The sequence below is a fragment of the Aquarana catesbeiana genome, linkage group LG05 (genome assembly GCF_042186555.1).
Source record: "Aquarana catesbeiana isolate 2022-GZ linkage group LG05, ASM4218655v1, whole genome shotgun sequence".
Taxonomy (NCBI): domain Eukaryota; kingdom Metazoa; phylum Chordata; class Amphibia; order Anura; family Ranidae; genus Aquarana; species Aquarana catesbeiana.
In genome coordinates, this window is record NC_133328.1 from 396,382,787 (window position 1) to 396,454,875 (window position 72,089).

A 72,089-nucleotide genomic window follows, 5' to 3' on the forward strand; every position below is an offset into this window, starting at 1 on the left:
CATAAAAGGAAAATACAATCAATGATATTATTAAAGTGACTATTATTTCTGCTGAACCTTATGATGAATAACCCCTTCCCGCCGAGCGTACGCAGATGTGCGTACTCGGCTTTCGGGGGTTATACCAGGATGATGCCCGCAGCTGCAGGCATCATCCCTGTACTATTTTGTAGAGCGGGCGATCAGCTATCCATGTATAACAACCGATGTGGCTAAAAGCCGCTCTGCTGTTATACCGGAGGAGCGGGAGGGGACGTCCCCCCCTCCCGCCGCCTCCCGCCGCTCTTACCGGGCCTCCCGATCGACCGGGAGGCCCGATCACCAATCCGCCACCTTTGACGGCTGCTGACAGTCTGGAACGAAGCCCCGAGTGGCTTTGTTCCAGCCTACTAATTGTAAACGCGGAAGCAAGGTCATGACGTCACTTCCCGTTTACTCAGCTGCCAATGGCGCCAGTTTTAAAAAATTTACAGTATTCAGAATCGCCACTTTCGGCGATCTGAATACTGTGAAGTGCAAAGGAGGGATCGGGGGTCTTTTAGACCCCGATCCCTCCATAAAGAGTACCTGTCACCACCTATTACTGTCACAAGGGATGTTGTTTACATTCCTTGTGACAGCAATAAAAGTGATCAAAAAAATTTTTTTTTTAAAACATAATTTCTAAATATAAAAATAAATAAAATAAATAAGGAAAAAATTTTTTTTAAATCGCCCCTGTCCCCGCGAGCTCGCGCAGCAAAGAAAATGCATACGGAACCCGCCCCCGCATATGTAAACGGTGTTCAAATCACACATGTGAGGTATCGCCGCAATCGTCAGAGCGAGAGCAATAATTCTAGCACTAGGCCTCCTCTGTAACTCTAACCTGGTAACCATAAAACAATTTTAAAGCGTTGCCTATGGAGATTTTTAGGTACTGTAGTTTGTCGCCATTCCATGAGTGCGTGCAATTATAAAGCGTGACATGTTTGGTATCTGTTTACTCAGCGTAACATCATCTTTCACATTATACAAAAACATTGGGCTAACTTTACTGTTTGTTTTTTTTTCAAATTCATGCAAGTGTCCCTTTTCCCAAAAAGTTGCGTTTAAAACACCGCTGCACAAATACCGTGTGATAAAAAATATTGCAATAATTTTTTGTTCTCTAGATTCTCTGCTAAAAAATATATATAATGTTTGGGGGCTCTAAGTAATTTTCTAGCAAAAAATACGGATTTTAACTTGTAAACACCAAATGTCAAAAATAGGCTTAGTCATGAAAGGGATAAACATTGACCTCATAGTATGTGCAAAAAATCATTAATAAAGTTTCAAGTGCTGCCATAAACCAATTGGAGTAAACAATTAACACTGCAGTAGTGAATAAAATAAAATAACAAACAGCCACTGGATTTGTATAATGATGGAAGTGACCAGTCTGTAAATAGTTAAGTTCTGGTATCGTTGGGCAGTCCATATTAAGGCCTGGATTACACCTATGCATTTTTTTGTGCATTTTCAGTTTTGCAGAAACACACTACAGTCCATTTAATATGGTTTCCTATGTGTCACGTTCACATCTGTGCATTTTATGGAACGGACCAGGAACTTTTTTCTGGTTTTTGGTTCCATAGACTCCAAAACGTATATTGAAAAAGGCAAAATGCACCCGGAATATACAAACTGCAACCTGCATAGGTGTGAACCAGGCCTAAGTGGAAAACAAAAATCAACTTAAATTATTGATGGACTGGTCACTTCCATCATTATAAAAATCCAGTGGCTGTTTGTTATTTGATTTTATTCACTACTGCAGAGTTTATTGTTTACTCCAATTGGTTCATGGTAGCACATAACACTTTAATAATGAATTTTTGCACATACTATGAGGTCAATGTTTATTCATCATATGGTTCAGCAGAAATACTAGTAACTTTAATAATATCATCAATTGTATTTTCCTTTTATGCTTCAATTTATTTAGATAATTTGTTGGTATAAATATTGCACAAAGCATGTAGCACTTTTCATTTATAACACACACTTGTCTAAGTGCAGTGCCATACCCACTATCCCTCTTAACATTCTCATATAAGACCCTACCCAGGTAATTGTCTCAGTGGAGGCAGCAGCTCTTATAACATCACACAATTTATCATCAGTGCGGAACACCCCAAACATTTTCTTTAGTTTAAAATTATGCTGGGTACCCCTTTATATTATTTTGTGTATGACCCTGACAATGTGCACCTTTTTGCTAGCAGCTGTTGATCTGAGCAGCTACCGCTATATCTTGATCTTGCTATATTGTTCTTGGTGCAGACACGCGCTGAAGGTCATCAGGTGCCCTGTGAGGCCCCTTTCACATGGGCCTGTCAGTTTCTCACACGGACCTAAACAGAATCTTCATGTGGGTCTATGAACAGGTGGATGTAAACGGACATTTGTGCCTACCTCCGAGTCCATCCAAATCTTGGAAAAAAAGCAGAGGAGACTATGTCCTTTTCTGTGTAGCACCCTCTACCAATAGGTAGGTACTAGTAAGGTATTTTTACTAGGTTATTCAGCACAGGCAAATTTAGGCAGGCCTATGCTGCAAGCTAGGCCTGTCTGTTTTGATCTGGGGGCTGGGAGCGGTCAGAGTAGCAGTGGGTGTGAGCACCTGCACTTCAGTTCTGTCAGGAAAGTTCCCATGGTAGCCGCAATGCTGGTGTGCACACTGGTGTGCGGACGGGTGTGCCTGTGCACGCTAATGCGCGTGCGCCTGTGCGCGCTGGTGCGTGTGCACCTATTAGTCTATTTGAACTGACAGTACACTCTGGATCGGTGCTGTCTGATGTGCAGATCGCTGTGACCCTTGCTCCTGTTATCTGTCTTGAACGTTGATCTCCTGACTAACCGGCCTGCCCTTTGGATTATATTTTTGTCTTCTGCCCGCACCTGACCTCGGCCTGCCTTTGACTCTGAATCTGTCTGCTCCTCTGGTACCTCATTGCCCGTCTGTTGCCGACCCTGCCTGTGACCCGACCTGTCTGCTCTGCTCCTGCTCAGCATCATCTGCCTGTGTACCTGTCTGCCTGTCTGCTGTCCAGTTGGTCACCATCTCCTCCGCATCTGGGATCCAGAGCTGCCTTTCCTGCAACTACTCACCAGGCTCTCGTACCACTCTGCACTCCCATGCCTCCTGTTCATACTACCAGGGGCCGTGAGTCAGACACATAAGGGAGACCTTCCTCTGCTCTATTGGGCTCATCAGTCAGGTACGTGGAAGTCTGACAAGTTCTGAGGCGCCTCCCCTGCTTCTGAGGAGAATGTTCTAGAAGAGGGGCTGGGCCTGGAACTGGAGTGGCAGGCAGCTTGTGTGTGAGCCCTGACCAATCCCCAATCGGTATTGGCAGGGGGCGGGCTTCATATATAAGCTGAGGTGATATGCCACTGGAGAGGGAGAGAAGTCAGCTGAGTGAAGTGAGGAATGGCATGTTAGACAGGCACAGGAGGGCATCCCCATCTGGGGGGGGTGCACCGATCGCAGGAAGAGCTGTGAGGCAACATTGCCTCTATGCGATCATTGGCAATGTCTCTGCCACCACACGGTCAGATGGCAAGAAACTCCTGGAGCAGAGGGGCAGGTGAAGCTGTCGGTACGCATGGTCCAGTCAAAGTTCCTCATCAAGGACCCAGGGCTGTTGGAAGGTCGGTGAGTGTTACCACAGTGGAGGGCTGGAGGTGCCAAGGAGTCTGTGAGGGAACTCAGCTATCACACGGTCAGTAGCAGAGTCTTCATCAAACACACGGTGGATGATGGGGAGTCCTGAATCAGAAAAGAGACTGTGGGGATCTGTGTCAAGTCGATGTAGCCTGCGGGTTCATGATTTGCAAGTTGGGCTGGCTGGGAACAGTAGTCCATTTTCCTAGAAGACACACTTTTAACCCACTAGGCCTCCGGGGAGAGGTTTTGCAGGCCCAGTGGCAGCGAGCAACAAGTAGAGAGGCTTATTCTGAGTGGGCCCCTACTAGGGATGAGCTTCGTGTTCGAGTCGAACCCATGTTCGACTCGAACATCGGCTGTTCGATCGTTCGCCGAATTGCGAACGTTATGGGCCGTTCGCGCTAAATTCGTGTGGCGCGTCACGGCCCATAATTCACTGCGGCATCGCAGTGCATTGCTGGCTGATGATTGGCCAAGCATGCACTATGACCCGCATGCTTGGCCAATCACAGCGCCGTCAGTAGAGAGAGCTGTAATTGGCCAAAGCCAGGGTGGCTTTGGCCAATTATGGCTCAGGGGATTTAGTACACACCCCACACTATATAAGGCCGCCTGCACGGCGGCCCTGTGTAGTGTGTGTTCCGGTGTGCTGAGAGATAGAGAGAGAGAGAGACAGTGTCATTTGATTTGAGTTAGATAGATTAGGCAGAACAGTCAGTCAGTTAGCTGCACTTACAGTGTATTGTGTATATATATATATGCATCCCAGGTGTTGCATATATATATATACACTGTATTCAGTTTAGCTAGATCCGTTCCTGTTATCTTCTATCTAGACTATTTACATTTAATGCAGTGCGTCCTGCTCACAGTGTTCAGCTAGATCCGTTCCTGCTATTTACATTTAGTGCAGTGCGTCCTGCTCACAGTGTTCAGCTAGATCCGTTCCTGTTATCTTCTAGACTATTTACATTTAGTGCAGTGCGTCCTGCTCACAGTGTTCAGCTAGATCCGTTCCTGCAATTTACATTTAGTGCAGTGCGTCCTGCTCACAGTGTTCAGCTAGATCCGTTCCTGCTATTTACATTTAGTGCAGTGCGTCCTGCTCACAGTGTTCAGCTAGATCCGTTCCTGCTATTTACATTTAGTGCAGTGCGTCCTGCTCACAGTGTTCAGCTAGATCCGTTCCTGCTATTTACATTTAGTGCAGTGCGTCCTGCTCACAGTGTTCAGCTAGATCCGTTCCTGCTATTTACATTTAGTGCAGTGCGTCCTGCTCACAGTGTTCAGCTAGATCCGTTCCTGCTATTTACATTTAGTGCAGTGCGTCCTGCTCACAGTGTTCAGCTAGATCCGTTCCTGCTATTTACATTTAGTGCAGTGCGTCCTGCTCACAGTGTTCAGCTAGATCCTTTCCTGCTATTTACATTTAGTGCAGTGCGTCCTGCTCACAGTGTTCAGCTAGAGCCGTTCCTGCTATTTACATTTAGTGCAGTGCGTCCTGCTCACAGTGTTCAGCTAGATCCGTTCCTGTTATCTTCTAGACTATTTACATTTAGTGCAGTGCGTCCTGCTCACAGTGTTCAGCTAGATCCGTTCCTGCTATTTACATTTAGTGCAGTGCGTCCTGCTCACAGTGTTCAGCTAGATCCGTTCCTGTTATCTTCTAGACTATTTACATTTAGTGCAGTGCGTCCTGCTCACAGTGTTCAGCTAGATCCGTTCCTGCTATTTACATTTAGTGCAGTGCGTCCTGCTCACAGTGTTCAGCTAGATCCGTTCCTGTTATCTTCTAGACTATTTACATTTAGTGCAGTGCGTCCTGCTCACAGTGTTCAGCTAGATCCGTTCCTGTTATCTTCTAGACTATTTACATTTAGTGCAGTGCGTCCTGCTCACAGTGTTCAGCTAGATCCGTTCCTGTTATCTTCTAGACTATTTACATTTAGTGCAGTGCGTCCTGCTCACAGTGTTCAGCTAGATCCGTTCCTGTTAAATTCCTACTGACAGGCAGGCTTGTCTGGTTACAGTATATAAAGCTACCTGAAGAAAATTACAGGTGTTCTATTTGATCCTATTAGTACCACGGTCAGGCAGCTAGACTATTTACATTTAGTACAGTGCGTCCTGCTCACAGTGTTCAGCTAGATCCGTTCCTGTTATCTTCCTACTGACAGGCAGGCTTGTCTGGTTACAGTATATAAAGCTACCTGAAGAAAATTACAGGTGTTCTATTTGATCCTATTAGTACCACGGTCAGGCAGCTAGACTATTTACATTTAGTACAGTGCGTCCTGCTCACAGTGTACAGCTAGATCCGTTCCTGTTATCTTCCTACTGACAGGCAGGCTTGTCTGGTTACAGTATATAAAGCTACCTGAAGAAAATTACAGGTGTTCTATTTGATCCTATTAGTACCACGGTCAGGCAGCTAGACTATTTACATTTAGTACAGTGCGTCCTGCTCACAGTGTTCAGCTAGATCCGTTCCTGTTATCTTCCTACTGACAGGCAGGCTTGTCTGGTTACAGTATATAAAGCTACCTGAAGAAAATTACAGGTGTTCTATTTGATCCTATTAGTACCACGGTCAGGCAGCTAGACTATTTACATTTAGTACAGTGCGTCCTGCTCACAGTGTACAGCTAGATCCGTTCCTGTTATCTTCCTACTGACAGGCAGGCTTGTCTGGTTACAGTATATAAAGCTACCTGAAGAAAATTACAGGTGTTCTATTTGATCCTATTAGTACCACGGTCAGGCAGCTAGACTATTTACATTTAGTACAGTGCGTCCTGCTCACAGTGTTCAGCTAGATCCGTTCCTGTTATCTTCCTACTGACAGGCAGGCTTGTCTGGTTACAGTATATAAAGCTACTTGAAGAAAATTACAGGTGTTCTATCCCAGCTTAGTGCAGCTACAGGCCATTAGTATGTCTGGAAGGCCAAGAAGGAGAGGCAGACAGTCACAAGCCAATAAGAGAGGGCAAGCAGGCTCTGTGTCTAGTGCTGGTCGTGGAGACGGTGCATCCTCATCAGCACGTGGCCATGGGACACGCTTGGCCTTTTTTTCGGCAGCTGGCCGTGTTGAGCCGCAACATGCGGAAGACTTGGTCGAGTGGATGACCAAGCCGTCCTCATCCTCCTCATCCTCTCTCACCCATGCCCAGGGTGCTTTGTCTGGCAAAGCAGCGGCCTCTTCCCTCAGCTCAATGTCATCAGTGACTCCTTCCCTAGCTCCACCATGTCCTCATGAGGATTCCCTCGAACTGTTTGACCACAGTGTTGGGTACATGCTCCAGGAGGATGCCCAGCTTTGGAAGGCTCTGATGACGATACTGAGCTCGATGAAGGCAGTAACATGAGCGCGGACAGAGGGGGTGCCCAAGAAGGACAGCAATCTGGCAGTCATGCTCCCCCTGCTGCAGCATACTGCCAGGTTTGCTTCAGTGATGAGGAGGGAGGGGATGATGAGGTCACTGACTCAACGTGGGTGCCTGATAGGAGAGAGGAGGAGGAGGAGGAGGAGGAGGAGGAGGTGGCAGCACATCACCAACGAGGCAGGATGCCCTCCAGGGGCCAGCCTAAGGGCAGCACATTGACTGCATCACACCCCAAAGCTCCACATGTGCAGGGCGCTGCAGTCTCTGCGCGTTATTCAAAAAGTTCTTTGGTGTGGGCCTTTTTTGAGGCGAGTGCATCAGATCGCACCGCTGCTATTTGCAACATATGTCTCAAGCGTATCTCGCGTGGCCAAAACATCTCCCGCTTGGGTACCACATGCTTGACCAGACATATGTTGACCTGCCATGCAGTTCGTTGGCAAGCGTATCTAAAAGACCCACACCAAAGAACAAAGAGGATCTCTCCTTGCTCCTCATCAGCTGAGATTTCCAACCCCACTAGACCTTCAGTCCTCTCTGAGACCTGCAGTGAGAGGAATGAAGGTGTAGAATTAGGTGTGTCACAGCCAAGTACTTGTGGGCAATCTGCTTTTGGTACACCGATGTCAGATTGTACCAGGCAAATTTCCCTGCCCCAGCTGCTGCACCGCCGAAAGAAGTTTGCTCCCAGCCATCCACATGCCCAGCGGTTGAATGCTAGCTTGGCAAAATTGCTAGCACTTCAACTGCTGCCTTTTCAGTTGGTAGACTCTGCCCCCTTCCGTGAGTTTGTGGAATGTGCGGTTCCTCAGTGGCAGGTACCCAAACGCCACTTTTTCTCACGGAAGGCGATTCCGGCTCTCTACTGGCATGTGGAAGGCAATGTCCATGCCTCGCTGGACAGGGCGGTCAGCGGTAAGGTGCATATTACCGCTGACTCATGGTCCAGCAGGCATGGACAGGGACGTTACCTAAGTTTCACGGCGCATTGGGTGACTCTGCTGGCAGCTGGGAAGGATGCAGGACAAGGTGCAGTAGTGTTGGAGGTTGTTCCGCCACCACGCCTCCAAAATGCTGATTGTGACACACCTCTCTCCTCCACCCCCTCCTCTTCTTCTTCCTCCATGGCCTCTTCCTCGGAACCAGCGGTGCTCCGTAGGCGTTCAAGGGGCTACGCAAGTACGCAGGCCAAAAGATGCCATGTGGTGCTTGAGCTGGTGTGCTTGGGGGACAGGAGCCACACTGGGGCAGAGGTTCTGTCAGCTCTGCAGGGGCAGGTTCAGAGGTGGTTGATGCCACGCCAACTTAAGGCAGGAATGGTGGTTTGCGACAATGGCACCAACCTCCTCTCTGCCCTCCGACAGGGACAAATGACCCATGTGCCCTGTTTGGCTCACGTCCTTAACTTGGTGGTGCAGCGGTTCTTGGGCAGGTACCCGGGCTTACAGGATGTCCTGAGGCAGGCCAGGAAAGTCTGTGTGCATTTCCGCCGGTCATATAATGCCAGTGCTCGGCTGACGGACCTCCAAAAGGAGTTTAACCTGCCCAAGAACCGCCTAATCTGTGACATGCCCACCAGGTGGAACTCAACGTTGGCCATGCTGCAGCGGCTGCACACGCAGCAGAGGGCCATCAATGAGTACCTGTGCGACTATGGCACCAGGACAGGGTCAGGGGAGCTTGGTTTTTTTTCCCCACGCCAGTGGGCCATGATCAGGGATGCATGCACTGTCCTGTCACCATTCGAGGAGGCCACGAGGATGGTGAGCAGTGACAGTGCATGCATCAGTGACACTGTCCCCCTTGTCCACCTGTTGGAGCACACGCTGCGTGGAATAATGGACAGGGCACTTGAGGCAGAACAGAGGCAGGAAGAGGAGGACTTCCTTAGCTCTCAAGGCCCCCTTTATCCAGACAGTGTTCCTGCGTGCCCGCCGATCACACAGGAAGAGGACGAGGAGGAAGAGGAGGAGGAGGAAGATTGTGTCAGTATGGAGGTGGAGCCTGGCACTCAGCATCAGCAGCAGTCTTTAAGGGATCAGTCCCAAGAAACACATGGACTTGTACGTGGCTGGGAGGAGGTGGCTGCGGACCATGTCGTTCTTAGTGACCCAGAGGACTCCGGACCGAATGCCTCAGCAAACCTACGCTGCATGGCCTCCCTGATCCTGCAAAGCCTGCGTAAGGATCCTCGTATTCGTGGTATCAAGGAGAAGGACCAATACTGGCTGGCAACCCTCCTTGATCCACGTTACAAGGGTAAGGTTGCGGACCTTATCTTGCCATCGCAGAGGGAGCAGAGGATGAAACATCTTCGGGAGGCCTTGCAGAAAGGTCTGTGCAACGCGTTCCCAGAGACTGGGAGGTTACAAACTCCTGTTTCTGGACAACGTGTTGCTGAGGCTTCGGTCAGTCAAAGAAGGAGCGGTGGAGAAGGTGGCCGTCTGACCGATGCGTTCAGACAATTTTTTGGTCCGCAGCCCCAAGGTATGATCGGTTCCAGCAACCATCGCCAGCGTCTGTTTTACATGGCGCAGGAATACCTAGGGGCAAGATCAGACTTGGACACCTTTCCCACCGAAAATCCTCTGGGTTACTGGGTCTTGAGGATGGATCACTGGCCAGAGCTTGCACAGTATGCAATTGAGCTACTGGCCTGTCCTGCATCCAGCGTTCTTTCGGAACGCACATTCAGTGCTGCTGGAGGCGTGGTAACCGATCACAGGGTGCGTCTGTCCACCGACTCGGTCGATCGGCTGACCTTCATAAAAATGAATGAGTCTTGGATCACCACCAGCTACCAAGCACCTGATGCTGATGTAACCGAATAATTTTTTTTGAAATCTCAGATCCCTTCAAAGACTGCCTATGCTGATGCTGAGTGACTATCCGTGAGTAATTATCCTCTTCCTCCTCAATCATCACTCTGATAGCTTGTAAGAACATTTTTGGTTCTGGGCGCCACCACCAGTGCCTAAGGCACAATTTTTCAGCCCCTGTTTAACAGGGGCGTGTAATTACAATTTTTGATGCAATACTTTGCAGCAGGGCTCGTTCCTGCGTTCCAACTAGAGTGTCTGTGAGGGGTTGCAGTGTTGTGGCACCAGCACCAGTGCCTAAGGCCCAATTTTTCTGCCCCTGTCTAACAGGGGCGTGTAATTACAATTTTTGATGTAATACTTTGCAGCAGGGCTCGTTCCTGCATTCCAACTAGAGTGTCTGTGAGGGGTTGCAGTGTTGTGGCACCAGCACCAGTGCCTAGGGCCCAATTTTTCTGCCCCTGTCTAACAGGGGCGTGTAATTACAATTTTTGATGCAATACTTTGCAGCAGGGCTCGTTCCTGCGTTCCAACTAGAGTGTCTGTGAGGGGTTGCAGTGTTGTGGCACCAGCACCAGTGCCTAAGGCCCAATTTTTCTGCCCCTGTCTAACAGGGGCGTGTAATTACAATTTTTGATGCAATACTTTGCAGCAGGGCTCGTTCCTGCGTTCCAACTAGAGTGTCTGTGAGGGGTTGCAGTGTTGTGGCACCAGCACCAGTGCCTAAGGCCCAATTTTTCTGCCCCTGTCTAACAGGGGCGTGTAATTACAATTTTTGATGCAATACTTTGCAGCAGGGCTCGTTCCTGCGTTCCAACTAGAGTGTCTGTGAGGGGTTGCAGTGTTGTGGCACCAGCACCAGTGCCTAAGGCCCAATTTTTCTGCCCCTGTCTAACAGGGGCGTGTAATTACAATTTTTGATGCAATACTTTGCAGCAGGGCTCGTTCCTGCGTTCCAACTAGAGTGTCTGTGAGGGGTTGCAGTGTTGTGGCACCAGCACCAGTGCCTAAGGCCCAATTTTTCTGCCCCTGTCTAACAGGGGCGTGTAATTACAATTTTTGAAGCAATAATTTGCAGCAGGGCTCGTTCCTGCGTTCCAACTAGAGTGTCTGTGAGGGGTTGCAGTGTTGTGGCACCAGCACCAGTGCCTAAGGCCTAATTTTTCAGCTCCTGTTCAACAGGGGCATGTAATTACAATTCTTGATCTAATATTTCACAGCAGGGCCCTGTGAGGGCTTACAGTGTTGTGGCCACAGCAACACCTAAGGCCCAAATTTCTGCTGAGTATATAGGGCAGGACCCTACTTTCAAACATCTAACTTACAAACGACTCCTACTTGCAAACGGAAGGATACAACAGGAAGTGAGATGAAATCTACCCCTAGGAAGGGAAATTCTCTCCTGTAAGAGTTAATATGGGAAAACAATTTCTCCTTTCCACTGATGCTTTCCAATCCTTGTTCCACAAAAAAACACAAATTTTCAAAAAACATTTTTCATTGGGACAAAAAAGTGAGGTGAAATCTTCTGAAGAGGAGGAAAGACAGCAAAACAAATGTCACAGGGGTGATAACCCTTCCCTATGTTTTCCAAAAAGCTTAGAAAAGATTTTTTGGCTGGAGCTAAACACGTTAAAAATGTTCAAAATTACAAACAGATTCTACTTAACAACAAACCTACAGTCCCTGTCTTGTTTGCACCGCCTGTATACTGCTGTTCAGAGTATATAGGGCCTGGTGGCCCCACACCTTTCCTTATTTTAATTTGGGTGCGGGGTTCCCCTTAATATCCATACAAGACCCAAAGGGCCTGGTAATGGACTGGGGGGTACCCATGCCGTTTGTCTCACTGATTTTCATCCATATTGCCATGACCCGACATGACATTAAACCCGCAAGCAGTTTTAAATGAGATTTTTTCCTTTAAAAATGACATTTGGTGCAGGGACTGTTCTAAACATGGGAAACACGCGTCACTTTACAGGCATACTATAGACACCCCCCAGGTACGATATTTAAAGGAATATTTCACTTTTTTTTTTTTTACTTTAAGCATCATTAAAATCACTGCTCCCGAAAAAACGGCCGTTTTTAAAAGTTTTTTTTGCATTGATACATGTCCCCTGGGGTAGGACCCGGGTCCCCAAACCCTTTTTAGGACAATACCATGCAAATTAGCCTTTAAAATGAGCACTTTTGATTTCGAACGTTCGAGTCCCATAGACGTCAATGGGGTTCTAACGTTCGTGCGAACTTTCGGTCCGTTCGCGGGTTCTGGTGCGAACCGAACCGGGGGGTGTTCGGCTCATCCCTAGCCCCTACCACCAAATAGAAGAGGATGTGTCATACTTCAGTTAGTAACTACAAGTTTTGTGCTGGAGGAACCAAGTCTGTACAGGAGGAAAACAAGTTTTGGGCAGGAGGTGAAGGAGATCTAAGACCATCATTTGGACACGATCCCAAGTGATGTCTCCATCAAACACATGGTGATGGATGGAGAACTCTTAGAGGCAGGAGGAGCAACAGTCTGCATGGAGGTGCAGGAGGAGATTAATACTAAATTCCATATGCACACTTCTGGCTCTAACTTTACTCAGAATGTACTAAAATCCATAAATATGATGGCAAAGACTTTTTTCATATATTTTATTTTATTTGAAAGGAAGAAAGGCATACACTTTACCGACTTCATATATAACATATTTTCCATATCTATATACTAATCTAATATACAAATAAATTCATTTTCTTCCAGAGCATAAAGTCATGCACTCTAGGTACAACAAAATCAACTATCTCATTTTAGTCCCCTGGGTTCATCAAAACAGAGGTCACCTCCCACCCAGAGCCAAGATATATCTCAGGCTCCGCCCTGGGGGGGCTCTCCCTATATATTCATAAAGTGTCAAGCTCTCTCTTACCTCTATATTTATAAGCAAAACAAATAACACATAACAAAACAAATCAAAACCCAACAGATTAAAAAAAAAAGAAAGGAGTGGAAAAAAGGGGAGGGGAAAGGCAGAACCCCTCTCCCAACTCCCCCCCCCCCCCCCCACCTCCTCTCCTGCTTAACTACTTCACCTTCCGGGGATCTAATAACAGCATCTTTATTTTCAATTATTAGAATTCACATGTATAAGAGTTCTTCCCTCTTCTGTATTAATAAAAAGATTCCATAGAGACCATGTTTTCAGATATATCCCTCGTTTCTGCCGGGATGTCCAAACCAAATTCTCCATAAAGTTCAGTTGTTCTAACCTTTTAAGCCACATTCCTACCGATGGTGGTTGTATCTGCTTCCAGGTAAGTGGAATACATGATATGGCTGCATTCAGCAGGTGGCATAGGATAGATTTCTTATATGTTTTAATTGGTATTTTAGTGTCCTGTAATAGAAAGAAGGACGGGTCCTCCAGAATCTCCTGATGGCTAAATTTTTGGGCAATTCTCCGAACTTCTTACCAAAAGTTCTCTATTCTGGGGCAGGACCAAAAAATATGCACTAACGTCCCCTCCTTCTCCCCACAATGCCAGTAGTTATCTGATACCTCCGGATAGCATCTGTTTAGGATAGCTGGAGTGCGGTACCACCGGGACAAGATCTTAAAGTTTGTTTCCTGCATTCTTATGCAGATTGAAGACTCAAATGTATTGTGTATTACGTTGGTACACTGCTCTTCCATGAAGGCTCGATCCAAATCCCTCTCCCATCCCCTAAAGAAGGGCAACCAAAAGTCCTCTGAGGGTGCAACCAGCAATGCATACATTTTAAAGAAGGTTTGGTGAAATACACCACTTCCATTACAATATCCCTCAAAGGTTGTTAAGGTGCACTCATAGCCCCTCGGTGAGGTTAATGTATTTAAAAAGCGTCTCAGCTGTACCGCACGCCAAAAATCCAATTGATATGGTGTGGATCCTATTGTCATTGAATATATTGTGGGCCATGTTCTCCCTGTTAAAAAATTAGAGGCTTGGAAGATCCCCTGATCTATCAGTGCCCCAAAGTTTCCCTTCCTCAGGCCCGGCTCAAACTGTGGAATACCCAATATTGGGAACAAAGGTGAAATTATTGCCGATAGTTTACCCTTGGAGAAGAACCCATAGCCCATCTTTAGGGTGGGTCCTATCAAAGGGTGTGCCTTCGTAATAGTCAGGAGATCTTTGTAGCACCAAGTGGCTTGTTGCAGTAGAGCACTGAGCCTGCTCCAGGCCAGGCCATATCTTCCGATCCCCATGTCTGCTCCAATCAATCAGGCGGCTCAATAGAGCCGCCTGATATTATTTGTACAGGTCTGGTACCGCTAGTCCACCGTTTTGTTTTGGTATGGTCAACAGGGATCTACTGATCCTTGGGTGTTTATTTGCCCAAATAAATCTGACAAGGGGGGAGTGTATCTGTTTGAAATAATATTTAGGTATAGCGACGGGTAATGCTTGAAATAAGTACAAGAACTTTGGTAAGAGATTAATTTTAATAATATTGCACCTCCCAAACCAGGAGTGGCAAAGACTTATTCTATGGGCATCCCATATTCCTATCCCTATCCAAGTTGTACCCCCAATAAAACAACAAAAACAAAGCTCGCAAAAGACTGTTCATTGTCTCTGGAAGTGATGTATGAAGTCTAGCAGTGGGGTGATTTGGCGGATTGCTTGTTACTAGCTGCAACACCATGGCTACATCTGTTTTTCCAAAACTAAACATGACAAGTACTTTTACATCCGACTACCCATACAGCCATCATTGTTCCACCACAGTTCAAAATACAGACAAAAACTGAATGGGCATGGATGTCACAAAGCTGACATTAATCCCGTTCAGTTCCAATTCAGCAGGGGATCTGCTGCATTCTCCTACTGGCCCGACAGTAGAGGAAGGGGGAGAGAGGAAGAGGGGGCCAGACTTCTGATGTACCTCGCCTCGACGGGGTCCAACGGAAGTGGGGACATGGTACCTGTCAAAAACAGGTACCCTCTCCCCCCGAAAGGTGCCGCATGTGGCACCAGAGGGTGGAGGAGACAGATAAGCGGAAGTTCCACTCTTGGGTGGAGCAGAAATGCTTGTGACATCATCCTATACCTGAATATACTTGTAAAGCTGTGTGTGTGCGTATACAGAATATATATATGTGTGTATATATATATATATATATAGATGCCTAAATGCATTGAGCTGCTGCCATGTGATGGGCTGATTAGCAATTTGTGTTACCAAGCAATTGAACAGGTGTATCTAATAAAGTGGCCGGTGAGTACATACAGCAAATATATATATATATATATATATATTATATATATATATATATATATATATATATATATATATATATATATATATTTGCTGTATGTACTCACTGGCCACTTTATTATATATACTGTATATATATATACAGTATCTCACAAAAGTGAGTACATGTTAGAGAAATTATACTTTAAATGTCAGTTATGAAAGACGCCATTTTGTTTATCATGGCCTAGAAATAAGCTATGAATTTAGGATTGAGCTAAAACTAGTAATAAAATGGAGTCAGCAATATAATATGCTTGGATATGCAGTTTTCTGAATGTATCCTGTATTTTTGTGTTGGCTTGGGGAGTTTTCAAGTCAGTATCCTGTAACCATTGTTATATGCAGATAACAGTCTGTAACAGACACTTCCACCTTTCCTGTTGTGTCCAGAATAAAGTTGAAAATACATGAGACTGAGCATTTTAAGACAGGAAAGGGGGGTGTCCAGGGCTTATAAAAAAAGACATGTACCACAGTATTCTCTTCAGAAATGATGAAGGCTGCATGAACGTGTAATTCATTTCTCTTGCATATGCAATAAATATTACCTTGATGCCCGAGGACGGTCTGAGATGGTGAAATTATTTCCCTAACAATTTGGTCCTTCGAGGAGCCGGGAGTCCCCCGAGAAGCACTGGCCAACAGTGACCGATGACCGTACGGCAAAACTGTAAGTCCTCCGTCTTAAATTAGATGTTAAAAAGAGGCCGGTCCGCTGAACTAGTGCCTCCCGGGCAGCGACTTACCGGATCAGCACAAGAGACCGCTCTCGGGACAAGGTAAGATTTTTATTTTTATTTTATTATTAACCTTTTGTGTTAGACTTGATTAGGAATTTGATGAATAAGGGATCTGAATGCATACATACAATATAGAGATTGATTGAATGTTTATCTGTTTCTGTCCTATCTGCTTTAATCTTGTTGAGGGGAAATAAGTGGTCACGTATTCCCCGTATAGATCCGTCTGTGGCCATCCTGGATGGGCAGACCTAGTGACTAGCCCGCGTTTTGGGAAGACGCGCTCAGGGCGACCTGGCGGCAGTCGAGCACTGCGGGTGTTCTCTCTTGTGTGTTTTGATCGAATGTTTATCTGTTTCTGTCCTATCTGTTTACTCTTGTTGAGGGGAAATAAGTGGTCACGTATTCCCCATATAGATCCGTCTGTGGCCATCCTGGATGGGCAGACCTAGTGACTAGCCCGCGTTTTGGGAAGACGCGCTCAGGGCGACCTGGCGGCAGTCGAGCACTGTGGGTGTTCTCTCTTGTGTGTTCTTGTTTGTTTCTTCTGGTTAATTGTCATTTGATATAGGGGTATGGTCCCATACTAATATCCGGGTGCAGATAAAGGAAATTTGTCGATTGGATCTTAGATCCAGACAGCCTTGTAAACTGCAGAAAATCCCTTGGGGACACATAAATACTCCTAGATCAAAACCTAAAGAACCCCCCGTTGATACAAGGGTGTGGCCTGATAGCTTTCCAGGCATATAAATACCCTTGGATCAAAAATACTTTCAGATAAAGAAACCCCCCCCCTCCGTTGATACAAGGGCGTGGCCTGATAGATTTCCAGGTAACAAACAGAGGACATTTGGCGGACCGCAGTGTTCATGCCAGCCTCATATGTTGTATTAATCCTGAGCAGGCACATAAATACCCTTGGATCAATGACTGAAATATTAAATGTTTTAATAGGATGAAAGAACAGTCGGGAGAATTCAGTCTCCTCGTAATTCTGTGAATGCTCTCTACAAGTTAGTGAAGTATTAAGTAATGATAAAAGAACAGTCGGGAGAATTCAGTCTCCCCGTAATTCTGTAATTCTCTAAGACACCAGTGTTTTAGCAATACACAAGATCAGTAATCTAGAAGTGATATATCATGACTAGAAAGTCTGTGAGTGATTGCAAGTGATAAGATACTGTGTGCTGTGTTGTGTCATTGTGAGAAGACATTAACAAAAAAAGAGCTCCGTGTGCACGATAAACAAAGTAGGTATGATCCATGGAAAATCTGTTGGTGTGAATGAAGATGTTAAGTATATGTGTAGTCTAGACAAAGAGAATGTGACATTTCTTTAAATGTGGAAAACAAAGTATGATTTTGATGCGTTTTTAAATAAGGATTATTGTGTAATACTGTGTAGAAAGCATAAAAATGATGCCGGCATGAAAATAAGAAAACAGAAGAAATTAGGCCTTCCCCAGGCAACGAAATGGCTTGAGGAGGCTAACCATAGGTTAAATTCAGAAAACCATAAAAAGACTATGTTTTTGAACAAAGAGGAGGACAATAATATGACCGTCCTCTGAAGTTTAGTTCAGCAAGTATTGACTGAACAAAACGTAACAAACCAAATGCAACCTGACTCTCCACTGTTTGTTGTTCCCCCGTGGTCACCTGGGTCACCCGCAGATGCAACCGATTCTCCTATGGCTGCAGCTAAAACCCCTCTCAAAATGACTCTTGCTGTCCAGAGGAGTCCACAAGGGACCCCCTTTACAGCAACTGTTACAAAATTTTTCGGGGACCTGGTGAACCAATTGATATCCCCCTCAGCTGGGGAACAAACAGAATGTGGAGAGGAAGAATTTCCACTAATGAAGTTCCCAACCCTAGGGCAGGACAAAATGTAGGTGGTATAGTAGTCCCCAACACTATGATGGTATATCGCCCCTGGACCCCTGAGGATGTTAAAAAAACTACTGAAGGGGTACCACATCCCAAGGTTAACATAGCTTAAATCAGGGATGGTATCATGGGAATGATTGCTAACTATCATCTTATTGGGAGGGAAATAGAGCAGGTCACGAGACAGATCCTGGGTCCCGACTGGCATCATGTAGTGGGAGATTGGAGTGGATTAAACAATCAGGGAGTTGTGTTGCCTCATGATGATGCAGCACTAGAAAACAGGAGGAATGCTCTTATAGCAAGGATAGAGAATAGATGGATACGTCGAGCCGACTGGTCCATTATAAATCAGTGTGTGCAGGGAGAAGAGGAAACAGTGGACAATTTCATTGTTAGGATGAGGGAGATTTTCAATAATCACTCAGGAATAGAAGTCCCAGTAAATCAAGTAAACGATAGCCGATATGAGCAACAGCTAAAGGATGCAATCTTGAAGGGGCTGTTTGCCCCTATATCAAGTTTGTTATCAAACACATGATCAACCATAGGATCTGCAGACTTCAGGGGCTGATAGAGTATGCGAGGCATGCTGAGCGGCACTTCCAATCAAAAAGAGAGTAAAGAAAGGGAAAGTGTTTATGTAGATGAAGGTAATGATGTGCATGTCATTGAGAAGGAGAACAGAAGGATAGGAAACACCTGAACAAGGCCCCGCATTTAGGACTATGAAAAGAAAAAAAAGAGAGAGGGGAGTGTTTCCTGTGAGGTAAAAGAGGTCACTTGGCAAAAGAATGTAGGTCAAACAGAGAGGAAGATGCATGAAGATGTTGGTATGTCTGCAGAGAGAGAGATACAGAAGAAAATGATGAGAAAGAATCTGAAATTTTGGATGTGTGCACTGTTGAAACTTGTTTGCATGCTAAAGTCAAGTCAGAAATAATCTTGGTTGTGAAGGGTAGATGGCTAACATTTCTCTGTGATACTGGGGCTTGTAGGACCCTAATACACCCGCTGGATATGAAAAAGGTAAAGAAAAAGGTGTAGTATATGTAAAATCTGCAAAATGGGAGGTCATGTCTGAAGGCCTTACTGTGGAAGATCCACAGACAGGTAAATAGGCTCAGTGTAAAATTGTCATTATGACTAAATGTCCTGTTAATTTGTTGTGTAGAGACATGTTGCACGCTCTTGATATTCCTGTCATACCAGTGGAGGGAGGTCTCAGAGCCCATCGGCTGTGTGAAAAACAAATCACAGCCGTGGATAATGAGCCCTGATACTGGTACAGCCTGGAATTTGCAAACTGAGGGATTAAATATACCCAAAACCCTGGCAGAAATAATTGACAAAGAGTCTGTGAGGAAAAGGTATAAGGTCCAGACAAACCTCTATTGCACCATGTACTACAGAAAGACCTCTGGGCCTGATAAGTCCTATGAGAAACAGTTAATGAGTCTCACTAACACTGAAGTTCTATTAAAATGTCTGTACTGTGATAAGGAAGGAAATAGCGTGGCTACTTGTCTCCTACCATAGCCTATTCTGCAAATATACAGGCAGGATACTGTACCTCATGTTTCGGTTACCCAGAACCCCAAGGTATCATGGCATGAGCTAGGAGAACTTATCACGAACTGGGTCCAACTGACAGATGAGAAACTAAAATCCAGAGGGATTCAGAGGTATAGGAGGCATAAGGGAGAGAAAGATGGGTGGAGACTCGTGCAGGATTTACAGGCAGTCAATGGGGCCGTATTACCGAGGGCCCCAGTGGTCCCAGACATGCATGTCCTCCTGAACGAGCTCTACCCAGAGAACGAGGTATTTTCTGTTATTGATAACAGTAATCCTTCTTTTCCATTCCCTTACACAAAGACAGTCAGTTCTGGGTTGCATTTATGTACACGAGAAAAAAAAAAAAGAGGTACACATACACTAGGTTATCCCAGGGATATTGTGAAAGTCCAACTACCTTCTCACAAAGAATGTCCAATAATTTGTCTCGGTTTGTACCTCCCAGTGTGTTAAATTCTCTTGTATGTGGATGACATTCTGGTAGTAATTTATGTAAAATTACCATGGTTCTGATGCATTTCCTCGCAGGCCAAGGTCAAAAGGTCAGCAAAGACTAATTACAACTGTGGAAAGAAAAGGTGAAATACCTGGGTTACATTTTATCTCAAGAAGGTAGACTTTTGCATGAGATCTGAAAAGAGGCCATCCTTCAAGTCCCCAAATCACATACCAAAAAAAAGAAATGATGTCATTTCTTGGCATGGCAAATGTCTGTAGAGCATGGATAGCAAATTATGCTATGGAGGTGGAGCCTCTTTCTGATCTTATCTATGGTTCACTAATGTCTGCAAAAGATTCCATTTAGTGGAATGTGCAAGCAGAGGATGCATTTACGAAGGTAAAGCACCTCATTGTGGGTTATGCTTAGCCTTCCTAATTAAAGTAAAACCTTTTATCAGACTGTAGATTGTAAGGAAGGATCTCACTGATGTTCCCTTTCTAGATGCTGACATTACCTTTTGTGTTGATGGGTCTTGTAAAAAGGATGATAAAGGGGTACATCAAACGGCATACGCTATAGTAACACATGACCAGGTCATTGAAGCCAGACCCCTTCCCAGTTCCTACTCTACACAACAAGCTGAAATTATTGCCCTATCCAGGGCCTGTAGTCTAAGGGAAGGGAAGAAAATAAATATTTATGCAGACAGCCAATACGCTTTTTCTACTATACACATATTTGCCCAGCAATGGAAAAATAGGGGTATGATTACGTCCACAGGTAAACCAATCTCACATAGAGATCTTATCCTGGCCCTTCTAGAAAATGTACAGAAACCAACACAAGTGGCTATTTGTAAATGTACAGCACACAGAAAGGGAACAGATCCAATTACTCTAGGAAATGCACTAACGGACAAAGATCGCAAGGGAAGCTGCTACAGGACCGCAAAAAAAACACACACATATACTATACAGGTCCCCAAGAAAATGGTGAGGTACGGAAAGCTATTGATAAAACATGGTTATCAGAAATGCAGAAAACATCACCGGCAGGTGAAAAACAAAAGTGGTTATCTAAAGGGGCAACGCTGGTCAATGGTATATACACAAGTACCAACCACGACACTACCTGCCTGGAGTTTGCATGTTCTCCCTGTGTCTGCGTGGGTTTCCTCCGGGTACTCCGGTTTCCTCCCACACTCCAAAGACATGCTGGTAGGTTAATTGGATCCAGTCTAAATTGTCCCTAGTATAGGTATGAATGTGAGTTAGGGACCTTAGATTGTAAGCTCCTTGAGGGTATAGGGACTGATGTGAATGTATAATATATATATGTAAAGCGCTGCGTAAATTGACGGCGCTATATAAGTACCTGAAATAAATAAAATAAAATAAGTACAGAAGGTAAACCCATCTTACCTACATCACTATTTAGATATGCTGCGTTATTGAGCCATGGGCAAGCCCATATCTCAAAAGGAGGGATGGTGCAGGTGATCAATAAGGTGTTCACAACATATGGGTTTACGAATGACTCTAGAGATTTTTGCCTCACATGTCCGCTTTGTACCAGATACCATGCTCAAGGTGCCCTAAGACCCTTAAGAGGTCATTTCCCACAACCCTCTTATCCCTTTCACACGATATGCATGGATTTTATGATTATTGTTGTTTATAAAGTGGGCGGAAGCTTTTCCTATGACACACCCAAATGGGCAGTCAGTAGCCAAAGTACTAATTAAAGAGGTGATTCCACTTCATGGGATTCCCTCTGTGATTTACAGTGACAATGGCTCCCATTTTGTAAACCGAACAATACAACAAATTGGTAAATGGTACAATATTGACCTAAAAAAAACACTGTGTCTACCACCCACAATCTGTGGGCACAGTGGAGAGACACAATGGTACCTTAAAGAATAAACTAAGAAAATTGTTGAAGGAAACAGGGAAAAATAAATGGGTTTAGTGTTTGCCAATGGCATTGTTGAGTATAAGAATTACCCCTACTGCTAAAGGACTAACACCGTATGAAATGTTGTATGGTAAACCTTATTATATTCAATAACTAGCCACCGTTCCTCTCCCTAAAGAGGAAATAGACTTGACTTGTATAATAAGAATGTTCTCATAAAATATAACTGGGTCAGAATGTGTAAATGAGAAAAGAGCTACCCTAATGCCGCGTACACACGGTCGGACTTTTCGTCTACAAAAGTCCAACGGACGCCGACGGACTAAAGCTGGCTGGTAATCCGATCGTGTGTGGGCTTCTCCGGACTTTCAGCAGACTTTTTCAGCCTCAAATCCGACGGACTTTAGATTTGAAACATGCTTCAAATCTTTACGTCGTAACTACGACGGACCCCGAAATCCGCTCGTCTGTGTGCTAGTCCGACGGACAAAAACCCATGCTAGGGCAGCTATTGGCTACTGGCTATGAACTTCCTTATTTTAGTCCGGTGTACGTCATCACGTACGAATCCGTCAGACTTTTGTGTGGTCGTGTGTAGGCAAGTCCGTTCGTTAGAAAGTCTGCTGCAAGTCCGCCGAAAGTCCGCCGGAAGTCTGTCGGACAGGCTGTCGGACTTTTGTAGACGAAAAGTCCGACCGTGTGTACGCGGCATAAGACTAAGATGCAAAGCATACCCCCATCAGTACAAGCATTACCAGGAAATTTTACTTGTTTTTCTAAAAATGACAGTAATGATACAAATGTTGGCACCCTGTCCCCTGAATACTGTGCAATTACAACCCTTACTACAGACATTAAGTATGAACTAAAATGGTTTCAGGAACAGAAACAGCAATTGGCTGATGTTTGGTGTTTGTGTGGAGATAAGAGACTAAGGCCCAGACTGCCACCTAGATGGGAGGGTAGTTGTGCCCTTATACGATTGTTGCTTCCCTTTTATATAGTTCCTATGAGTAATAAATTAATGAAACTACCAGGTAAATACTTTTTTAAAGGAATTAAGCGAGAAACACCACAAGGATCATTTGACAACCGAGTGTATATAGGTGTTCCACGAGGAGTTCCAGATGGAATTAAAGCGCAGAATCAAATAACAGCAGCACTGTTTGTGTGGAGATAAGAGACTAAGGCCCAGACTGCCACCTAGATGGGAGGGTAGTTGTGCCCTTATACGATTGTTGCTTCCCTTTTATATAGTTCCTATGAGTAATAAATTAATGAAACTACCAGGTAAATACTTTTTTAAAGGAATTAAGCGAGAAACACCACAAGGATCATTTGACAACCGAGTGTATATAGGTGTTCCACGAGGAGTTCCAGATGGAATTAAAGCGCAGAATCAAATAACAGCAGGACTCACCTCACTCTTCATATGGGTCCAGCCCAACAAGAACGTCGACTGGATAAACTACATCTACTACAACCAGCAGAGGTTTGTGAATTACACCAGAGATGCTATCAAAGGTATAGCAGCACAATTGGACGCCACCTCTTTGAGAGCGTGGCAGAACCGTATAGCGTTGGATATGTTGCTGGCAGAAAGGGGCGGGGTATGCAAAATGTTCGGCACCTTCTTCTGCACTTTTATTCCAAACAATACGGCACCTGATAGAAGTATCACCAAAGCCTTACAAGGCCTACAAATGCTATCCGAAGAATTAGCTGAGAACTCTGGTGTAGAGAACCCCCTGACAGGACTCTTTGAAAAATGGTTTGGTAAATGGGGTGATCTTGCAAAAAGTTTGCTTATCTCTATTGTCATGGCAGCCGCAGTTCTTACATTGTGTGGATGTTGCTGCATTCCCTGTATTAGGGGAATTCTTCAAAGACTGATTGACACATCTTTAACAAAAACTATGCTCCTCCAGAGCGACACGGAACTATACTCGGAACCTGATGATGAATTTACAACTCTCGCTAAGGACTCATCTGTCTAAATGATAATACCTGGTAAAATGAAAAACCTGGATATTTGAAGTATTGACATTATTAGTATAAAAGGAGGGAGATGTTAGAGAAATTATACTTTAAATGTCAGTTATGAAAGACGCCATTTTGTTTATCATGGCCTAGAAATAAGCTATGAATTTAGCATTGAGCTAAAACTAGTAATAAAATTGAGTCAGCAATATAATATGCTTGGATATGCAGTTTTCTGAATGTATCCTGTATTTTTGTGTTGGCTTGGGGAGTTTTCAAGTCAGTATCCTGTAACCATTGTTATATGCAGATAACAGTCTGTAACAGACACTTCCACCTTTCCTGTTGTGTCCAGAATAAAGTTGAAAATACATGAGACTGAGTATTTTAAGACAGGAAAGGGGGGTGTCCAGGGCTTATAAAAAAAGACATGTACCACAGTATTCTCTTCAGAAATGATGAAGGCTGCATGAACGTGTAATTCATTTCTCTTGCATATGCAATAAATATTACCTTGATGCCCGAGGACGGTCTGAGATGGTGAAATTATTTCCCTAACAGTACACCCCTCACATTTTTGCAAATATTTTATTATATCTTTTCATGTGACAGCACTGAAGAAATGACACTTTGCTACAATGTAGAGTACTGAGTGTACAGCTTGTATAATAGTGTAAATTTGCTGTCCCCTCAAAATAACTTAACACACAGCCATTAATGTCTAAACCTCTGGCAACAAAAGTGAGTACACCCCTAAGTGAAAATGTCCAAATTGGGGAAAAAGTGTGAATATTTTGTGTGGCCACCATTATTTTCCAGCACTGTCTTAACCCTCTTGTGCATGGAGTTCACCAGAGCTTCACAGGTCGCCACTGGAGTCCTCTTCCACTCCTCCATGACAACATCACAGAGCTGGTGGATGTTAGAGACCTTGTGCTACTCCATCTTCTGTTTGAGGATGCCCCACAGATGCCCAATAGGGTTTAGGTCTGGAGACATGCTTGGCCAGTCCATCACCTTTACCCTCATCTTCTTTAGCAAGGCAGTGGTCATTTTGGAGGTGTGTTTGGGGTTGCTATCATGTTCCAATACTGCCCGGCAGCCCATTCTCTGAAGGGAGGGGATCATGTTCTGCTTCAGTATGTCACAGTACATGTTGGCATTCATGGTTCCCTCGATGAACTGTAGCTCCCCAGTGCCGGCAGCACTCACGGAGCCCCAGACCATGACACTCCCACCACTATGCTTGACTGTTGGCAAGACACACTTGTCTTTGTACTCCTTACCTGGTTGCTGTCACAAACGCTTGACACCATCTGAACCAAATAAGTTTATTTTGGTGTCATCAGACCACAGGACATGGTTCCAGTAATCCATGTCCTTAGTCTGCTTGTCTTCAGCAAACTGTTTACAGGCATTCTTGTGCATCATCTTTAGAAGAGGCTTCCTTCTGGGACGACAGCCATGAGGACCAATTTTATGCAGTGCTCGGAGTATGGTCTGAGCATTGACAGGCTGACCCCCACCCCTTCAACCTCTGCAGCAAAGCTGGCAGCACTCATACGTCTATTTACCTTCAATAGGCCTGATGAAGGAGCAGTGGCTCCGTAGCCTTCTCTCAACCTCCCTGCTAGCCCTCCCCCCTGGACGATCCCTCCCCTGGATACCGAACGGACAACCTGTGACGTCAGGCACGATCCACGTGCGCTCCACGCCGGCCCCTAGTCTTTTCCTGATGGCCACAGAAGGAGCTCCCGGCTCACCACCACAGGATCAGAGGGAACACCGAGGACCACATACCTATACAGATGAGCCTTTTATATGTTTTTATCCTGTAAGTGTGTTTTTATCTAGTGTCATTAAACATCATTTGTTAATACTACACTCAGGTGGCGCTTCCTTCTCTACCCCTCTGAGTTTACCCCCCGGACTGGGAAGCTACTCTCAAAGACCCCAACAGCCTAACACTCCATCTCCATCTGAACTCCACAATGCCCCAGCTGGGCTGACCCTGAGTATTTAAGGGGGCCCCTGCCAACCCTTCTGTTGGTGATTGGTCAGGGCCCTCACAATACTCCAGCTAGCTCCTCCTGGACTCCTCCTAACTGCTTCTGGAACCTTCCCCAAATTTTCAGCAAGCAGGGAGGAGTTGCCAGAGAGCTGCTGCTGAATCAACCAGCCTACCTGAGTCACTCACCCGACCCAAAAAAACACAGCCAAGCCTGAAAATGAACCTAAACTAACACGAAACATCCTACTCTAGCACTCTAGCAATGCTAGGGGGTGCTACACACCTCTGCCAAGCTACACAGCCAGGCAGAATACATGTACACTTACCAGTCACTTTATTAAGTACACCTGTTTAATTGCTTGGTAACACAAAGCATCAGAATGGGAAAGAAAGGGGATTTAGGTGACTTTGAACGTGGCATGATTGTTGGTGCCAGACGAGCTGGTCTGAGTATTTCAAAAACTGTTGATCTACTGGGATTTTCACACACAACCATCTCTAGGGTTTACAGAGAATGGTCCAAAAAAGTGGCAGTTGTGTGGGCGAAAATGCCTTGTTGATGTCAGAGGTGAGAGCAGAATAGGCAGACTGGTTCGAGATGATAGAAAGGCAACAGTAACTCAAATAACCACTTGTTACAACCAAGGTATGCAGAATACCATCTCTGAGTGCACAACACAACGAACCTTGAAGCAGATGGGCTACAGCAGCAGAAGACCACACTGGGTGCCACTTCTGTCGGCTAAGAATGGGAAACTGAGGCTACAATTTGTACAGGCTCACCAAAATTGGACAATAGAAAATTGGAAAAACGTTGCCTGGTCTGATGAGTCTCAATTTCAGCTGCGACATTCAGATGGTAGGATCAGAATTTTGTGTAAACAACATGAAAGCATGGATCCATCCTGTCCAATGGTGTGGGGGATATTTTCTTGGCACACTTTGGGCCCTTTAGTACCAACTGAGCATTGTTTAAACTCCACGGCTTGCCTGAGTATTGTTGCTGACCATGTCCATCCCTTTATGACTGTAGTGTACCCATCTTCTGAAAGCTAAAATCATCTCAAACTGGTTTCTTGAACATGACAATGAGTTCACTGTACTCTAGTGGCCCCCACAGTCACCAGATCTCAATCCAATAGAGCACCTTTGGGATGTGGTGGAACGGGAGATTTGGATGTGCAGCCGACAAATCTGCACTAACTGCATGTTTCTATTATGTCAATATGGACCAAAATCTCTGAGGAATGTTTCAAACACCTTGTTGAATCTATGCCACGAAGAATTAAGACAGTTCTGAAGGCAGAAGGAGGTCCAACCCGGTACTAGCAGGGTGTACCTAATAAAGTGGCAGGTGAGTGTATATTTTCTACTTCAGAATCGCCTTTTGAAATGTGTCAGTTTTGTGCCAAATTCACAACGCTATAAGGCTAGCTCTATGTGGTGTTGCACCAATCACATTAAACATGCTCTGCAACAGTTTCTATAAATTCAATCAAATGTGCCAAAATAATGCACTTGTGGCAATGTTCAAATTTTTATTTTATTTTTTTAATTCTTTTTATTGGGGCATTCCCCCATCTCGAAGTAAACAACAAAACAAATATCTCTAATTATCTCCACTCAGCTCAGTTAAAAGGAGTACACAGGATTTTCCAAAATTGTAAGCTAGGAGCTTCCTTATGCCGTGTACACACAGGCGGACTTTTCGACCGGACTGGTCCGACGGAATGAATCCGTCGGACAATCCGACCGTGTGTGGGCTTCATCGGACCTTCAGTGGACTTTTTCTGTCGAAAATCAGACGGACTTTAGATTTGGAACATGTTTCAAATCTTTCCGACTGACTCGAGTCCAGTCGAAAAATCAGTTTGTCTGTATGCTAGTCCGACGGACAAAAAAGGACGCAAGGGCAGCTATTGGCTACTGGCTATGAACTTCCTTATTCTAGTCCCTTTGTACGTCATTACGTTCATACCAACGGACTTTCGAATGGACTTTAGTCCGTTCGTGTGTGGGCAAGTCCGGTCATCTGAAAGTCCGTCGAAAGTCCGTCGGAAAGACAGTCGGACATTTGATGCTGAAAAGTCCACCCGTGTGTACACGGCATTAGACTTCTATTCAAGGTAATGGCCTTACAGGTATAAAAAAGCAGTAGACTGACAAGGGTCCTAAGAGCCAGACACAGGATCAATGCACCCACCAGCCCGAGCAAACATAGATCAACAGTCAGGGGGATCTCAACAGTGGTGAGCTGCGTGATGAAACCAGCAACCTCAGACCAAAAAGTTTTAATATTTGGGCAGGTCCAGAAAATTTGGTGGGCAATGTTCAAACTTAACAATGGTTCTAAAATAAACACAGAGTGGTCTCATCATCTCTGTCTGACTGGTGTGCAGTCATGTTGGAACAGGAAGGGGACATCCCCAAACTGTTCCCATAAAGTCGGGAGCAAGAAATTGTCCAAAATGTCTTGGTATGCTGACGCCTTAAGAGTTCCCTTCACTGGAGCCCAACCCCTGAAAAACAACGCCACACCATAATCCCCTCTCCTTCAAATGATTTGGACCAGTGCACAAAGCAAGGTCCATAAAGACATGGATGAGTAAGTGTGGGGTGAAGGAACTTGACTGGCCTGACTTCAACCCGATAGAACACCTTTGGGATGAATTAGAGAGGAGACTACGAGCCAGGCTTTCTCGTCCAACATAAGTGCCTGACCTCGCAAATGCGCTTCTAGAAGAATGGTCAAACATTTCCATAGACACACTCCTAAAAATTGTGGACAGCCTTCCCAGAAGAGTTGAAGCTGTTGTAGCTGCAAAGGGTGGGCCAACTCATTGAACCCTACAGACTAAACTGGGATGCCATTAAAGTTCATGTGCGTGTAAAGGCAGGCGTCCCAATATTTTTGACAATATAGTGTATGTTAAAATTCCTGCAATGTACATTGATCATCCAGAAGATGGCGGCCCGTCAATAGGGGGCGCATGGGCCCCCCCAAGCTTTTAAAAAAAAAGTGGTCACTTTAAGAGTGTCAAGGCGCAGGACACACAGCAGTCTATGGGAAGCTTTCCCAGCTTGCAATCAGCTGATTGCAACTGAAAAGCTGATTTGCCCGTGTTTAGGGAGTGTTCGGGGAGCAAGCGATGCGCCTGCAAACACTCCCACTCTACAATGATTTGTCTCTGGCTCCTGTCTTTTTTTTATTGGCGGGGACTGGAGGACGACTGGGTGGTGCTTTTTGTGGCACTGCAAGGTCGCTTCCCGGGTGGCTCACTGTGTTGTGGATTGGACTCTGAGACTGACTGACTGTGCGACCGACGCGTGGTGGAAGCCGGCCTGAGCTGAGCGGCATGGTAACGGTAGGTAAAACGGAATCACGGGCCTCAGGCTCAATCTCCCTCTCCTCTCCTCCTAGCTGAGTAAGCTGACTGTCTCACAGCCGCGAGCCGCCCCTCCGCTCCACACACACTTCCCTCAGTCAGTTCTCTGCACTTCTCTGTGAGGCTGAGTCTCGATGAGGTCTCCCCACTCAGTGACTGCAGACTGGGCCCAGGCCAGGCCAGGCTGATGTCCTGGCAGTGGTCACTGGATGAGGATAGCAATGATGCTGGGTGTATTATACAATGGGATGATGATGGGTGTATTTTACAATGGTGAGAATAGCAATGACGAGTGTATTATACAATGATAAGGATGATGATGATGATCATCATCATCCTCATATATACCCTGGTCTGTAATGCTGAGCTTTATACCCTGATCTGTAATGCTGAGCTATATACCCTGATATGTGAGGCTGAGCTATACACCCTGATCTGTGATGTTGAGCTATATAACCTGATCTGTAATGCTGAGCTATAAACCCTGATCTGTAATGCTGAGCTATAAACCCTGATCTGTAATGCTGAGCTATATACCCTGATCTTTGATGTTGAGCTATACACCCTGATCTGTGAGGCTGAGCTCTATACCCTGATCTGTGATGTTGAGCTATATACCCTGATCTGTGAGACTAAGCTATATTCCCTCATCTGTGAGACTAAGCTATATACCCTGATCTGTGAGACTAAGCTATATACCCTGATCTGTGAGGCTGAGCTGTATACCCTGATCTGTGAGGCTGAGCTGTATACCCTGATCTGTGAGGCTGAGCTATATACTCTGTTCTGTGATGCTAGGGGTGTATACTCTTGTTCTGTGATTATGGGGCTGTATACTCTGTCCTGTGATGCTGAGCTGTATACTCCTGACTAGGGATGAGCCGAACACCCCCCGGTTCGGTTCGCACCAGAACCCGCGAACGGACCGAAAGTTCGCACGAACGTTAGAACCCCATTGACGTCTATGGGACTCGAACGTTCGAAATCAAAAGTGCTCATTTTAAAGGCTAATTTGCATGGTATTGTCCTAAAAAGGGTTTGGGGACCCGGGTCCTACCCCAGGGGACATGTATCAATGCAAAAAAAACTTTTAAAAACGGCCGTTTTTTCGGGAGCAGTGATTTTAATGATGCTTAAAGTAAAAAAAAAAAAAGTGAAATATTCCTTTAAATATCGTACCTGGGGGGTGTCTATAGTATGCCTGTAAAGTGACGCATGTTTCCCATGTTTAGAACAGTCCCTGCACCAAATGTCATTTTTAAAGGAAAAAATCTCATTTAAAACTGCTTGCGGGTTTAATGTCATGTCGGGTCATGGCAATATGGATGAAAATCAGTGAGACAAACGGCATGGGTACCCCCCAGTCCATTACCAGGCCCTTTGGGTCTTGTATGGATATTAAGGGGAACCCCGCACCCAAATTAAAATAAGGAAAGGTGTGGGGCCACCAGGCCCTATATACTCTGAACAGCAGTATACAGGCGGTGCAAACAAGACAGGGACTGTAGGTTTGTTGTTAAGTAGAATCTGTTTGTAATTTTGAACATTTTTAACGTGTTTAGCTCCAGCCAAAAAATCTTTTCTAAGCTTTTTGGAAAACATAGGGAAGGGTTATCACCCCTGTGACATTTGTTTTGCTGTCTTTCCTCCTCTTCAGAAGATTTCACCTCACTTTTTTGTCCCAATGAAAAATGTTTTTTGAAAATTTGGGTTTTTTTGTGGAACAAGGATTGGAAAGCATCAGTGGAAAGGAGAAATTGTTTTCCCATATTAACTCTTACAGGAGAGAATTTCCCTTCCTAGGGGTAGATTTCATCTCACTTCCTGTTGTCTCCTTCCGTTTGCAAGTAGGAGTCGTTTGTAAGTTAGATGTTTGAAAGTAGGGTCCTGCCCTATATACTCAGCAGAAATTTGGGCCTTAGGTGTTGCTGTGGCCACAACACTGTAAGCCCTCACAGGGCCCTGCTGTGAAATATTAGATCAAGAATTGTAATTACATGCCCCTGTTGAACAGGAGCTGAAAAATTAGGCCTTAGGCACTGGTGCTGGTGCCACAACACTGCAACCCCTCACAGACACTCTAGTTGGAACGCAGGAACGAGCCCTGCTGCAAATTATTGCTTCAAAAATTGTAATTACACGCCCCTGTTAGACAGGGGCAGAAAAATTGGGCCTTAGGCACTGGTGCTGGTGCCACAACACTGCAACCCCTCACAGACACTCTAGTTGGAACGCAGGAACGAGCCCTGCTGCAAAGTATTGCATCAAAAATTGTAATTACACGCCCCTGTTAGACAGGGGCAGAAAAATTGGGCCTTAGGCACTGGTGCTGGTGCCACAACACTGCAACCCCTCACAGACACTCTAATTGGAACGCAGGAACGAGCCCTGCTGCAAAGTATTGCATCAAAAATTGTAATTACACGCCCCTGTTAGACAGGGGCAGAAAAATTGGGCCTTAGGCACTGGTGCTGGTGCCACAACACTGCAACCCCTCACAGACACTCTAGTTGGAACGCAGGAACGAGCCCTGCTGCAAAGTATTGCATCAAAAATTGTAATTACACGCCCCTGTTAGACAGGGGCAGAAAAATTGGGCCTTAGGCACTGGTGCTGGTGCCACAACACTGCAACCCCTCACAGACACTCTAGTTGGAACGCAGGAACGAGCCCTGCTGCAAAGTATTGCATCAAAAATTGTAATTACACGCCCCTGTTAGACAGGGGCAGAAAAATTGGGCCCTAGGCACTGGTGCTGGTGCCACAACACTGCAACCCCTCACAGACACTCTAGTTGGAATGCAGGAACGAGCCCTGCTGCAAAGTATTACATCAAAAATTGTAATTACACGCCCCTGTTAAACAGGGGCTGAAAAATTGTGCCTTAGGCACTGGTGGTGGCGCCCAGAACCAAAAATGTTCTTACAAGCTATCAGCGTGATGATTGAGGAGGAAGAGGATAATTACTCAGGGATAGTCACTCAGCATCAGCATAGGCAGTCTTTGAAGGGATCTGAGATTTCAAAAAAAATTATTCGGTTACATCAGCATCAGGTGCTTGGTAGCTGGTGGTGATCCAAGACTCATTCATTTTTATGAAGGTCAGCCGATCGACCGAGTCGGTGGACAGACGCACCCTGTGATCGGTTACCACGCCTCCAGCAGCACTGAATGTGCGTTCCGAAAGAACGCTGGATGCAGGACAGGCCAGTAGCTCAATTGCATACTGTGCAAGCTCTGGCCAGTGATCCATCCTCAAGACCCAGTAACCCAGAGGATTTTCGGTGGGAAAGGTGTCCAAGTCTGATCTTGCCCCTAGGTATTCCTGCACCATGTAAAACAGACGCTGGCGATGGTTGCTGGAACCGATCATACCTTGGGGCTGCGGACCAAAAAATTGTCTGAACGCATCGGTCAGACGGCCACCTTCTCCACCGCTCCTTCTTTGACTGACCGAAGCCTCAGCAACACGTTGTCCAGAAACAGGAGTTTGTAACCTCCCAGTCTCTGGGAACGCGTTGCACAGACCTTTCTGCAAGGCCTCCCGAAGATGTTTCATCCTCTGCTCCCTCTGCGATGGCAAGATAAGGTCCGCAACCTTACCCTTGTAACGTGGATCAAGGAGGGTTGCCAGCCAGTATTGGTCCTTCTCCTTGATACCACGAATACGAGGATCCTTACGCAGGCTTTGCAGGATCAGGGAGGCCATGCAGCGTAGGTTTGCTGAGGCATTTGGTCCGGAGTCCTCTGGGTCACTAAGAACGACATGGTCCGCAGCCACCTCCTCCCAGCCACGTACAAGTCCATGTGTTTCTTGGGACTGATCCCTTAAAGACTGCTGCTGATGCTGAGTGCCAGGCTCCACCTCCATACTGACACAATCTTCCTCCTCCTCCTCTTCCTCCTCGTCCTCTTCCTGTGTGATCGGCGGGCACGCAGGAACACTGTCTGGATAAAGGGGGCCTTGAGAGCTAAGGAAGTCCTCCTCTTCTTGCCTCTGTTCTGCCTCAAGTGCCCTGTCCATTATTCCACGCAGCGTGTGCTCCAACAGGTGGACAAGGGGGACAGTGTCACTGATGCATGCACTGTCACTGCTCACCATCCTTGTGGCCTCCTCGAATGGTGACAGGACAGTGCATGCATCCCTGATCATGGCCCACTGGCGTGGGGAAAAAAAACCAAGCTCCCCTGACCCTGTCCTGGTGCCATAGTCGCACAGGTACTCATTGATGGCCCTCTGCTGCGTGTGCAGCCGCTGCAGCATGGCCAACGTTGAGTTCCACCTGGTGGGCATGTCACAGATTAGGCGGTTCTTGGGCAGGTTAAACTCCTTTTGGAGGTCCGTCAGCCGAGCACTGGCATTATATGACCGGCGGAAATGCACACAGACTTTCCTGGCCTGCCTCAGGACATCCTGTAAGCCCGGGTACCTGCCCAAGAACCGCTGCACCACCAAGTTAAGGACGTGAGCCAAACAGGGCACATGGGTCATTTGTCCCTGTCGGAGGGCAGAGAGGAGGTTGGTGCCATTGTCGCAAACCACCATTCCTGCCTTAAGTTGGCGTGGCGTCAACCACCTCTGAACCTGCCCCTGCAGAGCTGACAGAACCTCTGCCCCAGTGTGGCTCCTGTCCCCCAAGCACACCAGCTCAAGCACCGCATGGCATCTTTTGGCCTGCGTACTTGCGTAGCCCCTTGAACGCCTACGGAGCACCGCTGGTTCCGAGGAAGAGGCCATGGAGGAAGAAGAAGAGGAGGGGGTGGAGGAGAGAGGTGTGTCACAATCAGCATTTTGGAGGCGTGGTGGCGGAACAACCTCCAACACTACTGCACCTTGTCCTGCATCCTTCCCAGCTGCCAGCAGAGTCACCCAATGCGCCGTGAAACTTAGGTAACGTCCCTGTCCATGCCTGCTGGACCATGAGTCAGCGGTAATATGCACCTTACCGCTGACCGCCCTGTCCAGCGAGGCATGGACATTGCCTTCCACATGCCGGTAGAGAGCCGGAATCGCCTTCCGTGAGAAAAAGTGGCGTTTGGGTACCTGCCACTGAGGAACCGCACATTCCACAAACTCACGGAAGGGGGCAGAGTCTACCAACTGAAAAGGCAGCAGTTGAAGTGCTAGCAATTTTGCCAAGCTAGCATTCAACCGCTGGGCATGTGGATGGCTGGGAGCAAACTTCTTTCGGCGGTGCAGCAGCTGGGGCAGGGAAATTTGCCTGGTACAATCTGACGTCGGTGTACCAAAAGCAGATTGCCCACAAGTACTTGGCTGTGACACACCTAATTCTACACCTTCATTCCTCTCACTGCAGGTCTCAGAGAGGACTGAAGGTCTAGTGGGGTTGGAAATCTCAGCTGATGAGGAGCAAGGAGAGATCCTCTTTGTTCTTTGGTGTGGGTCTTTTAGATACGCTTGCCAACGAACTGCATGGCAGGTCAACATATGTCTGGTCAAGCATGTGGTACCCAAGCGGGAGATGTTTTGGCCACGCGAGATACGCTTGAGACATATGTTGCAAATAGCAGCGGTGCGATCTGATGCACTCGTCTCAAAAAAGGCCCACACCAAAGAACTTTTTGAATAACGCGCAGAGACTGCAGCGCCCTGCACATGTGGAGCTTTGGGGTGTGATGCAGTCAATGTGCTGCCCTTAGGCTGGCCCCTGGAGGGCATCCTGCCTCGTTGGTGATGTGCTGCCGCCTCCTCCTCCTCCTCCTCCTCCTCCTCCTCCTCTCTCCTATCAGGCACCCACGTTGAGTCAGTGACCTCATCATCCCCTCCCTCCTCATCACTGGAGCAAATCTGGCAGTATGCTGCAGCAGGGGGAGCATGACTGCCAGATTGCTGTCCTTCTTGGGCACCCCCTCTGTCCGCGCTCATGTTACTGCCTTCATCGAGCTCAGTATCGTCATCAGAGCCTTCCAAACGCTGGGCATCCTCCTGGAGCATGTACCCAACACTGTGGTCAAACAGTTCGAGGGAATCCTCATGAGGACATGGTGGAGCTAGGGAAGGAGTCACTGATGACATTGAGCTGAGGGAAGAAGCCGCTGCTTTGCCAGACAAAGCACCCTGGGCATGGGTGAGAGAGGATGAGGAGGATGAGGACGGCTTGGTCATCCACTCGACCAAGTCTTCCGCATGTTGCGGCTCAACGCGGCCAGCTGCCGAAAAAAAGGCCAAGCGTGTCCCATGGCCACGTGCTGATGAGGATGCACCGTCTCCACGACCAGCACTAGACACAGAGCCTGCTTGCCCTCTCTTATTGGCTTGTGACTGTCTGCCTCTCCTTCTTGGCCTTCCAGACATACTAATGGCCTGTAGCTGCACTAAGCTGGGATAGAACACCTGTAATTTTCTTCAAGTAGCTTTATATACTGTAACCAGACAAGCCTGCCTGTCAGTAGGAAGATAACAGGAACGGATCTAGCTGAACACTGTGAGCAGGACGCACTGTACTAAATGTAAATAGTCTAGCTGCCTGACCGTGGTACTAATAGGATCAAATAGAACACCTGTAATTTTCTTCAGGTAGCTTTATATACTGTAACCAGACAAGCCTGCCTGTCAGTAGGAAGATAACAGGAACGGATCTAGCTGTACACTGTGAGCAGGACGCACTGTACTAAATGTAAATAGTCTAGCTGCCTGACCGTGGTACTAATAGGATCAAATAGAACACCTGTAATTTTCTTCAGGTAGCTTTATATACTGTAACCAGACAAGCCTGCCTGTCAGTAGGAAGATAACAGGAACGGATCTAGCTGAACACTGTGAGCAGGACGCACTGTACTAAATGTAAATAGTCTAGCTGCCTGACCGTGGTACTAATAGGATCAAATAGAACACCTGTAATTTTCTTCAGGTAGCTTTATATACTGTAACCAGACAAGCCTGCCTGTCAGTAGGAATTTAACAGGAACGGATCTAGCTGAACACTGTGAGCAGGACGCACTGCACTAAATGTAAATAGTCTAGAAGATAACAGGAACGGATCTAGCTGAACACTGTGAGCAGGACGCACTGCACTAAATGTAAATAGTCTAGAAGATAACAGGAACGGATCTAGCTGAACACTGTGAGCAGGACGCACTGCACTAAATGTAAATAGTCTAGAAGATAACAGGAACGGATCTAGCTGAACACTGTGAGCAGGACGCACTGCACTAAATGTAAATAGTCTAGAAGATAACAGGAACGGATCTAGCTGAACACTGTGAGCAGGACGCACTGCACTAAATGTAAATAGCAGGAACGGATCTAGCTGAACACTGTGAGCAGGACGCACTGCACTAAATGTAAATAGCAGGAACGGATCTAGCTGAACACTGTGAGCAGGACGCACTGCACTAAATGTAAATAGCAGGAACGGATCTAGCTGAACACTGTGAGCAGGACGCACTGCACTAAATGTAAATTGCAGGAACGGATCTAGCTGAACACTGTGAGCAGGACGCACTGCACTAAATGTAAATAGTCTAGAAGATAACAGGAACGGATCTAGCTGAACACTGTGAGCAGGACGCACTGCACTAAATGTAAATAGCAGGAACGGATCTAGCTGAACACTGTGAGCAGGACGCACTGCATTAAATGTAAATAGTCTAGATAGAAGATAACAGGAACGGATCTACCTAAACTGAATACAGTGTATATATATATATGCAACACCTGGGATGCATATATATACACAATACACTGTAAGTGCAGCTAACTGACTGACTGTTCTGCCTAATCTATCTAACTCAAATCAAATGACACTGTCTCTCTCTCTCTCTATCTCTCAGCACACCGGAACACACACTACACAGGGCCGCCGTGCAGGCGGCCTTATATAGTGTGGGGTGTGTACTAAATCCCCTGAGCCATAATTGGCCAAAGCCACCCTGGCTTTGGCCAATTACAGCTCTCTCTACTGACGGCGCTGTGATTGGCCAAGCATGCGGGTCATAGTGCATGCTTGGCCAATCATCAGCCAGCAATGCACTGCGATGCCGCAGTGAATTATGGGCCGTGACGCGCCACACGAATTTAGCGCGAACGGCCCATAACGTTCGCAATTCGGCGAACGATCGAACAGCCGATGTTCGAGTCGAACATGGGTTCGACTCGAACACGAAGCTCATCCCTACTCCTGACACTATGGGTGGAAGCAAGTAGAATACAGGGGACAGAGTGCGTAGTTTCTATAAGGGGTGGGCCTTATGAGAATCAGGAGGGGTCAAAAAGGAAAGGCCTGGCGCCCCCATCCTAAAACTTAGCCAGCCACCACTGCAGAAGATATTGTTTTCTTCCCAACATAAGTAGAGCTACTCTTTAAATATGCAAGTAGATGAAGGGACAGAGATGCCCTGTATGGTCCATTCTGGAAAACTGGTGTTGATATCACGTGAAGCATAATAAAAGGGTCTCTTACCCCTGTGTATTTCTGAACTGCTGCAAGAGTTACTGGTTTGCCAAGATCCATTGATTAATGTGTCATGTTAAGTAAACAACAGCAGGACAGCATTATGTGTCAGCTGCCAAGGGAAGTTTACATGGAGGATATCTCTACTTTGCTGTTCTACATAGACTTTTGCTTTGAGGTGAATAACTCCTTTAAATTTAACTTTTAAGAAGACGTAAATAATTAGTATAAGATAATAGTAAAAAAAACTATTAGAATTGTGATAATTATTGCTTTTAAATCCAGTAAGTCTAAGGATTTCGGTTTTAATTGTTGCTTACCGAGGAATGTTTAAGTCTGTCTAAAGTACATGCATTCAGCTCATTATTAGGTTTTCAGGTCTTGCTCAAGACTGGCACACTATGTGAGCAGTGATCCACAAGAAGTGTTTGGCACTAACACACTGGGCTGCATTGTGCTGGGCATAATATTGATGTTGTTCACTGAAAGACTCTGGCATTTAGCAGCAGAAAATTACTAATGCAACATTGTGGAGGAACAAAAAGTGGCGTAATATTTTGGTATTATTTTGCAAACTAAAGACTTTCATAAGTGTAAACAGAGTAAAGAGCTCATTGGAATTCCAAACAATATTATCAAGTCATTCATTGTTGAATTAGCTGTAATTGCAGTTTACTTATTCATTTGCCTTGAAAAAGTATTCATACCTATTGAGATTTTCCACATTAAAGCAGGGTTAGGTTATAAAAAAATATCCCAAGCTTTGAACATCTCATGGAGCACTGTTCAATCCATCATCCGAAAATGGAAAGAGTATGGCACAACTGCAAACCTACCAAGGCAGATCCTTTGACAATTCCTTTGCTTTCCCCATGACTCAGAATCCAGAAACGTCAGTACAGCACTGGATGAAAGATGCAAGGGTCTGTCAGGAGTCCAGAAACTCATTGACCTTTAATACACACACACACTAATTACAAGCAAAAAGATCACAGGTGAGGATGGTTACCTTTAATAGCCATTCAAACCCCTTTGTGTCAACTTCTGTGCATGTTATCAGACCAAAATCACCAGGGTATGTAAACTTTTGATCAGGGTCATTTGGGTAGTTTCTGCTGCCATTATGACTTAAAAAGAGTACACATAGTTTATTGATAATAAATGGCTTCAGCCAAACACTAACCATGAGTAAAAGAAATGTTTTTGTGTTATCATTCATATTCTCTGAAAAATGGCCAAGAAATCATAAATTCTGCCAGGGTATGTAAACTTATGTGCACAACTGTATATATACAGTGGGGATGGAAAGTATTCAGACTCCGTTAAATTTTTCACTCTTTCTTATATTGCAGCATTTGCTAAAATCATTTAAGTTCATTTTTTTCCTCATTAATGTACACACAGCACCCCATATTGACAGAAAAACACAGAATTGTTGACATTTTTGCAGATTTATTAAAAAAGAAAAATTGAAATATCACATGGTCCTGAGTATTCAGACCCTTTGCGGTGACACTAATATATTTAACTCAGGTGCTGTCCATTTCTTCTGATCATCCTTGAGATGGTTCTACACCTTCATTTGAGTCCAGCTGTGTTTGATTATACTGATTGGACTTGATTAGGAAAGCCACACACTTGTCTATATAAGACCTTACAGCTCACAGTGCATGTCAGATCTGGCCAAGGTTGCAAAAAAAATTCTGCTGCACTTAAGGTTCCTAAGAGCACAGTGGCGTCCATAATCCTTAAATGGTAGACGTTTGGGATGACCAGAACCCTTCCTAGAGCTGGCTGTCCGGCCAAACTGAGCTATCGGGGGAGAAGAGCCTAGGTGAGAGAGGTAAAGAAGAACCCAAAGATCACTGTGGCTGAGCTCCAGATATGCAGTCGGGAGATGGGAGAAAGTTGTAGAAAGTCAAACATCACTGCAGCCCTCCACCAGTCAGGGCTTTATGGCAAAGTGGCCCGATGGAAGCCTCTCCTCAGTGCAAGACACATGAAAGCCCGCATGGAGTTTGCTAAAAAAACACCTGAAGGACTCCAAGATGGTGAGAAATAAGATTCTCTGGTCTGATGAGATCAAGATAGAATTTTTTGGCCTTAATTCTAAGCGGTATGTGTGGAGAAAACCAGGCACTGCTCATCACCTGTCCAATACAGTCCCAACAGTGAAGCATGGTGGTGGCAGCATCATGCTGTGGGGGTGTTTTTCAGCTGCAGGGACAGGACGGCTGGTTGCAATCGAGGGAAAGATGAATGCGGCCAAGTACAGGGATATCCTGAACGAAAAGCTTCTGCAGAGTGCTCAGGACCTCAGACTGCGTAACTGTTCTTGAATGGCCCAGCCAGAGCCCTGACTTAAACCCAATTGAGCATCTCTGGAGAGACCTAAAAATGGCTGTCCACCAACGTTTATCATCCAACCTGACAGAACTGGAGAGGATCTGCAAGGAAGAATGGCAGAGGATCCCCAAATCCAGGTGTGAAAAACTTGTTGCATCTTTCCCAAAAAGACTCATGGCTGCATTAGATCAAAAGGGTGCTTCTACTAAATACTGAGCAAAGGATCTGAATACTTAGGACCATGTGATATTTCAGTTTTTCTTTTCTAATAAATCTTCAAAAATGTCAACAATTCTGTGTTTTTCTGTCAATATTGGGTGCTGTGTGTACATTAATGAGGAAAAAAAATGAACGTAAATGATTTTAGCAAATGGCTGCAATATAACAAAGAGTGAAACATTTAAGGGGGTCTGAATACTTTATGTCCCCACTGTATATATATATATATATATATATATATATATATATATATATATATATATATACACATACACAGTGCCTTGCAAAAGTATTCACCCCCCTTGACTTTTTACCTATTTTGTTACATTACAGCCTTTAGTTCAATGTTTTTTAAATCTGAATTATATGTGATGGATCAGAACACAATAGTCTAAGTTGGTGAAGTAAAATTTGAAAAATATATACATAAAACTATTTTTCAGAAATAAAAAACTGATAATCGGCATGAGCGTATGTATTCACCCCCTTTGTTATGAAGCCCATAAAAAGCTCTGGTGCAACCATCTACCTTCAGAAGTCACATAATTAGTGAAGTGATGTCCACCTGTGTGCAATCTAAGTGTCACATGATCTGTCATTACATATACAAACCTTTTTGAAAGGCCCCAGAGGCTGCAACACCTAAGCAAGAGGCACCACTAACCAAACACTGCCATGAAGACCAAGGAACTCTCCAAACAAGTAAGGGACAATGTTGTTGAGAAGTACAAGTCAGGGTTAGGTTATAAAAAAATATCCAAATATTTGATGATCCCTAGGTGCACCATCAAATCTATCATTACCAAATGGAAAGACAATGGCACAACAGCAAACCTGCCAAGAGACGGCCGCACACCAAAACTCACGGACCAGGCAAGGAGGGCATTAATCAGAGAGGCAGCACAGAGACCTAAGGTAACCCTGGAGGAGCTGCAGAGTTCCACAGCAGAGACTGGAGTATTTGTACATAGGACGACAATAAGCCGTACGCTCCATAGAGTTGGGCTTTATGGCAGAGTGGCCAGAAGAAAACCTTTACTTTCAGCAAAAAACAAAATGGCTCGTTTTGAGTTAGGCATGTGGGAGACTCCCAAAATGTATGGAGGAAGGTGCTCTGGTCTGATGAGACTAAAATTTAACTTTTTGGCCATCAAAGAAAACGCTATGTCTGGCGCAAACCCAACACATAACATCACCCAAAGAACACCATCCCCACAGTGAAACATGGTGGTGGCAGCATCATGCTGTGGGGATGTTTTTCAGCAGTCGGGACTGGGAAACTGGTCAGAGTTGAGGGAAAGATGGATGGTGCTAAATACAGGGATATTCTTGAGAAAAACCTGTAGCACTCTGTGTGTGATTTGAGGCTAGGACGGAGGTTCACCTTCCAGCAGGACAATGGCCCCAAACACACTGCTAAAGCAACACTTGAGTAGTTTAAGGGGAAACATGTAAATGTGTTGGAATGGCCTAGTCAAAGCCCAGACCTCAATCCAATAGAAAATCTGTGGTCAGACTTAAAGATTGCTGTTCACAAGCACAAACCATCCAACTTGAAGGAGCTGGAGCAGTTTTGCAAGGAGGAATGGGCAAAAATCCCAGTCGTAAGGTGTGGCAAGCTCAAAGAGACTTATCCAAAGCGACTTGAAGCTGTGATAGCCGCAAAAGGTGGCTCTACGAAGTATTGACTTTATGGGGGTGAATAGTTATGCACATTGACTTTTTCTGTTATTTTGTCCTATTTGTTGTTTGCTTCACAATAAAAAAAAATAACATCTTCAAAGTTGTGGGCATGTTCTGTAAATTAAATGATGCAAATCCTCAAACAATCCATGTTAATTCCAGGTTGCGACGCAACAAAACACGAAAAATGCCAACGGGGGTGAATACTTTTGCAAGGCACTGTATATATATATATATTTTTTCTTTTTTGGCTTTATATATATATATATATATATATATATATATATATATATATATATATAAAGCCAAAAAAGAAAAAGTTAAATGCTTTAAAGATGAAACCATTTTTCTATTTACCAACCACATTTCTGGTTTAAATGACCCAAGATAATAACCTTCTATGCCTCTTAAGCATTTAAAAAAGTTTTGCAGACATATTTGATTAGATTAATGCTTAAATCTGTATAATCCTAAACTCTTTTGTTAATATTAGCAGAGTATTGTTTTCTGCACATGTCTATTGACCTCCCTGACGTGATGTGGAAACACAGAATTTCATACTGCTGTGCAGCTTATTAGCAAGACCTGAAGAGTCTGCTGAATACCTTTCTAAAAGGAAGTTTTTGCTATTTACATTTGCCATTTGCCATAACTGGTACAGCGGCTTTATCTTCCTTCTCACCTAATCTCATATTTTATACTGTACAACATCCATTGTATGATCACCTAGATTAAAGGAAAACAAGGGTGAAAATTTTGCTATACCTGTTAAAACAATGATTTCTTCCCTGCCCATCTATTTTCCCTTCTATATGCTTACTACCTTTTTAATTGGTTCCCGACCAGCTCACACAGATATACTGCAGCAGCATGGCTCTCCTGGGCGAAACCCCATACGGTACGTCCTTCCCCTTTTCGGCCACAACAGCAGGGGACCAGATGCGCATGGCCAGCAGTTGCGATCGCCGCCAGCCACACGCCATCGCGTGGACGAGCGCCAGCATGGGGATTTGTGTGTGTACACACAAATCCCTGTGCTGTCAGAGGAGAGGAGACATGTCGTTTGTTCCTAGTAAGTAGGAACAGCGATATGTCTCCTCTCTAACTCAGTTCTATCCCCATACAGTTAGAACACACTGAGGGAACACACATTTAGCCCCTTGATCACCCCCTAGTGTTAACCCCTTCCCTGCCAGTGACATTTACACAGTAATCTGTGCATTTTTATAGCACTGATCGCTGTATAATTGTCAATGGTCCCAAAAATGTGTCAAAAGTGTCCGATCTGTCCATCGCAATGTCGCAATACTGCTCAAAATTGCAGATCACTGCCATTACTAGTAAAAAAAATAATCTTTCCCTTAGTTTGTAGAGGCTATAACTTTTGCGCAAACCAATCATTATACGCTTATTGCGATTTGCTTTACCAAAAACATGTAGAAGAATCCATATTGGCCTAAACTCATGAAGAAATGTGCTTGTTTTTGTTTTTTTTTAATTGGGGGATATTTATTATAGCAAAAAGTAAAAAATATTGTTTGTTTTTTTTTCAAAATTGTCGCTCTTTTTTTGTTTATAGCGCAAAAAATAAAAACCGCAGAGATGATCAAATACCACCAAAAGAAAGCTCTATTTGTGGGAAAAAAAGGACGCAAATTTTGTTTGGGTACAGCATTGCATGTCCGCGCAATTGTCAGTTAAATCAATGCAGTGCCAAATTGTAAAAAGTGCTCTGGTCAGGAAGGAGGTAAAATCTCTGAAGTGGTTAAAGGGCAACTAAACATAAATTACAAGTGCATTGATGAAAGTCTTTTAATGGTATTTGAGAATAAAGTAGTCAGGATGTAAGTACTAAAGACTTATGATATAGGCAAGTACAGGTGCATCTCAAAAAATTAGAATATCATCAAAAAGTTAATTTATTTCAGTAATTCAGTTAAAAAATTGAAGCTCATATATTATATAGATTCATTACACAGAGAGTGATATATTTCAAGCACTTCTTTCTTTTAATCTTGATGATTATGGCTTACAGCTAGCGAAAAAATAAAATTTAATATCTGAGAAAATTAGAATATTACATAAGACCAATAAAAAAAGGATTTTTAGTACAGAAATGTTGGCTTACTGAAAAGTAGGTCCATGTACAGCAGGCCCAGACTGGGACAAAAAATAGGCCCGGGCATTTTAGACCGAGCAGCCAACTTTTCCAGAGGGATTGGGGGGGGCATTGGTAGACATTCGTAGGGGTGGCTGATGTCGCATGGCTCTCTTTCTGGTGGTGTGGGTACAGCATGGCTCTTTCTGGTTGTGCGGGTACAGCGTGGCTCTCACTCTGGTGGTGTGGGTACAGCATGGCTCTCTCTGGTGGTGTGGGTACAGCGTGGCTCTCTGGTGGTGCGGGTACAGTGTGGCTCTCTCTGGTGGTGTGGGTACAGTGTGGCTCTCTCTCTGATGGTGCGGGTACAGCGTGGCTTTCTCTGGTGGTGCGGGTACAGCGTGGCTCTTTCTGGTGGTGCGGGTACAGCGCAGCTTTCTCTGGTGGTGTGGGTACAGCGTGGCTTTCTCTCTGGTTGTGTGGGTACAGCTTGGCTCTCTCTGGTGGTGCGGGTACAGTGTGGCTCTCTGGTGGTGCGGGTACAGTGAGGCTCTCGCTCTAGTGGTGCGGGTACAGCGTGGCTCTCTCTGGTGGTGCGGGTTCAGTGTGACTCTCTCTCTGGTGGTGCAGGTACAGCATGGCTCTCTCTGGTGGTGTGGGTACAGCGTGGCTCTCTCTCTGGTGGTGTGGGTACAGCGTGGTTCTCTCTCTGGTGGTGTTGGTACAGCGTGGTGTGGGTACAGCATGGCTCTCTCTCTGGCTTCCCCCAGCACAGTCCCCTCTTTTTCCTTTAGTAGTCATTCAGCTTCTTCCTGGGTTCCAGGCTCTCACTCTTTCCCCCAGCAGAGTGCATGCTGGGGGCTGAAGTCTGCTGCCTTGGGACAACAAGGGGGCTTACAATCCTCCAGTACTACATGTCCCATGATGCACTGCTAGCCTCTTCTGATTGGACCAATGGGGACAGAAGCAAATCGGCAACAAGCTGAGCAGCCAAATAAGATGAGAGCCACGCTCTGCTGATAGGAGAAGGGGTCGAGTGGGGGGAGATATGCTGACATCCCGCAGCTCGCCTCCCCCTTTTCCTGTGTTCATTGGCGGACAGCACCTCCTCTCCATGGCAACCTCTTCCTTGGCTTCTCCGTCCCTCCTCCTCTCCTGGCGTCCTGGTTGCCAGGTGCCCGTCAGCTGCAGGGCGCATGCACGAACAGAGACTTTCTGTTCAGCAGCGGCCTGGGTTGCCATGGATGGGGTTGGTAGGCGGAGAATGCCTCCGCTCCTCCCACCACCACCAGTGGCCGGCCCTGCATGTCCCTGCATGTAGCGCAGAACATCAGTGGCTGGCCCTGCATGACGGAACCCGCAACGGTGGCCGGCCCTGCACGTCATAGCCAGACATGCGGCCCGGGCCTGATGTACAATATTTTATGCACTCAATACTTGGTCAGGGATCCTTTTGCATGAATTACTGCATCAGTGTGGCATGGCATGGAGGCGACCAGCCTGTGGCACTGCTGAGGTGTTATGGAAGCCCATTTTATTTTGATAGCGGCCTTCAGCTTGTCTTGATTGTTGGGTCTAGTGTCTCTCATCTTCCTCTTGGCAATACCCCACAGATTCTCTATGGGGTTTAGGTCAGGCAAGATGCTGGCCTATCAAGCACAGTGATACCATGATCATTATACCAGGTATCGGTAGTCCTGCTGGAAAATGAAATCAGCATCTCCATAAAGCTGGTCAGCAGAAGGAAGCATGAAGTGCTCTAAAGTTTCCTGGTAGGGGGCTGCGCTGACTTTGGACTTAATAAAACACAGTGGACCAACACTAGCAGATGACATGGCTCCTCAATTCATCACTGACTGTGGAATCTTCACACTAGACCTGGATTCTGTGCCTCTCCACTCTTTCTCCAGCCTCTGGGACCTTGATTTCCAAATGAAATGCAAAATTTACTTTCATGCAAAAAAGAGGACTTCGGACCACTGAGCAACAGTCCACTAATTTGTTCACCTTAGCCCAGGTAAGACAGTTCTGAAGTTATCTCTGGTTCAGGAGCGGCTTGACACAAGTGATGCGACAGTGTTCTGTCTCAAGGAGCAGATAGCTAAACCTGCTTATCCCAAACACTGTAGATACCATATTTCTTTGATCTCAGTTTTATTAGAACAAGCCAGGTGAAACTACAAAATAACAGAAATAGACCTCAATAAGTATAATATTGCATACAATACAGCATACACTGCATAAACAACGATATACAGTACAAGATGGGATAGTAAAAACTTACTTTTTAAGTTCTCTAAGGGATGATGGCGATAGATAGAGAAATACATGTGTTGTTTCCTGAATGTCTTCTCACAAAATGGTGGCTGTTTCACTTCCTGTTAAGATTCTACCCAGAATTCCCTGCTCGCTGACAACTTCCTTAGTTACACATACAAATAAACAAAGAAACAGAACTGCAGCAATACCAAAAAGGAACGCTAGATGGAGCCTGCACACCATATATGATTGTCTTAAGTAAATTACACACTTTACATGTCAATTTAACAGCACAGGTACAAATAACCAGCATAAAACATCTGGTGGACAGAACAGACAGTTGTAGCCCATGTAATGGATACGTCTGTGTGTGGTGACTCTTGAAGCACTGATACCAGCCATAGTCCACTCCTTGTGAATCTCCCCCAAATTCTTGAATGACCTTTGCTTCACAATACTCTCGAGGCTGTGGTTAACCCTGTTGCTTTTGCACCTTTTTTTACCACACTTTTTCCTTTCGCTCAATATGCTTGGATACAGCACTTCCCAATGATTGTGTAACCTACTGAACCAGACTTATGCCGTGTACACACGAGCGGACTTTTCGGCATCAAAGGTCCGACGGTCTTTCCGACGGACTTTCGACGGACTTTTGACGGACTTCCGATGGACTTTTGATCGAACGGACTTGCCTACACACGATCACACCAAAGTCCAACGGATTCGTATGTGATGACGTACGACCGGACTAAAATAAGGAAGTTGATAGCCAGTAGCCAATGGCTGCCCTATCGTCATTTTTCGTCCATTGGACTAGCATACAGACGAGCGGATTTTTCGACCGGACTCGAGTCCGCCGGAAAGATTTGAAACATGTTCCAAATCTAAAGTCCGCCTGATTTTCGACCGAAAAAGTCTGCTGCAGGTCCGATGAAGCCCACACACGGTCGGATTGTCCGACGGATTAGTCCCGTCAGACCAGTCCAGTCAAAAAGTCCACCCGTGTGTACACAGCATAAGAGACCATTTAAAAGCTCAGGAAACCTTTACAGGTGTTTTGAGTTAATTAGCTGATTAGAGTGCCCAATGGAGGGACCAACGGTTGTGCCATTGATCTTAATGGTAATGTCATCGGGAGGGGACCGAGGAGGAGGAAATATTACAAGCTCAGTTTTAGAAAGATTGAATTTGAGAAAGTGGCTTGCCATCTATACTGATATGTCATTCAGTAAGTTTTTGATCCTTGAGGAGATCGAAGGGGTGAGTTGAGAAGTGGAGAGATAAATCTGGCTGTCGTCAGCATATTATTAGGAAGGATTACTTTTTTGGAGGGTTTACTGGCATTTTAAAACACATGGGAAATCATAGTTCAGCTAGATTTTATTATTTTGCATCTAGTGTTACATTAAATTTCAGTAGGTATTAGCAAACATTGCATATTACGCTGAAAAAAAAATGTCATAACAGAACACCTAGTGAACATGCAGTCATACCTATAGTATCCAATATATCTTACAGTAAATGTTTCTGAATTGCAGAAATATACAAAGATAAACACAGATAATTAAATAGATGAGGTAAACCTTATTCTAATAGCTGGATTTTTTTTAGCCAGGTATATAGGACCTGGCAAACATCCAAAATGTGTATTTGCATTGACGAGATCTCACTCTAAAATCTTAGAACACTGTCTCCTGAGATGTGTGTTGCAGACCTCCCAGGAGGCAGCAGGTGCCTGATCTATGTCATCATTGACTTGAAAAAAATAAGGAAGTACAAATATTTTTAAAATTTCTATATAAAACTCATATTTAAAATGTCTATTCTGCATGTCATTAAATGTTCTTACTATTCTAAGGCAGCATTATTATTTTTCATGGGTTAAGATGTGCTTTAAGATGTCTATTCTGCACGTCAGTAAATGTTTTACAACTATTAATAGTGGTATAATCATACTAAAAATTCTAAGAACTTTCTTATATGGTTAGTTTTCGGCTTTGATCTTCTATAATGGGATTAATACATTTAAATCCCACACAACTATTATGATATGACATACACTTTCCACTGTCTACATTCAACCCAAGCATCTAAGCAAATATATAGGGCACATTCACGCTTATCTGTTTTTCTGCAGTTAAAATGTTATTCCACTGTATAAAAACCTGAAATAGAAATCCTGTGTTTGATACTGTGTCTAATTCACATCTACAGTATGCACTGCAGCTCAAGGAATTAAAAAATATAGAACATATGCCATGTGTGTTAACGTTGTGAAGCAGACACTTTAAAATGGGTGGTAAATGCACCCATGCATCATGCATTTTGCACATTTTTAGCATATCTGCGCCACTGATTTCTCTTGTTGAAAGTTTTTCCTTAACATGCATAAGATGAAAGAAAAATAAATGTTTACCACACAAATATGTGTAACACCCCCTAGTGTGCTAGATTAGGTAATGATTTGTTTTTTTTTAGTGTAGGTAAAATGTTTGGCTTGGCTGGCAGCCAAGCCTGTGTTTGAATCTGGGTCAGGGCGAGTGACTCAGGGAGGCTGGTATGACGCAGCAGGAAGCATCTCTGGTACCTTCCCCTACTTCTGGAACTTGCAAGAAACTTCCATAAAAATGGAAGGGAGGTTAGGAGGAGCTGCCTGGAGTATTTATGAGGTCCCTGACCAATCCCAAACAGATGGGTTGGCAGGGGGAAGACCACCTCATAAATACTCAGGTTCAGCCCAGCAGAGGCAGGAGAGTTTGAGTGGACGTTGGAGATGGAGTGTTAGAAGTCTGTCAGAGGGGAACCCCCTAGTCTGGGGGGGTGACCTCAGCCTGGGAGTTTTGGTGCAGGTGGGATCCTCTGACAATCCACGGAGGAATCCAGTCCAGTGGCACGGGAACAGGTGTGAGGACAGCAGAAGCAAGTGAGCACATCTGGAAGATCTCCAGGGAGAAGACAGCCAGGAGGGCTAGTGAGTGAGACAGTCGGGGAGGACTGAGAGGCAGCCTAAGAGAACTGGAGATAGCAGTCTAAAATGGTTGTAGAGTCAGTCTGGGAGGACTGTTGAAGATTAGCCAGGAGGGCTAATGAAAGGGGCAACTGCAGCCAGGTGGTCTGGCAGTGCCTGAAGAGGTGGTGCTGGAATCAGTAGCAACAGAAGGACTGCTGGGCACTAGGACTTTGCTACACAACCAAAGGGCCCGCAAGCCCTGCCTGAAATGGACATTTTCTTTGTCTGACTGAGCTCTTTTTGTCAGATCACCTAACAGAGTGCCAGCTAGTCCTGGGATTTTTGTGCTGCAAGCAAGTGATGTGCTGGAGGAAGCTGTGGAGTGTGTTAATATATTGTACAGAAGAAGTTGTTCCTGAAGAGTTTAAAACAAGTAGGCATCCTGTAATATGCCATCTCCATCAAAGTTTATTCCCCTCAATTAAACACAAAAAAAAGCACTGGACTGTTTTCTGACTGCAGTGTGCTTGTGAAGATGCAGTGTGCCTGGCTGTGCATGGTGGGGGATCCCTTTCTACTTGTGGTTGCTTAGGGGGTGCGCTACATATGCATTAGTTGTGCATATGGCTGGCCCTAAGCAGATGTGAAAATGCATGCAGTAAGGAATACCATGGAAAGAGCCTATCCATATGGCAGACATTAAATAAAAAAGCATATTTGTGTATTTGTTTACTCTTATGTTTACTCTTATGTAAGTCATGTACATTGTAGTGTACTTATATATACAACACAATTTAGATTTTATCATTGCTTTTTTATGCTCCTTTACTATTACTGAAAAAACTTTTCTCAGCTGGCTCCCACAGTAAAGTCATGCGGCTATTGTTGGTTCCCACTAGTGTTAAAGTTTCCTATTAAAAAATTGTGGAAAGTAGAAATACCCATTGATGCAAACTATAGAACAGCTGTACTCAGCCAGATTATGCAATCAGTCAGAGCCTCACTTGCATCAACATAGCCCTACCCAGGTATAGGCAACTGTTGAGAATAGTGGGGACGAAAAATGTTTGTAATGCTTTGCCATTGCCTGTCAGCCCCTGCCCCATTCCCTTCTTATACACTTTAGGTTCCCACGCTTGTCTCCCTTCAACCTTCAAGACATCCATCATACCTCACAACTTTAGAACTTAAGAAAGAAGAACACCTAGGGGAGAGTAGGAAGCATCCGGTTTACATTCTCTTCAACTGTGCACTCCAAAAGAGCAACCTGAAGTCCAGGAACATGATTGATTCAGCTATTGGGTTTAGTGTTTGATGCGGAAGCCAGCTGTCACTATGTCTGCATAAAAAGCATCATGTTGCAACCTTAGCATGTGCTGATTGTTGCCAACCCTAACTGCAGAGGTTAAAACAGATCTACCATCTAGTGTTAACGCATATCTAATGCTGAAAAGTTTTCTTTCAATTTGGATAGAGCAGGGTTTGGTTAGAAATGGAGTCAGTTTCTTTGCCATCTGTATTACATTTGGGAGATATCTTTTATATCCTGTCCTGTAGATGCAACAAGAAGTGAAAGAAAATCTCTCCAAAGTAAGGGAAAGTCCTTCTTAGACAGTTGTCACCAAAATGGTTGTCCCTACCTGAAGATTTCCCCTCTACTCCTGCTCTGGTTACAAGTCAAAATTGTTAATTTCCAACTCAGACCTAGGGACAGTGGTCACCAAGACAGATGTAGAGAGAAAATGTCCATAATGGGCACATAGCACATAGCAAAAAAAAAAAAGGGATCTAACCATTTACCACTCTATCCAAAATTGAATGTAGCAAAGATGCCTCTACTTTAAATATAGTATTGACAGGTTGTATGCAGCATGGGCTTGTTGATATAGTCTGCCTTTTGTAGCTCAGATAGTTTTCTTCCTCTCCTGCTGCTGGGGACTGTACCTGGCAGTAGTGAAGGAGGTGACGATACCCTGAGTTAAAAAGTTGTTAGGTTGTCTCTCTCCAACCACTACCAGTCCTTGGGGGAACTTCCAGGAAGGTCTCTTGTCTCCTGTGGTCTGCCCTAGAAAGGCCTGTCTCCATGGGTCTGAAGTTTGATGCTGCCACTCTGGAAGGTGACCCCAGGAAGACTGAAGCAGAAGGATTGCTGCCAATTAAGAGCATCCTGCAGCTTCACTGTGGTGAGGGCTGGGCAAAAGCCTCACTGCCCGCTTCACAATCAAATGTTGCTGGTCTCAACTAAAAGGCTCACAACCAAAGACTGTAGGCCTTGTCTTAAAAGCTCACTATCAAATATTGCCGGTCTTGGCTTAAAGGCTCGGGATCCAAAATATCAAGTTTTTTCTTAAAGCGTATTTCCACTTTTGCAGTCAAAGTTGAGAAAACTACACTATATGTTTTGTTTTTTGTTTTTAATATTTTTTATATATCTGCAAAAAATATTATATAACTAACATTGTTGTAAAGGTGTGTACAATCTTAAGGTTGGTTCCACACTTGTGCATTGGTTCCACACTTGTACATGGTAAAACACACATGTGTATATGTGCATTGTGGTGTCATACACTAATTGTTTCCTACCAAAATAAAAACTAACAACAATACAAAATACAGCATTATATATCAGTCCAACACTCCCTATCAATAAATACATGATTTAAGTGACAAACCCTCAAAAAATTTTAAAAAATATACAGAATGTATACAAAGCATAAATAGGAACAATATAAAATATTATGTGCCACCCCTCAATTGTGTGTGGAAATAATTATATAAATGCATAACAAAGAACCAATCCGTGTCCTATTAAAATGTGTTAAGCAGTCCACACTATATATTCACCCAAACTCATACATCCATATCCACCAATGTGTAATTGCCTCAGGCCACTTTATGATGAAGCCACTGTATATAATTCACCACTATCTTCACCCAATGCTTATGGGTGCTCTCACCTCAGTAGATTGGCCCCGAAATTACAGGAGGTCTATAAAGCCAATGTCCCCTAAGTGGGTAAACATCCTTTGCCACCTCCTTACTTCATATCACAGCTTGGACCCAAGAGACAAAAAGAAAACTCATAGTGCACACTGAGGTATACTTTATTAAAAAACGCTCAAAAGTACCCAGAACACACACAACAAGCACCTCTGATGAAGTCCCGTAGGATTAATACAAAAGGCGTGTTTTCTGGATGACGTCATCATGCTAAGCAGAGGAGAGCCAAGTATCAGAATTCATTGCTGTCAGATGATTCAGTGTGTGGCTAAGTACATTATTGGGATGTGGTTTACCGATTTGGATGGAATAATATATACTGGTTTTACCCTTTTTTGTGAGTGTTCTGGGTACTTTTGAATGGTTTTTAATAAAATATTCTTCAGTGAGCACTATGAGCTTTCTTCTGGGTCAGAGCTTTGATATAAAGAAAGACAATGGCAAAGGAGGTTTAACCCCTTAGGGAACATTGGTATTATAGACCTCTGGATTATTTAACGGATCCATCTAATGAGGTAAGCACACATCTATAAGTACTGGGTAAAGATAGCGGCAAATTATATACAGAGGATCTATCATGAAAGTAGTATGAAGCAATTACACATTATGGGCGTGGATTGAAGAGTTTGGGTTTATAATAAATGAGGACTTTTAAATCGTTCACATTTATGGTTTATATACATTCTGTATATGTTTTTGAATTACAATTTAAGGCCCATGAACTGTGAAAACATTTATTATATATATTTATTGTGGAACCGGTCCTAAGATCACATACACCTTTAACAAATACCCAGAAAGTGCATTCCCCTTCGCAGCAATATTGGTATATAATACTTACTGAAGATCATCATACAAGTTCTCTTTATTTTTTATTACAGGAACTTATAGAGTGCTGACACTTTATGTTGTGCTTTACATATATGTTGGACATGCACATCTGTCCCTGCTCTCAAGGAGCTTACAATCTAAAGTGCCTAACTCACATCCCTACACATACTAGGGCCAAATTAGACAGGATTCAATAAACCTACAAACATGTTTTTGGAGTTGGGAGGAAACCCATGCAGGCACAGGGAGAACATGCAAACTGCAGACAGGTAGTGCCATGGTTGGGATTCAAACCAACAACCTTAGTGCTACCAGGCAGAGGTGCTAACCACTTAGCCACCATGCTGCCAACTAGTCCTCTTAATAAACATAAACTACCACTAATTATAACAATTAAACAAGTTTTAAATATTTATTAATTTGAGTATACTTTTTTAATTAAAGCTGAAGTTTAGTTATTCAGCTTCAGTTGCATTACTTACCTGTCCCACAATGTGCAGGCTGCTGGGTTCTGTAAAAAAAATCACTACAGGGCTGTCCCGTCCTCTTCCTGATACTGAATCTCTGGGCTCAACTGCACTACAGATGATTTGACAGGGACATGCCCCCTCCTCCTCCATTGACAAAAGTTCTTTCATTGATTACACTACATGTAACATGATCTGTGAATGGTGGAGAGTCTGATCAGTCATAGGATTTTCTCTCTCGTTTACAGATTCTGTCACAGGCAGTGCAATAAGTGAAAAACCTTTTCTCAATGGAGGAGAAGTCAAAAGGGGGTGTGTCCACATCAAAAAATATTTAGTGCTGCTAAGCCCAGAACCCCAAAGCTGTAAACTCCCACGGAGCCAGAAGTTCAGCAGCAGGAAGAGGAAAGGGCAGCTTTGCAGTTAAGATTTCTACAGAATACAGTAGCCTGCAAATTGTGGGACATACTTCATTCCAGGTAAGTACTGTAACTGTAGCTGTAGAAAAAAAATTTATTGAGATATGCTTCTGCTTTAAAGTGGACCTTTAATAATCATTTAAAATGGCATCTCAACACACATACATTTACAATGGCATCTTAACACACATACATTTATAGTAGATGTCAACACATTTGACCACATGCAGAATTTACATGAATTCTGGTGCCCAGTGTTGCTAAAATTACTGCAGGCACAGTGACAACCCATTCAAAATGAATTAGTAACACACCTTAATGCACAAAAAAGTTTGTATTAATGCATATAAATATATAAAGGGGTCTCAAAATGTTTTTGCACATTTGAGTGAGTAGGCGTTTCAAATTATGTTGTTAGAATTGGTTTTCTTATGTACTGAATTGTAATTTTAGTTTGGACAATATTATTCAGTATGAAAAGCGTGACCCTTTTTCATGCAGTGTGACAATAAGGATTAGATCATCTAACACAACCTGCTTTAAATATAATTCAATGGAGAAATAGAGGTGTTAGTTCCAGCACTTAATTAATTACGGCCTTTTAACTTCTAACTGGTAGAAGTAAGTGACAACTGCCAAATGCTTGACGGAAAAAAATGTATGCTTTATATTGGCTTTCATATACAGTAGCTCACAAAAGTGAGTACACCCTCACATTTTTGTAAATATTTTATTATATCTTTTAATGTGACAAAACTGAAGAAATGATACTTTGCTACAATGTAAAGTAGTGAGTGCACAGCTTATATAACAGTGTAAATTTGCTGTCCCCTCAAAATAACTCAACACACAGCCATTAATGTCTAAACTGCTGGCAACAAAAGTGAGTACACCCCTAAGTGAAAATGTCCAAATTGGGCCCAATTAGCCATTTTCCCTCCCTGGTGTCATATGACTTGTTAGTGTTACAAGGTCTCAGGTGTGAATGGGGAGCGGGTGTGTTAAATTTGGTGTTATTGCTCTCACTCTCTCATACTGGTCACTGGAAGTTCAACATGGCACCTCATGACAAAGAACTGTCTGAGGATCTGAAAAAAAAGAATTGTTGGTCTACATAAAGATGGCCTAGGCTATAAGAAGATTGCCAAGACCCTGAAACTTAGCTGCAGCACAGTGGCCAAGACCATACAGCTGTTTAACAGGACAGGTTCCACTCAAAACAGGCCTCGGCATGGTCGACCTAAGAAGTTAAGTGCACGTGCTCAGCGTTATATCCAGAGGTTGTCTTTGGGAAATAGATGTATGAGTGCTGCCAGCGTTGCTGCAGAGGTTGAAGGGGTCAGCCTGTCAGTGCTTAGGCCATACGCTGCACACTGTATCAAATTGGTCTGCATGGCTGTCGTCCCAGAAGGAAGCCTCTCCTAAAGATGATGCACAAGAAAGCCCACAAACTGTTTGCTGACTAAGGACAAGGATTACTGAATAGTCTTATTTGGTTCAGATGGTGTCAAGCGTGTGTGGCAGCAACCAGCTGAGGGGTACAAAGACAAGTGTGTCTTGCCTACAGTCAAGCAGGGGTGGATCCAGAGTCTAGTCTCGGGAGGGGCACTGCCAGAAAATAATTATTTTTCGGGCAATTTATTGGAGAAATGGCTGGTGTTGGTGCTTCAATCATCCTGGCACCATGGTTGTTATGGTGTCAGGATAATTGAAGCACATTATTTCTATTATTGCATTGTTATATAAAATGAAATAGTTAAACTCACCATAATGCAGAATCAGTGGGAGCCCTGAGTGTTTCACATGCCACCGTCACCAGATGCGGATTGTCCCTTACAAAATCACCTGCCACAAGTTGCAGACTGTTAATTGCCACGTCACCTGCCACACAATGCGGTTTGCCACTTGCCACATCGTCTGTCACCAGATGCAGATTGTAAATTGCCACGTCACCTGCCACACGTTGCGGATTGTCACTTGCCACATCGCCTGTCACCAGTCGTTTAGTCAATTGGTGCTCTGGTGAGGGTAGGGGTTCTCATGCAGGATTTCGGAGCAATTGAGTGGAGAATCAATGGAGATGGATCAGATGGATCCAGTAATCTTCTCAATAAAGTCGTCTTTGTGTATCACTGCGCTCTGCACTGCAGACTGCCCAAGGTGGAGAAGATGGAGGAGGTGGGTGGAGCCAACAATAACTCATGGGTGGTGGTGGCCTGTACTTTAGTGTGGACAACATGGAGGGAGGAGGGTGCCGGTGGGTGGGGCCAACACAGTCAGGGGCGAAGAAAGCCTTGCCGCCACTGACTGTGGACGGGCTGGCAGCCTGGCTGGACAAGTTAGTGCAGTCAGTTAGTTACTGTGTAACAGAGGCGGAAGAACAGAAGTGGAAGTTAACACAGTGAGTCTGCCCTATTGCTCCAGCCTCTAGCATGAGCATCTCCTGTGACTGTCCTGTCACACTGTCACGTCGGTTGGCTCTGAGAGACTCGAGTCCGACCTCCGACGTGACGGTGACTCACTCACTGTGACTGACGTCACTCGTTGCTAATGCCTGGGCTGCCTGGCGTCTAGCAACGAGTGCAGGGAAGAGGCTCCACCCACCTCCTCCTGGTATCCTTCCTTGTCAGAGTGAGTGACCGCCGCCGTTCGTAACCACATAGACGTGAGTCTCTCTCTCTGCGCCGCTGATCGGCTCATGTGAGAGAGAGACTCGGGCCGGCAGGAGAGGAGACAATGACATATCAGTGCTATTATTTTGGGGGGGGGGGGGGCAATTGCCCTGTTGCCCCCCCCCCCCGGATCTGCCCCTGCAGTCAAGCATGGTAGTGGGAGTGTCATGGTCTGGGGCTGCATGAGTGCTGCCAGCACTGGGGAGTTACAGTTCATTGAGGGAACCATGAATTCCAACATGTACTGTGACATACTGAAGCAAAGCATGATCCCCTCCCTTCGGAGACTGGGCTGTGGGGCAGTATTCCAACATGATAACGACCCCAAACACACCTCCAAGACGACCACTGCCTTGCTAAAGAAGCTGAGGGTAAAGGTCTGGCCAAGGTCTGAGGGTAAAGTACTGGCCAAGCATGTTTCCAGAACTAAACCCTATTGAGCATCAGTGGGGCATCCTCAAATGGAAGGTGGAGGAGGGCAAGGTCTCTAACATCCACCAGCTCTATTATGTCATCATGGAATAGTGGAAGAAGACTCCAGTGGAAACCTGTGAAGCTCGGGTGAACTCCATGCCCAACGGGGTTAAGGCAGTGCTGGAAAATAATGGTGGCCACCCAAAATATTCACGCTTTGGGCCCAATTTGGATATTTTCACTTAGGGGTGTAATCACTTTTGTTGCCAGCGGTTTAGACATTAATGTCTGTGTATTAAGTTGTTTTGAGGGGACAGCAAATTTTCACTGTTATACAAGCTGTACACTCACTACTTTACATTGTAGCAAAGTGTCATTTCTTCAGTTTTGTCACATGAAAAGGTACAATATAATATTTACAAAAATTTGGGGGGGACTCACTTTTGTGAGATACTATAAGTTATATACTTAGGCCCCTTTCACACCGATGTGGTTTGACCCGCATGTATACCTACATGTTTGGTGCAGGTCAGCTGCGCTTTTCCATTGACTTCTATATTGTCCTGTGCTTTTGGTGCACTTTTTAAAAAACCGCACCAAGAGTCCTGCATGCAGGAGTTTTAGTGTGCTTCCAGAAAGCATACAAAACCTAGGGACATAAGAGATGTCAATGGAAAGTGCAGCAAACCTACACCAAACCCACGGGTACACTTTACCCACAGTGTAGTCAAACCACAACACATCAGTGTGAAAGGTGCCTTAGAGCCAATTTACACCACAATTTTAGCATTCTGGATGCGTTTCTGCATGTACAGTTTTGATGTGTTTCAGTACCTTTTTGATGTGCATTTTTGATATGTTTTTCCCCCTCTTTTCTTCTTCATCTCAGTTCAGGACATGTACGTTCCAATGTGTTTTTTATGCGTTCAGCAGGTTGGTTCCACTTGTTCAGCATGTTCCTCTTTGCTGACTGCACTGGAACGCACTGGTGTGAACTAGGGCTATAGGAATACATGAAAAACGCAGTGTATGTGCTTTTGATGCAGATTAAAAACACGCTGGACTGCATTTGTTGTGAACCAGCCCATAAGGTATTTCTTTGTGAAACAATAAATAAAAATACAAACTTCCAAAAAGGTAAGGTTTAAAAGACCTTTCTTCCCCCATCATCATTTTTGTTCAAAATGGTAAAGTTCTGCTGACAAATGTAAAGTGCTTGGACATCCCTTTGGATCTTTTCACTTTTTGTACTACTACAACCTTAAATAAAATAGATTTAATTGGGAAAAGTTAACACAAAAGCAGATATATGTTGATTGCATTAGTATTCATCCCATTGAGCAAAAAATTAGTAGATCAACCTTTGGCTGAATTTACAGCTGCAAAAATGTACCAGTACTGTATATTTAGACCCTGATATATTTTGCCCGCTGTTCTTAGCAAAATTGTTCTAGTTCTGTGAGGCTGGATGTGAACCATTGTTGAACAGTCTTGCTGTTGTGACCACAGATTCTTTATTGGTTTTGTAAAATGCATTCTGTTTGGGGTCCCTTGATAATAATAAGGTACAACTGGATCAGAAAACAGGGGTTGGGTTTATTTTCAAAAAGGGATATACATAAATTCTAATTATAAGGGACATTAAGGAGAGGGTAAAGTGAAGTGGAAGGGAGATGGATATGGAAGAGGGGTATTCTCTTTAAATTAACACAGTCATTCTCACCAAAAACCATATATGCTTCAGGGTTCTGTTCTGTTTGGACCTCACCCATTTGCCTGTCTGCAGCAAATCACAACCTTTAGTCATCATTGAGAAAAGTTTGCACATGGGTTCATAAATGTTCTGTCTCAAGCTCTGAGTAAAGTTTTTGTCCAGATGATTACTCAGGATCACCGTGCTTCTGCTCCCAGAAAGCAGGCTGCAATTTTTGAACAGGTGTAGGCACTGCGGCTTACTCATATATTTGAAAAGGTGTGCAAACAAAACCCGCTGTTTTTAACGTGAATTGTTAAACAGGGTTTTTTCGTAGGCTAGCTGATAAGTGTCCTGGGAATTCTTTGTTTGTGATGTGTGTTGCCCTTCCATGTGCACCTTACTGCATAGGCTAGTTATAGGTTTGAGTGGTTGCCACTTTTTTGTAGAATTGGTGATTAGAGTTGGGCCGAACATCCCCCCCGTTCGGTTTGCACCAGAATTCCCGAACACATACAAAGTTTGGACCCAAACCGTGAAGCCCATTGAAGTCTATGGTACCCAAATTTGAACAAAACAAAAGTCCCCGTTCTTAAGGCTTATATGCAAGCTATTGGTCATAAAAACGGTATGGGGGCCCAGGTACTGCCCTGGGGGACATGTACCAATGCAAAAAACCTTTAAAAAAGATTGTTTTTTAATGAGCAGTGATTTTAATGATGCTTACAGTTAAACACTAAAAATGAAAAATTCCTTTAAATATAGTGCCGGGGGGGCCTTAGTCTGCCTGTAAAGTGGTGCATCTGTACCGTGTATAGAACCTGCAGCAGCAAAACACAGTACTGTGTAAATTCTGTATTAGTTGTATAGTAATGGTTTAAGGCTTCCAACAAGTTGCAAATGTTTTTAACAGATCCAAATAAAAGTTCAAAATCTTTTCAAATTTATAAGTAGCAAATTTCAACCAACACCAACTCAGAACAGAGTTATTATTATAGAGGATTTACATAGTGCCAACAGTTTATACAATGCTTATATAAAGGGAAACAGTACAGTTACTATACAATTCAATATAAGAGGGTTAGGAGGGCCTGCTCATGAGAGCTAACACTATAATATGAAGCAGAAAAAGGTAATGACTGTGAGGGATGAGCTGATGGAAAAATTAGAATTTCAGTTTTAGATGAAGGTGGGATAGGCTTCCCTAGAGAGATGAGTTTTCAGGGATCACCTAAAGGTGGACAGTGTAAGAGATAGCTGGATAGATTGGGGTAGGGAGTTCCAGAGGATGAGAGAGGCTCTATAGAGCCTGGGAGGGGGAGATAAATGATCTAGAAAGCAGGACGTCTTGGGAGAGGACAGTTTGGGTGATACATTGAGATTGGTTTGGTGATTTAGCATGGGGCAGAGTTGTAAATGGCTTTGTATATTGTTAGTATTTTGAATTTTATTTGTTGGGCAATTGGAAGTGAGTAGAGGGATTGGCAAAGAGGGGTGGCGGACACTGAGGGAGTTGAAATAGTCAATGGGGAGATAACAAGGGAGTGAGTGAATGAACAGCTTGGTGATTTCATTGGTTAAGAAGGGGCACGGTGGTGTAGTGGATAGCACTCTCGCCTAGCAGTAAGAAGGGTCGCTGGTTCAAATCCCAACTACGACACTACCTGCCTGGAGTTTGCATGTTCTCCCTGTGCCTGTGTGGGTTTCCTCTGGGTACTCCGGTTTCCTTCCACACTCCAAAAGACATGCTGGTAGGTTAATTCGATCCTGTCTAAATTGACCTTAGTATGTATGAATGTGAGTTAGGGACCTTAGATTGTAAGCTCCTTGAGGGTTGGGACTGAGGTGAATGTACAATGTATATGTAAAGTGCTGCGTAAATTGACGGTGCTATATAAGTACCTGAAATAAATAAAAATATTTTGGAGATGTTATGGAGGTGAAGTCTACAAGAATGGAACAGTGATTGGATGTGGGGCTGAAATGACAGGTCAAAGTCCAAAAGTACACTTAGCACCCTGGCATGAGGGGAAGGACTGATAATTGTATTATTGATCTTAATAGAAAAGACAGAGAGGAGGGCACAAGTGGGGGGGTATTATGAACTCAGTTGTGGATGGGTTTAGTTTGAGGAAGTAGTGTGACATCCATACTGATATGTGCGTTAGTAACTTAGTAATGTGGGAGGGAATGAGGTGAGGAGTAGAGAGATATATTTGGGTGTCATCGGCATAGAGATGTTATTGGAAGCCATTGGAGCTTATCAAGTGACCAAGGGAGGAGTTGTAGGTAGAGAAGTGAAGGGGTTCGAGGACAGAGCCTTGGGGGACCCCTACTGAAATAAGAAATGGAGAGGAGGAAACAGAGTTGTATGCAATACTGAAGATATCAATGCTGTGATAGGTAAGAGGAGAACCAGGAAAGAGCAGAGTCTTGGAGTCTAAGGCAGTAGGGTTTTTGAGGATGAGCAGGTGGTCAAAAGCAGCAGAAAGGTCTAGTAGTAAGAGTACAGAGTAATGGGAGGGGGAAGAGCCAGTAGAGAGGGAGTGATTGAAGATGTGAGTGAGAGAGCATAAATAGAGCAAGAGAGTCACTGTAATAGTTGTGAGGGAACAGGGTCCAGAGGACAGGTGGTTAGGCAGGTGTCTGGGAAGGGTTTGTAAAACCTCTTCTGTAGCAACAGTGTTATAAGAGGAAAGTTATATGTAGCGCCCACCTGTTTAGGTGAGTGCTATAATAGGAAGTTAGGAGTAGAAATAGGCCAAAATTGCCAGTATTCCACCCTGCGGTGCAAACTGGTGGGTTAGATTGGCATGGGAAGTTTACTAGAGTAGAGGAGGGTGTGACCTCCCTGCACACTGTTTGAACAGTTTGCTCTGTTTTCTAGGGTTTGGCCCGGAAGATAAGAGGAATACAAGTTAGAGTGACAGGCAGTTCTGGAAGACCCCTCTGGACCAGTCATTAATTTGCTTGGGCAGAGGCGGGACTTCTATATAAGGCTTGGTCACATGCTTTCTAGGGAGTCTGATCTATGGGAGCTGAGAGATCCAGGAGGAAGGATGTAGTTCAGGTACAGCTTTGGTGCTCTCCCCTGCGGGGCAAGGGAAGCATGCTATAGAGGAGAGATGCAGGAGGAAAAGAGACTGCAGGAAATCCTTTTAAAGGTTGCCGTTACTGACACACCAGGACTGGGAGAGGATCTTCTATGCGCAGCATGGATCGTCGCTCTGTGACACATGTGAGTGTAACCCAGGGGAACAGAACTTCTGAGAGACTTTGTAGGGATTAGTGTGCGGGTTCAGGAGAACAGAGCTGGGCCTCAGAGAAAATAATGCCCTGGAGGAATCCAAAAGTCAGCTCCTAAACGTTGTTCAGAGTATCGTTCATAGAGTTAGAGTCAGAAGGACTGTACAGTCGGGAAGTGGTGGCTAACAGGAGGAAGGAAAGATGCATTACCTTATGAGAATCCATGCCAGATAGAAGCTTCACTAACGGGGGTTTAGTTTATTCTGGATTTAAAGTTGTAATTTCTCATCTCTCAACAACACTGGAAGTTATTCAGAGTGACTTTCCAGTGCAGTGCAGCATTTCATATGGAAACCACAATAAAGTTGTACATAGTTTACTTTTCAATGACTGTCTGCGTGTTCTATCTGGTTGGGGAAAAAGGGGTGATGGAAGGCACTTTAGGCTAGAACGAACTTTTAGCCGCCCCTACGGGAGTAGGGCGCTTCATATAAAACAAAATACTTTTTTTATATAAGGATAAAGTATGCATGCAATATACTCCCTTACTAAAAATTAAACATGCATATGTAGAATTTATATTGTACATTCTGTGACAGATCTTTGTGATATACAATTTGCAGTATCTTATTCAAACTTCTAAGAACAGAATTCATCAAAGAACAGTCTGAAAATCACAGGCTTTACCTGTCAATGAGGTCAGTGATGATTGGCAAGTAATCCCACTGCAACAGAAGGCATTTGTCTTTGATGAAAGATATCCAAAGTATGAGAAGAGATGTTAAAATTAATTTCAGCTGATCTTTTGACAAAGCTTTACTCCTTTTTAAAAAATGTGAAAAAGGACATTGTCACCTAAAAGAGAAAATGTTTTTTGTCTTGCCTGCCTTACCTGTTAGAAAAAAAGACAAGCTACTTTTGTTTTTATTACTAATAAACATAATAAATTACATATAAAGTTTTTAATTTGCCCCTGCTATGGTATATCTATTAATAGTTAATCATGTTTGAACGGACTTTCTGTAATGCTGAAAGGTGGCTGGACTACCATTGTCGCTTTAAGGATATATTCACACCAGATGTTCCCTCCAGAGGTTGTTCTGGCCAACTCAGTAGATTGCTTTAACCACTTCAGCCCCGGAAGAATTTACCCCCTTCCTGACCAGTGCGTTTTTTGCGATTCGGCACTGCGTCGCTTTAACTGACAATTGCACCGTCCTGCGATGTGGCTCCCAAACAAAATTGATGTCCTTTTTTTCCCCACAAATAGAGCTTTCTTTTGGTGGTATTTGATCACCTCTGCGACAACATCGACAATTTTGAAAAAAACGCATTATTTTTTACTTTTTGCTATAATAAATATCCCCAAAAAATAATTAAAAAAACATTTTCTTTCCTCAGTTTAGGCCGATACGTGTTCTTCTACATATTTTTGGTAAAAAAAAAAATCGCAGCGTTTATTGATTGGTTTGCGCAAAAGTTATAGCGTTTACAAAATAGGGGATAGTTTTATGGCATTTTTATTAAAAAAAAAATTTTTTACTAGTAATTAATGGCGGCGATCAGCGATTTTTATTGTGACTGCGACATTATGGCGGACACATCGGACATTTTTGACTCATTTTTGGGACCATTGTCATTTATACAGCAATCAGTGCTATATGCTATATACAATGATTCCTGTGTAAATGACACTGGCAGTGAAGGGGTTAACCACTAGGGGGCGGGGATGGGTTAAGTCAGTACTAGGGAGTGTTTTCTAACTGTAGGGGGGATGGGCTAGCTGTGACACTTCACTGATCTCTGCTCCCGATGACAGGGAGCAGAGATCAGTGACACTGTCACTAGGCAGAACGGGGAGATGCTGTTTACATCAGCATCTTCCCGTTCGTCCTCTCCGTGAGGCGATCGCGGGTATCCCTCAGAGATCGAGTCCACGGGACGCGCACCGCCGACAGCACGCACGCATTGGCACGGTGGGAAATTCAATGGGACTTACCTGTTTGGCTGACAGCTGATCACGTGGCAATGGGCCAGGATTGGCCCTTTACTCAGATCTGTGATCACCCGAGTCTCAGTGACTCGGTGATCACAGCGCGTGCCGTGCGCGCCCTGCAGGGGGCGCATGGGGAGCATGCAAAGGGGAGGACGTCTATTGACGGCCTCCCGGAAATTCAGGTCCGCGCTGTGGCCATCATTTGGCTATAGCGTGGACGCCAAGTGGTTAAACCTACTAATTCTGTGAAAACAGTTCTTGCTAGCCAAATCCCCTCAGTCTGGACCATTTAGGAAGGGGTTATGTTTTAGCTTTAACGAGGGGCAGTGTAAGTGGCCCAATTCTGATTATTTGTTGTTTCAAGAAACTTGCGTCCTCGACTCCATCTTAGAGTAAAAATATTTTTCACGGTAGTTGCAACTCCAGTGAGGTTAATGGAAATGTTGCCAATCCTTCTTTTCTGGCCAAATCGTATGAAAGCGGAGCTGCTATTTAAAGGTTTTACACCTGGTTTCCCTGTTTTATTTCTGGCATTGGCTGTCATCGTTTCTGGGAATAGTGGTGGAGAAAATTGCTAAAGAAGTGCATGAAGGCAGTGTTGCGGGCACCTGTTTGTCTCAGCCATTTGTAAATTTCAGAATTTCACTACTAGGTTTGATACCCAAAAAGAAACCAAATAGTTATCGTTTAATCCATCACTTGTCTTTTTCCAGTGATAATATTGACCCGGTTTTGAGCTCAGTCTCAATAGATTTGCTTTATTGGCAAAAATGGATATTAAGTCAGCATTTCGTTTGTTGCCAATAAATCCTTCCACATTCATCTCTTTAGGGTTCTATTTCGACGGGGCTTATTACTTAGACAAATATCTGCCTATGAGCTGTTCCTTGTCCTGTAGGTATTTTGAGGCCTTCTCCTCCTTTTTTGGACTGGACTGTGTTTTTTCAAACTGGATCCGATAAAGTCTTCCATTATCTGAATTACTTTATGTTTGTTGGTCCTGCTAATTCATAGGAGTGCCTCTATTTGTTCCCCGAATTTCTCTTGACTTGTAGATGTTTTGGTGTCCCATTGGCTAAAGAAAAATTAGTGCTGACTACAACATGCCTTGAATTCCTGGGTATCACTATTGATACAGATAGGATGGAATTCCAATTGCCTTTGGCCAAGGGTCACCATTTATGCACTTTGGTTGCCTTTATTCTTTCTAGACCTTTATAGTCATTGATAGGTTTGCTAGCTTCTGCTACTTGAATAATTCCTATAGGTCGGATCTTCACTAAACGTTTATATAAGGCACTTTCCGGCTTTAAATTGCCTTATCATTTTGTGAGGATCACTTCTGACTTGGTAGTGGATTTGCTGGTTTGGGATGAATTTTTATCTTCATACAATGGACTTTTTGACAGACTCCATTTTGCGATGCTTCTGCTATTTCATTGGTTCGGTGTCTTATGGCAAGGCCATTGGTCAGAGGCCTCTTGGCCTAAAACATGGTTTGATAGTAGTTTGACCAGGAATATAGTTTTGCTTGAAATCTTTCCCATTTTAGTTTTCCTTGAACTATGAGGAGTGCAGTTTCATCATTCCCACCTATTGTTTCATTCTGATAATAAAGGGATGGCATACACAATAAGCTGTGGGTCTTCTAAGTCTATGCTGCTTTTGGCTTTTTTAAGCTGCTTAGTTTTTAAATGTCTTGCTCTTAATGCGTGGATTTAAGTTAACTATTTCCCTGGTCATACTAACTTCATTATTGATTTTTTGTCATAATTCCAGATGGAAAGTTTTTGCGGTTTTGTGCCGGATGTAGACCATCTTGGTTCCCCTTGCCCAGGGCATCTGTGGTCCATTGTCTATCGTCAGTAAATGCTGCTATTGGGAATACTTTGACCCCTTCCACGTGGGTGAATTATAACACTGTGTGGTCCTTGTGGTGCTCATTTTATGTTCTGTTGGCCAATCATCTCAGTTCTTTGCAGAACATTTAGTCCTGTCCTTTCTTGAGTTTTTGATGCTGCGTTTGTATTCTTACTCACAGTTGGTTAACATTTTTTCAGGTGTTTCATTTTTGTTAAATTGCATGGTTTTCCCCCTTGCTTGCAATTTTTCTCTGTGAGGTACAAGGGTACCTATCACTTTGGCTATTTTACACAATTTATTACTACTTCAATTTGTTTTTCTAGTTCAGAGGCTGTTCTCTTTCAGGTTTCATTCAGCCCCTGTTCCTTTGGAGCCTTACGTGTTTCGAATTTGCTACCTAAATATTTTTCAGCTGCAGCTGGCTTGTTAAAGTCTGATGTTTTCATGGGGTCTAACTTTGTTAAGAATTTTCTATGTTATAGCAAGGCGGATCAGCTAGGGAAAAGTCGTTGGATTCTTATTCATCATATTCCTGGATCTTCTGCTGTCTATGTTTTTCCCTGTTGTCCCACTATTTACTTTCACGTCCTCAATTGGCGTCACACATTCTGGTGAGTAACTCTGGTCTCCCACTTACTCAAAATCAGTTTATGTCTGTTCTAAAGAAATATCTTTGTCATCTTGAATTAGGACATTTACGTATTGGCGCCGTGACGGAAGCTGCTCGGTTTGGTATGGCGGTGTCTCCTATGAAAAGCTTGGGTGGTTGGCAATCTGATTGTTTTCTGACTTATATTAGACCTAATCTCTGTTTTTCAGATTTCTAGGTTCCCAATACAACATTTGGATTATCCAACATTTACTGGGCCAAGCTTCGGGCTTCCTTTCGAGTTTATGAAGTTCATTTAGGTCTTGACTGTAGTTCTTTTCATGTTTGTTAGTACGGCAAATGGGGTATGACCCTCGTACCTTCGTACCTGCCTTGTCTTCATTGTATTCTGCTTGGCAATGATCTAGGCTTTCATAGGAAAAATTAAGATTGATCTTTCTCAGATTAATTTAATTTTGCCACAGACTGTTTTGATTTTCTCAGAGATTGTTCCGGGTTGGAAATGGATGGTTCAACTGTAACTCAAACAACTGGACAAAATGTATGCCTTCTATCAATGGACTATCGATGGGTTATCCTTTGGACATATTGATTTGGATGGTGGCCTAACTGATTTCTATTGCTCTGACCTTGTACATCTTTCTGACGTTGCACTTTATATTTTGAACCTTGATTTCCAGAATTGTGTTGTTGGTCGTGGCCCGGGTGGGGTGCCAGCCTCAATTACATTGAGCCTGGCATTTGGGGACAGTTGGTTTTATTTGTTTATAAGTTTTATAGTCCAGGCTTTAATTCCTGAACCAGTGGTATATTTAAACATGTGATTCATTTGGCGGTCTAGTTAGTGTAACTATAGGTATTGGTATGAACAAATAAATAATTATTATTGGTAAATTGTATTTACTACACCAATAATAAAAGGCCGCAGCCATTTATACCACAATACCTGGTTAAGTAGTCTTATTTGTATAGAAATGGTTTTTGAGTTCGGTCTCCAGTATCATTACCTCTACCTTTTGTTTTGGTGACAACTAGAAAATGTCTGATTTCCCTTCACTTCTTGTTCTCGTTATAATGGTCACACAGGGGTTCATTTACTAAAACTGAAGAGTGCAAAATTTGGTGAAGCTGTGCATAGAAACTCATCAGCTTCCAGGTTTTATTGTCAAAGCTTAAGTATACAAGCTGAAGTTAGAAGCTGATACCATACACAGGCTACCATACACAGCTGTGGCAGATTTTTCACTCTCTATATATATAAATATATGTTATATAATGCTATACTTAGTGCTGTGTATACATGCAATATATATATATATATATATATATATATATATATATATATATATATATATATATATATTTCACTCTGCAGTTTTAGTAAATCAACCCCACAAGGACAAACAGAAAAGGTGAATTTCCCTGACAAGAACACAAAAGAAACAAAAAATTCTTTCCTACTCTATCCAAAATGAAAAAAATGTTTTGGCTTTACATACACTTTAATGATACAGATGATCAGCTAATAGAGGAAAGATCGTTTTATTTCTCCTGAACTATAGTCTTCAACACCTCCTTTCATCAACAAACTTCCAGAAGTGGCTGGGTGGTAGAAATCACTATTTAAAAATGTTGAGATTAATTGCTGCCAAAACACTGGTCTGCTTGTGACATTATGGTAAATACAGCCCTGACTGAAAAAATGTTCTCTCGTCTCTACTGTAAAAATAAAATAACATTAGAGGTCACTCATTGGGTGCCATGACTATACAACAGCACAGGTGTTATAAAGTCATGTGTTTGTCATGGAACTAAAAGGTGCATGTAGGGGCAACAATTATTTTGTAGTAAACTGATTTATGATTTCTTACCATATGCACAATAAATCTGGTCACATTGTAGCATTGTTTCTACACTCCACCATGACAGGACACAACAATTTAGGCTAAATTCTGGGAAAAGCAAATATTGTCTAAATATAAGCGGTATCTGTATTCTTAATTAAATCTTGGTGGGTGTTGTGTATTTCTTCCAGGTCTTTGCAGTAGTCTAGTGGGAAACTTTCCTCTGTGCAGCAGCTTCCTGCAATAAAGACCGATCCCTGTTGCTCTCTCTCCTTGTGCAGCGTGATTGGTCTTGTATCAGCCCATTCTAGTTTTTTGCAGGTCACTTGTAGTCTGAACAACTGCCGGGCCCCTTCTACAGCTCCGCTATTTGAACAGCTCACGTACAGCACAGTGATTGTGTTACTGCTACTTTTACAAGGTAATATCCCATTTGTAATTTGGTATTTAGCCTATGATTCCTACTGCAATTTCAGTGCTGTGGTATTTATTGGCTTCTTCTGAGGCTAAGTTATTATTTTACAATCCAGACATAACTGCTCCGTACATTTTTGCTAAAATTATAGGGGGATAGCATCATAATTTTACAGCTCCAAAGTAAAGCAAAACATGCAAAACAAATTTAAGCAATGTAGTTAAATTTCAAAGTTATTGCGCAGATAAACCCAAATTAGAAAGCCTCCGGCAAAAACAACATGGCTAAGATTGTAAACAGCATATAGAAACATGCCACACTAAAATGACAAAGAAAAGAAGTCCCATAAATATTACAGTCCAATCATGAAACTAGTAGATCACTCCAAGGAAAATGTGAGGGATGTGTTCAACGTATATGAAAAAAACACCTTGATAGTGAATACAGTATAAAAAGGTGAAACGCCCAGGTGCGCCTCCACCATATAATGTAAGATAGCCGCTTACCAGAGGAAATGGACTTTAGATTATAAGAGTCATGAGTGCAGTATGATAGAAAATCCTTAAGACAGGAGTCATCAACCCTCTTTCCTTTGCAGCAAAACAAGAGACCTCTATGGCTTTTCTTTGTTGTCCAATGGAAACACTCATATAGGGAATAATCGATGGTTCACCGGCAAATCATGCATGTAAGATGAATCAAAGAAACTCCTATAGTGTGAACCGATGCCCGCGATGACGTGATCTTTCACTGTTTGCATATGCTGTTTACAAATTTAAGCAATGCACTTGTGTGGTTGTAGTAATTTTTTATTTTTATTTTTTTTGCATTTTTGTAATTTTGTAGGAGTTATGATCAGCTTGGCCACAGCATGGCCAACACACTCTAAGCATGGAGTATATTAGCTCAGTCACCTGCTGTGTTGACCTTGCTCCAGCAGGGTGTGCTAGGCTAGAGATAACATTCTGTGTTAAAACAGAACTATACTTACATCCACTCCAGTGATGCAGTGTACAGGAGCTCCTTGCCGGCCACTAACATCTTTGGCTTGTCTTCGTCTGGGTTTCAATCTTCAGCCATTTTGATTGGCAGGGCTGAAATTACATCATTACCATGCATATGCCAACATTGTACACTGAGCTGCATGTGTGCTCAGTGTACAGTGCAAGAAGGCACTGTACACTGAGCACAGGCTTGGGGGCCTGCTAGTGCATACTGGGAATGTTATTAAATATCTGATTTACTTTCTGGCACATGGTCTTACTTCCTGGGCTTTTTCCCTGAGAGGATGCATCTGTAATTTCAGTCATGTCCTTGGACCCTAGAGCCTTAAAGTGGATGAAAACCCCATTCATGAAATCTGACCTAGGCATATATATCTGTAGTATTTACTTATCTCTCTCCAAAGTCCTAAGTTCTGTGTCTTTCTGCTGCTCCATTTCTCTGTTATCAGCATGATAACTTTTGACAAGTTTTCCGATACAGGAGGTAAAAGCAGCTGGAAATTTGTGTCAGGGAAGTAACTTAGAGATAGATAAGCAGAGAGCTTGTCTATTCACAGCACAGCTTTGCAAGTTTCTTTGTTCCTTTGGACGGGGATGGGGGGCCTTTCCTCCAATCATCTCTCACACAGTGTATGCCCACACTCCCCTCCCACTGCTGAAACAGGAAGAAAAATTTGTAACACGATGTGCACTTTCTAAAATGTATAGAAATCTGAAGACAGCAGATGTACATGTAACACTTATGTAGGGAGATTTGTTTAATCTCTGTGCATTATCTGAGGCAGTTCACTTCACTGGGTATATGTGAGGGTTTACATCTACTTTAAGCCTCATACACATGGGACATTTGGCGGTTCAAAAAAAAAAAGTCCGACAATCTGTGTATGCCAGTCTGTCCGGCTGGCTTCTGTCGGACGCGCAGGCTGGAAAACCAACAGCCAACTGACTCCTGATCAGCGCTCTCAGCCAATGGCAAAGAACGCTGATTGGAGTGTCCTGGTGGGGGAGATCACTGAACAAACCTTGCATGGTTAGTATGGTGGCTCGGACCAGAGCTGACAGGTTTTTTTTCATGCAAAAAACGAATAGTGTGTACCTTAAGGGTTGTAGGAAGAAAGATCTTCCCTCTTCATAGACCTCCTTGAAGGTATTGGCTGCTATGTAGTGGCACATGGTTGTGGCGAGTGCCCAACTGTGCTGGAAAGCCACGCAGGAACCTTTCCTTTGCTGCCCTGTCTTGAACTTTAGGGCTAAGATACCACTTGAACCTCAGTTGTCAAGGAGCCACTTTGAAGTTTAAAAGCCCAGCCAATATAGTCCTGTGAGAGAAGGACCCAGAAAGTGAGAAAGACATGCAGAAGACCAATAACTATGTTGTGATGTAGAATTTCTTAGCTATACTGTGCTCTCTTCACCATTCTCCCTATTTCTCCATGCACCATCTTTAAAAAATCTTAATCAAGGTGACTAGTGCCCATCATTCTAAACATTCAGGGGAAAAATGGCACCTTGAGAAGAATGTACCTGGGATATTTATTGACGAGTAAGTGGTCTGGGACATTCATAATGTAGCAATTGGGTAACTTAAGAGCCATATTCATTCATATTAAGTGTGCCTGGTTATCAATAGCGATACACACTCAACTATCAAACCCTCCCAATGTCTGCATGAAACCCCACAACTTAGCTTTACCTCATTAAATCTAGAAAGATTGTTACTCTTTAATTGTAAGCAATAACATTGCTACTCAGGCAAGTATATGGATTTTTTTTAAAAAAAGGACCTGGATGTTCCCACTCTGACTTAGCATGTTGAGCTCTGAGCAAAGAAAGTTTATTATTTATTTTTGTCTTTTGGTTGAACTTAATGGAGGTGTGTCTTTTTTCAACCTATGTGTAGCACCCTTGTCCCTAGAATAGGGCTACAGGTAAATTTAGTTGTGCTGAGTGGTAGCCAGCCTGGCTAATTTGTAGTGTTTAGTGATTACATGACTTCTGTTTAATTCCATTCAATTGTGGCTTCTCCCTTCTGTCAGTAGGTGGTGTTGTTGCCTTTGACATTAGAGTGATGAGTTTACTTTTTTCAGCCAATCATATTTGCAGCTAAGCATGCTAGGAAACGCTATTTAATGAAAAGAGTTCAGGTGACCAGGGTCAGTCTTTCCGCCCAAGGCTTCGGCCTGGGTGGTTGTGTGTACAGTTCCTGGCTGCTAGGCCTGAAGCCTGAGGCCTATCCAGGTGGCTTCTGGCTGCTAGGCCTATCTGGGTATTACGTTTATGCAGAGAAAAGCCTGCCAAAGAAAGAATTGAAAGAAATGCTTCTAGAGGGATGGAGTTCTGAGAAAGCACCAGAGGTGACTCTTCATGAGTTGGAGGCTATGAAGTGGCTGGGAGGTCTTCAAGAAATAGGTGAGAAATATCTCACCTATTTTTGTCTAAGGAGTCTGCCAATCTGCCTGTTGCTGATCGTTTTTTTAAGTTTAAATAAACTTCACTGCGTTTAAAGC